General features: G+C 37.8%; 3 protein-coding genes across 8 annotated transcripts; 2 read left to right on the top strand and 1 right to left on the bottom strand.

Annotated features, from left to right (window-relative positions):
• The first annotated feature begins 10408 nt into the window (after positions 1-10408).
• On the top strand, positions 10409-22324 carry LOC125778801 (uncharacterized). Of its 3 annotated transcripts, none has more exons than XM_049458096.1 (7): positions 10409-11000; positions 11058-11357; positions 11425-11901; positions 11969-12279; positions 12340-12514; positions 12588-12859; positions 16927-22324. In XM_049458096.1, the coding sequence occupies exon 7, from the start codon at positions 19619-19621 to the stop codon at positions 22061-22063; it is 2445 nt and encodes an 814-aa protein (XP_049314053.1). In that variant the 5' UTR covers positions 10409-11000; positions 11058-11357; positions 11425-11901; positions 11969-12279; positions 12340-12514; positions 12588-12859; positions 16927-19618; the 3' UTR covers positions 22064-22324. The 3 variants fall into 3 exon arrangements, with proteins under 3 accessions (XP_049314053.1, XP_049314054.1, XP_049314052.1); XM_049458097.1 differs by having other exon boundaries at positions 10409-11357; positions 16927-17247; positions 17308-22324; XM_049458095.1 differs by having other exon boundaries at positions 10409-11357.
• Positions 22325-36586: 14262 nt separating this feature from the next.
• Positions 36587-55353, top strand: LOC125778800 (uncharacterized). 3 transcript variants are annotated; one of them, XM_049458088.1, is made up of 2 exons: positions 36587-39702; positions 54589-55353. In XM_049458088.1, exons 1-2 carry the CDS (start codon positions 37107-37109, stop codon positions 54804-54806), a joined length of 2814 nt encoding a protein of 937 aa, XP_049314045.1. In that variant the 5' UTR covers positions 36587-37106; the 3' UTR covers positions 54807-55353. The 3 variants fall into 3 exon arrangements, with proteins under 3 accessions (XP_049314045.1, XP_049314046.1, XP_049314047.1); XM_049458089.1 differs by having other exon boundaries at positions 36587-39217; positions 54139-54731; XM_049458090.1 differs by lacking the exon at positions 54589-55353 and having other exon boundaries at positions 36587-39217; positions 39253-39531.
• A 132-nt stretch (positions 55354-55485) lies between these two features.
• Positions 55486-57009, bottom strand: LOC109579291 (uncharacterized). 2 transcript variants are annotated; one of them, XM_049458124.1, is made up of 3 exons: positions 56174-57009; positions 55940-56107; positions 55486-55750 (listed from the first exon to the last, which is right to left on the bottom strand). In XM_049458124.1, exons 1-3 carry the CDS (start codon positions 56414-56416, stop codon positions 55601-55603), a joined length of 561 nt encoding a protein of 186 aa, XP_049314081.1. In that variant the 5' UTR covers positions 56417-57009; the 3' UTR covers positions 55486-55600. The 2 variants fall into 2 exon arrangements, with proteins under 2 accessions (XP_049314081.1, XP_029404791.2); XM_029548931.2 differs by having other exon boundaries at positions 55940-56122; positions 56174-57007.
• Positions 57010-69236: the final 12227 nt, after the last annotated feature.

Here is a 69236-nt window from a genome sequence, read left to right as displayed (position 1 = left end):
AACGGAGTGGTTCTTCTTCCCCTGGCGGGTACTGTGTCGAATACTTTCAGAGCTGAAGTGTTTTCGTTCATTCGGACGATATGACCTAGCCAGCATATCCGCTGTATTTTAATTCGGTGAATTATGTCAATGCCGTCGTATATCTCATACAGCTCATCGTTTCATCGAAAGCGGTATTAGCCGTGGCCAATGGTCCATAAATCTTCCGCAGAACCTTTTTCTCGAAAACTCGTAACATCGACTCTGCAGATGTCATCGTCCATGGCTCTGCACCATATAACAGGACGGGAATAATGAGTGACTTATAGAGTTTTGTTTTCGTTCGTCGAGAGCGGACTTTACTTCTCAATTGCTTACTCAGTACAAAGTAGCACGGATTTCGAGGGTTGGTGTTAATAGTGGTTCCAATATCGTCTATCTTATCTTATCTAGAAGTTATGACTGTAAACAGTGACGTGGGAGCTTAGTCGCTAGTGGGACGACTGTTTGTTTGATGACGAGATAATTCGTCTTGCCCTCGTTTACAACAAGACCCATTTGCTTCGCTTCCTTATCCATCCTGGAGAAAGCAGAACTAACGGCGCGGTTGTTCTAGTTTTATTCGTCGAATCAGGTCGTGCTATACCTCATTTCACGCGCTAACACGTTTTTGATTGATTGTCGTTTCTTTTAAGTCGTTCGTGAGTTATAGCGTCGCAAACATGGAGCAAACAAAAGAGAAAATACGGCATATTTTACAGTACTACTACGATAAAGGCAAAAATGCATCTCAAACGGCCAATAAAATTTGTGCAGTTTATGGACCCGATACAGTTTCCATTTCCACCGCACAACGATGGTTTCAACGTTTTCGTTCTGGTGTAGAGGTGGTCAAAGATGCGCCACACTCCGGAAGACCTGTCGTCGAAAATCGCTGGTTTGGTCGAAAGAGACCGACATAGTAGTAGCCGTAGCATCGGTCATGCGCTGGGCATGAGTCATCAAACCGTTATAAACCATTTGAAGAAGCTTGGAGTCACTAAGAAGCTCGATGTATGGGTGCCACACGAATTGACGCAAAAAACATCTTTGACCATATCGACGCATGCGAATCGCTTCTGAATCGCAACAAAATCGACCTGTTTTTGAAGCGTATGGTGACTGGCGATGAAAAGTGGTTCACTTACGATAAGCGGTAAGGCGCAAATGGTCGTGGTCGAAAAGCGGTGAAGCGGCCCAGACGGTGGCCAAGCCTGGATTGACGGCCAGGAAGGTTCTTCTGTATGTTTGGTGGGATTGGCAGGAAATAATCCACTATGAGCTGCACCCTTATGACCAAACGCTCAATTCGGACCTGTACTGCCAACAACTGGACCGCTTGAAGGCAGCACTCATGCAGAAGAGGCCATCTTTGATCAACAGAGGCCGAATTGTCTTCCATCAGGACAACGCCAGGCCACACACATCTTTAGTGACGCGCCAGAAGCTCCGGGAGCTCGGATGGGAGGTTCTTTGCATCCACCGTATAGTCCGGATCTCGCACCAAGTGATTACCATCTGTTTCTGTCCATGGCGAACGCGTTTGGTAGTCTGAAGTTGGCCACAAGAGAGTCCTACGAAAATTGGCTCTCCGTGTTTTTTGCCAATAGGGAAGCGAGCTTCTATGAGAGGGGCATTATGAAGTTGGCATCTCGTTGGGAACGCGTCATCGAACAAAACGGCGCATATTTATTGTAACCAATTTTATGAAATACCGCAAGACTTTTTTGATAACTTATTACTTATCGCTCATTTGCTGCAAGACCGGTATAAGTCAAAAAAATCGATTCTCCAGAAAACGCGTTTAAAGTTTTCAACTGACTACAACCTTACACGGTGACTCCAACCTTACAACTCTTCTCAAGCGGAGCATATAAGAGGTATTCATATGAATTTTTCACTCAACATGAAGTATGATATAACGAAAAATTCTGCAGCATTAACTCAAAAATCACGTTTTTTGATTTATGCCGGTCTTGCAGCAAATGAGCGATATATAAGAATGAGTAGCAAAATGTGTTGCTAAGCGCATAACTCAACAACGCCTAGACCAATTTGGCCAATTCTTTTTTCAAATGTTCGTTGAGGTTCAAGGATGGTTTTTACGGCGAGAAAAATTCGAATAATTGCCGGAAAACCCCTTAAAACAGCACTTTTCTTTTTTCCAAACAAACGTTATATAAAAATGAATTTGTTTGTTAGTAACTCTAAGAGAACGGCTAAACTAATTTTGATGACATTTTCAGAAGTTGTTCGTTGTAGATCGGGGAAGGTTTAGAACTAAAAATACTTTATACTTTCCATGAGGAAAAGTCGGAAAATTAGACAATTCCAAAAAGTAACCTTTTTTTATTTTTCCCAATTTTTGTTTGTTTTGTTTTTCAATATTTTGATTTGTAAATTATTTGAATCGTTCAATTTCGGTCGCTTGCTTTTTTATTCCGGCTATTCAAAAGAAGAATTATTGAAAATTATTCAGTGAAAACTTTATGTGTGTTTCACGCAAAGTGATCAATTACAGATTGAAATTTGTTAATAAGCCACTAAGAGATCGCGCTAATAGCGGTTGGCGTTCTCTTTGCCATCAACGTATGGCAGGCCAAGGCAAGGCAAGACTAGAAATATTACCAGGATGCGATAACATACATTAGTGTGTCAATCAGCAAGCGATCATCATGATATTACAGCACGACTTTTCAAACAACAGCTACGATGTTTGATGGACTTTATCTTGAAGCAACGTATGGTATATATGGTGCTGTTAGATGCTAGTTGTATTCTGTTGAGTAGCAAAAAAGAGGTTTGTCGCACGCACACATTCTTCTTTGGATGGTGGATGGTAGTTACACCAGACCAAAGTGATGAAATCATTTCTGCGGAAATTCCTGATCCCGAGATAGATCCAGAATTATACGAAGTGGTGAAAACCAATATGGTTCATGGACCTTGACGACATCACAATCCCACTTTGGTTTGTATGTCTGACAATAAATGCACGAAACACTATCCACGTGCTTTTCTTTCGGAAACGCAAACTGGAAATGATGGATATCTACTCTATCGGCGTAGCTCACCAGACGACGATGGCAGAATATTTGGGATTCAAGTTAGAGGAGTGAATATCAAAGCCGGCAACACATGGATCGTACCATATTCGCCATTGTTATCTAATTCCCAGTAAAAACTCATGTCAATGTTGAATATTGCAGTTTTGTGAAATTGATCAAATACGTTTGCAAATACGTTACCAAAGAAAGCAACATGGCGGTTATTGGCCTTGAACGAGATGATATTAGCAAGTATAAAGCGTTTTGTGGGATATTTACTTTTGCAATTCATGAAAGTTTTCCGACTGTTGTGCGTCTCGCGGTTCAACTTCATTTAAATAATTGCGTATTGTGAATGATACTGTATGTGCAACTTTTTGAGGAGCATGCCAGAATTTGCACTGGAAACAAACGATGGACAATGCGATAGCTACTTCGCATGCCTCTGAAGTTCGCATACTTTTCGCGAAGATCATTTCGACATATCAGCCTTTAAGTTCGTGCCAATTATGGGATACGAAAAAAATGGTATTGCCGATGACATTTTACATTATATTCGCTAAGAATGGAAAGGGGCTATTTCGGTAGATACGTCCAGTGGTTTGATATCAATTTCACCTGCTTTTTGTCAATTCACTTCAACGAAAGATGAACTCATCACGAATGATTATCCGAACATTGGCCAAATTATCGTAACTGCGATTACTTACGTGAACACGGAATTTTAGCTGCCAAAAATACCGATGTTTGTGACTTAAACTGGAAGATTCAAAGTCAAATTCCGGGAGGTTTGCGCTCATACAAAGCAATCTATCGTCTAGACAAAGAAGACGAAGGAATTTCTAAATTTTTTGGAGAGGCTTGGTATGCCGTAGCATCATTTGCGTCTCAAATTTGGATCTGTCATTATTATGTTTCACAATCTTCATGCGCCGAAATTGTGTAATGGAGCCCGACTGATTGCGACGCAGTTATCAAATACAAGGGGACAACCATTTCAGTTCAAACGTTTTCAGTTCCCAGTGAAAATTGCATTTGCGATGACAATCAACAGGTCACAAGGATAGTAGCTAGAAGAGTGTGGAATAAATCTGGAAATGCTATGTTTTTCACACGGCCAGATATACGTGGTGTATTCACGAGTTGGAAACTCATCTTCTTTGTATATTTACGCACCAGAAAAGAAACCAAACATTTTGTTTATCAAGCTGCGCTACATTAAAAAAATGTAGAAAAATCGGGAAAAAGATGATTTTCAACTCAATGTAAATTGAACTTTCTTTTCATTTCAAAACACATAACGGGGTCAGCTAGTACTCTATATAACTCATACACTGGCCGACAAATTTGGCATAAGATTTGGGATTTGGCCGGGATGGCCGCCAGTATGCCGGTGCAAGCCTTTTGAATGGCCTCTACGCCTGCATAACGCTTTCCTTTCATGAGCAAATGCATTTTTTCGAAAAGGGAGAAGTCGCACGGTGCCATATCAGGTGAATACGGGGTATGGTTAATGGTTAAAATGTGATTTTTGGTCAAATAATCGGTCACAAGATGTCCCTCGAATGTTGGATTCTGAGCAATTTTTGGTCGTCAGTCAATTTGTGCGGAACAAACCGGGCACACACCTTTCGTAAGCTAAAATGTTTGGTCAAAATACGATAAATCGATGTTTTGGAGATGTTCAATTCCATTTCCATGAATTTCAATGACGATTTCGGCTGATTTTTGATGAAATCACTCACAGTTTCGATGGAATTTCCAGTGGTCACGGATTTCGATTGGCCCACATGTTGATCGTCATTTATGTCCTCACGATCACTTTGAAATCGTTGAAACCACTCGGTCACTCTGCTACGGGATAGGCAATAATCACCATCAACTTGTTTCATCAATTAAAACGTTTCAGTAAAAGTTTTACCAATTTAAAAAAAAAATGTAATGTTGGCTCTTTGTTCGAAGCTCATTTTCGCACCGATAACACAAACATACTGACTCTTAAAACGCAATAACTTCACTTCCAATCAATGAAATGTCATGAAATTCTCACTGGACAATCGATAAAGATAGCAGATTCTAACACACCAGTCGCCATATAGATGGCGCTACCAGGGGCGCTAGATTCTAAAAGTCCTGTTTACTTTGGAACGCACCTTGTATAAGGGAAATATTGACCCAATTCAACCCATTTTTAAAACACAGAATTGTTATTGTCAGGAAAGAATTCTTTTTAATTTCAATTGTATATCTCATAACTACATAGCTGACTCTAAACTTTCACCGATATTTTCGATCAAAAGTTAACTATAGATACTGAGCAGAGACCTGCATTGAGTATGATCGATCCGGTTTGATCAGCCTCGCTCAAAACGGTCACAACTCAGCACAGCGGTTCGCAACAAAATTGTTCGATCGAGTTTCGTGCTCAAAACGAAGGAGTTCAATCAGTTGATTGGATTGCTCTGCTTACTGATTGAAACTGATTGGTTGGTTCCGGTATGATGATTGGAAATGATTGTACAGAAAAAGACGATCAAGTCCAACGATGTACGAAAACTCAGACATCGATTAAGTTGCGTTTGAATTGATTGTGATTAGACCAATCAGATCGAGGATTGCCCTGCGAATATGTATATACATACATAGTTTGTATGTACATATTTGTGTGTTTTAACGGAAACAAGTTGCGATGCATAAAATCCAAAACATTACTGCATATATTTCTTCATTTTTAACGCTTAAAACTAAAATTCAATTAATGCTTAAAATTAATAAACAATGGTAATGCTTAGGGAACACAAATTTCTAATTTTAATCACTTCTTCATTGAGATCCACAAAAACTTAAAATTAAAAAAAGGTTTATTTTTTGGTTTCAATCTTAATCGCTAAAACTTGTATAAAATAAATTTAAAAAAAATAAGCTTTCAACTGAACATGGTCCGAGCCTATTTCTTTTTTCAGTTATAATATTTCAAGCTAAAGAAAAAGAACGCTCAGCGACTGCGCTGCTGGCAGGAACCAACCGGTATGACCAAACGGTATGATTGTGATCGATCGGAATGCAAGCAGCATTCTCGAACATTCTTTGCTGCTCACACAAGGCTTTCGATCGAGAAAAATCATGACGAAACAAGCAAGAGTGATTGAAACTGATTGTTCGCTTCGAGCACGCTCGCTTACGATCATTCATTTTTGTTGAAGCAAAGTTTTCCGTCACAAAAAATCTGAGTCAATGATCGGGTATGATTGAAAAAATTGTGATCGTTGCAGCTCTCTGATACTGAGGTCCAAATATTCCATAACTAGGGGCTTGAACAGACAATAATTATGTCTTGATTTGTGTACTGGAAAGAGAAAGGATCAAAAAGAATTTAAAACTATCTAACACAGTTAAAGGGAAGTATGTGTGCTTGAAGTTCAATTTCGCCCATTTTCACATGCATCATCAATTTTATGTCGCAGCCAATAGAGTTAGATCATTTGACGGGTTTAAATTTTATGTCAGTAACGATGGTGAACAAATGGCTGATGATGAAAGGGTGTTTTCGAAACATATTACTTATACTGAAGTTTTGAAAACTTTGTAATGCCTGTTTGAGCGATTTGCTTGAAATCGCGCGATTTCATTGCAAATCGCACGAATTGATTTTAGGTCTGATGAAATTCACTTGATTTTGTTCTGGTGCGAACTTAAATTCGAAACAGCTGATAGTCAAATGCACATAAATAGAAAATGCTGTTTAAGTATCAATACAATGATAGTAAGTTAAATAATGACTAGTGCATAAATATGTATATTGTCACCTGAAATTCAAAATAACATATCATCAAAAAATTTGAAATTGAGTGTCTTATTGATTACGCTTCACTACTTCAAATTACATACATAATATTACATATGTTCAACATTTTCAGGTTCTGCACTCAGATATAAACCAGCTTTAACCAATATTAAATTTTTTTTTCACTCATGTTCCATTTCATTTCGTGTTTCATTCATGCCACTGTAAATTTCCGAAAATATTGTTACGTTATTTTGCATTTCAGGTGACGATATGTATATACAACCAACATTGGTATGTTTACAGATATGCGACTATAAAATGGTTATAAATGCTGTAGATGCGTGTCAACGCGGGTCAAGTGATGATTCTCTTATTTTTGATTTATGAAGCCATCTTTATCATCTAATTATGATGGTTGTTTGGGGGACTCTGGCTATGCTTTAGAACCATATATGCTCACACCATATTGCAATCCAGATGTTGGAAGATCAGAGCAAAAATTCAATTTGGTACATTCAAAAGCTCGTAACTTCATTGTTCATCTTGTGTTTGTGCTTTATGCTTGTCGCTAAAAGTAAGCGATTTTTTTATACATTTTAACAAAATATAATCAGTATCGCAATTTTTCCAACTTTTCACTATCACTATTTTTCGTGTGGATACAACCGACCAATTTCAAAACGAAAAAAATGGCGAATTCGAAAACGAAAACGGAACAGTGAAATCCAGCACATGATGCCATTTTTTCGATGACAATTTCATGCGAAATCGAATTGCAGCACATGCCTGATAGTATTTTAATTATACATTATTATCATTTTCGATTTAGTTCAGTTTAAATGTTTTAATTATTTCATTCATTCATTTCCTAATTTCATGTCTTTGGTTCTTCCTTTTACTGCACATAAGCGATTTGATTTCGTGATGGCATAGGATAAGAGTTTTTTTTGACAATTTACGACGGAAACGGATGTTGTGTAAAGTCGCATTGCCGAAACTGTGGCTTCACTAAAGAATGAAAGCGATCAACTGAAAACTGAACGTGATTCATTAGCGTGATCAATTGAAGGATAAATTGCGTGAGAATAAGAATTGAATTTCTTCAGAAGTAGGTGTTATTTTACGAAACTGCTGATTCCTATGCCCATAAAAAGCTTTTGATAAAGTAAACCATTTAATTCTTTTGAATAAACTTGATCTTCTTGGTTTTCAACCAATATTTCGAAAATGGGTTCCTTCTTATCTTAGTAATAGAATTCAAAAAGTCATATTTAACGATAATTTTTTGACATAATCAATGTTCCTTCAAGCGTTCCACAAGGTAGCCATCTTGGTCCAATTCTGTTCTTGTTATTTATTGATGACATATCATCTGTTGTTAAGTCTTCAAAAGTTTTATTATATGCTGACGATGTAAAACTTTTTAAAACGCGAAAGATGTTAGTTGCAAACAGACTTAAACAACCTAGTTTCTTGGTGTCATAGAAATGACATGCCATTGAACCTTAAAAAATGTAAAACGGTGTGCTTTTCACGTAGGTCTGCAGACCCTACTTCATACGCAATACAAAACTTTAGGTTGGAACAAGTATGCAGTTTTGGTGATCTGGGGTAACTATGGACCCCAAACTCAATTTTAATCTTCACGTATCTTAAACGGTTTTTAAAGCTAAAGGCGCTCTTAGTTTTGTTAAACGTTGGTCTAAAGAATTTAGAGATCCGCTTACCACTAAAGATGGCAAATAATTTTTTTAATCGATTAAATAATCAAATGATTTATTGCAAGGTATAAAAAAATAATTGCAATTAATTGCAATTAATGTAAAAAAATCGATTAATCGATTAATTCCAATGTTTTTAAATAATACGAAATTGCATAAAGACCACCACCAAGTTTCAGCGCCGAATCTTGTATTATAATGCTCTATCACAGAGTCCCAGACATATCCTAAAAGAGAAAATGGCCTATAGTTGAAGTTAAGTAGCACATTGACCTTACATTTTTCAAAATGTGTGCAGCAAAGTAAAAGAATTGCTTCTTGCTTGAAAGACTACGTTTTGCAACTTTGCGTAAAAATAAAACCAATAAAATATAGGTTCTTATTTCAGACATTCAAATTCTGTTGGTATATACACAAAAACAAAAACGGAAATAAAATTAAAATATCGTATTAAAAATTCATTTGTCTAAGCATAAATGAAAATATATTTATTGAAGTTAGGAAAATTCATTCTCTGTTCAACCAAGTCTGAAGAAAAAACAATTTTGATAAACGTTTTGTTGTCAAACGATTGCGTTTTTCGGTCGCAGTTACACCCGCTTTTGAGAAAAGCCGCTCACCTGGTACTGAGGTATCAAGTAGATAACAATACTTTTTTGAAAGTTCGTACAGTTTTGGGTAAACGGTTTTCATTTCTTCCCAAGCATCAATAGTGTTTCGACTTAGTTCTAATACCTGACAATTCAAATAAAAGCTCAATTCATCTTGTGAAGATGTAAAACCGTTGTCCTTCCTCCTTCTTTTGTGCACTAGAGTTTTGTGAGGAGCCCAGAGGTCAAACTCATTCTCTACGGATTCCACTGACGACTCGCTGCCCGTTTCCATAGTATCATCTGCAACTGTTATTTCAGTACGTAAAAACTTTATAACTGGGGACTACGCTAATGGGTCTTTGAAATGAATTATTTTGAATCTCGGGTCGAGTAATGTTGATGCAGCCAGCAAAAAAGAATGTTCGATTTCAGTATTTGGTTAATATATCAAGCATGTAAAGGGTGATTTTTTAAGAGCTTGATAACTTTTTTTAAAAAAAAAACGCATAAAATTTGCAAAATCTCATCGGTTCTTTATTTGAAACGTTAGATTGGTTCATGACATTTACTTTTTGAAGATAATTTCATTTAAATGTTGACCGCGGCTGCGTCTTAGGTGGTCCATTCGGAAAGTCCAATTTTGGGCAACTTTTTCGAGCATTTCGGCCGGAATAGCCCGAATTTCTTCGGAAATGTTGTCTTCCAAAGCTGGAATAGTTGCTGGCTTATTTCTGTAGACTTTAGACTTGACGTAGCCCCACAAAAAATAGTCTAAAGGCGTTAAATCGCATGATCTTGGTGGCCAACTTACGGGTCCATTTCTTGAGATGAATTGTTGTCCGAAGTTTTCCCTCAAAATGGCCATAGAATCGCGAGCTGTGTGGCATGTAGCGCCATCTTGTTGAAACCACATGTCAACCAAGTTCAGTTCTTCCATTTTTGGCAACAAAAAGTTTGTTAGCATCGAACGATAGCGATCGCCATTCACCGTAACGTTGCGTCCAACAGCATCCTTGAAAAAATACGGTCCAATGATTCCACCAGCGTACAAACCACACCAAACAGTGCATTTTTCGGGATGCATGGGCAGTTCTTGAACGGCTTCTGGTTGCTCTTCACCCCAAATGCGGCAATTTTGCTTATTTACGTAGCCATTCAACCAGAAATGAGCCTCATCGCTGAACAAAATTTGTCGATAAACACATTTCGAACCGAACACTGATTTTGGTAATAAAAGTTAGTAAGTCTATTCATGATGAAATGTCAAAGCATACTGAGCATCTTTCTCTTTGACACCATGTCTGAAATCCCACGTGATCTGTCAAATACTAATGCATGAAAATCCTAACCTCAAAAAAATCACCCGTTAGTAGGTCGAATTCCAACGTATTTTCACGTCCAAAATTGGTTTTAGCATTTAGCCTTCAGCTACTCCGGTAGCAGCTTGCATATTTCGAAGATCATCATTAGCTTTCAAGAATGATAGAGAAAGAGATTGCGCAATGCGCATGTTTGCTTTCAGTCAGCTGTTCTTGATGACGTCACAGTTGACTTATTATTCGCCCGCGCTTTTGAAAGTGAATTCGAATTGTTGTATAAATTGTTAAATTCTATATTTTTAAAATGCGTTGTGCAGTGTTCGGTTGTAATAATAACAATGGTAAAAATAGTGCTGCGAAGTGGAGATTTTTTCATTTCCCTAAGGATAAAGCCGCATTAAAACAATGGATTCATTTTTGCCGTCGGACGGACAAAATTAACGTTAAAAATGCGTGCGTTTGTGAAGTGCACTTCGCGCCGGAAGCTTTCGAAAGAAATTTGCAGTTTGAAATGGGTAATTATAGCATTTTGATAACAATAATTTTACTTTTATAACCCAACACTCTTGCAGGTTTAAGTTCGCGGAATCCAACGAAGTTGCTACCCAGCGCTTTTCCCACGTTAACCACTGCTCCTGCAGAGGCTAATGAATGGCAGAAGAGGATGGAGTCTCTTTCCAAAAAAGAGATGTTGACAACAATCTTGAAGAATACCGACCCTGTTGAAGTATGTGTATTTCCTATTCTTTTTAGACAAAGGCTGAATAGTGTTGTTAGCAGAAATTAAACGCCTCAAGATTTCCATTAAAACTGCGGAATTCCATAGAAATAATTTGGAGCAAAAACTTAGCTGCATTTTCACCAACGGCCAGGTAAGTGCCGAAATTCTAAAAAGTATGTTGCAAAATATATTAAAGTTCATTACACATATCATTACAGATTGAAAAATTAAGGGATGGAAACAAACGGCGGAATTAGAAAGAAGAAGACATAGCTAAGTCGATCACGCTATATTCAACGAGCCCAAAAGCGTACAAACTTTTGAGGAGAAACAACTTTCCTCTACCAGGTGTGCGCACTCTGCAATGGTGGTCAAAAAAAATTGACGTAGCTCCAGGTGTCATAGAGCCGGTGATGAAACTGTTGAAGGCAGCAACTGAGCTAACACAAGCGCAAAAAATTTGTGTACTCAGTTTTGATGAAATGAAGGTCAGAAAGAGTTACTGCTACGATAGATCCACTGATTCGACATTGACTGCAAAATGATTATGACTGCAAAATGACGAAGGAAGTATTGTTTAGCATTTTGTCAAACGTTAAAAAGTGCGGTTACAATATTGTTGCCATTGTAAGCGATTTGGGTGGATCAAATAGAGGCTTATATAGTGATCTTGATATTAATGCGGAGAAACCTTGGTAAATTCACTAAACAATTATTTAAATTATGAGATACTTTAAATTGTGTTCTTTTTTTCTATTGCAGGTTTTCACACAACGGAGACAGGATTGTGGTTTTTGCTGATGTCCTCCACTTAATAAAACTACAAAGAAATCATTTTTTGGATAAGGGCTTTACTATCAATGGAAAAATTGTTAGAAAAGACATAATTGTGAAGCTGCTCTCGCTAACGTCCAACGAGCTGTCCATCACGCACAAAATTTCCCAGAAACATTTGTCTCTGACAGGCCACAAAATTGTTCTCCCACACAATTGCTCAAGCAATAACTCGAGCGGCTAGTTTAGGTCTACTAGATAACGAAAATTGGGAGGAATGCCATCGACTTTTCAAAATTGTAAGTAATATTTAAAATATTAATTAAAATGTTCATATATTATAAATATTCATTTTATAGACAAGTGACTGGTTTGACGTAATAAATGTCAGGGTGCCCAAAGATGGAGTGAGGGAACGATTGCACGCCTACGGTTTGGCTTTGAACAAACAAAATAATGTATTGGAACAGATGACGGAGCTGGTTTCATCAATGAGAGTCATTGGTAAAAATGGTTTGCTTCCATTCCAAAAAGGTAATACTCAAGCTACATATATATTTAGATAAGTTGATTTTCTACAGTTTTTGATTTTACTTATGATTTACAGCAATAATGCTTTGAAATTGCTGCTGGATGACTTAAGACAGCAGCACAAAATTGATTACGTTTTGACCTATCGATTGAACCAGGACGTTTTGGAAAAATTTTTTGGCGTAATCAGGTCAAAAGGCGGTCTTCACGATCACCCTGACAGGCAGGAATTCAAATATAGGCTGCGTTCCTATATACTTGGTCACAACGAAGGAGCGATCACAGAAGAAGGCAATGTTGAAGTCGACAACACACCAAATTTGGAAGGAAATTACTTATCTCTAACCGGTAATTATCAAAATATTAAACGTACATAGTATTATAAACCTAAAACTACAGAAAACATTATTATAAAAAAACTAGCTGACCCGGCAAACTTCGTTCTGCCCAAAATAGATTTTTTTTTCATTTCAAAAATTACACTGGTATTGGTTTTAATAGAATATGAACGATTTTTCCTAATTTCATTGTGTATACTTTAACAAAATTTTTACAAATCTTTCTTTTGTAAACATTGAACGGGCAGATTTTCGATATGATCCAAACATTCAATATATCGCATCTGTTCAAATCGGTCAGATGTCAGTAGTTTGTCAATATTGCAATGCAGTAAAATTTAAAAATGAACTGCGAGGGTTATGTTGCGCCGGGGGAAAGACGTTGCATTCCATGTATAATACCGAGGCATCTCCGAGTAAAGCAATGTTCTCGCGAACGGATCACTGGCGCAAGTTGCAAAGAAACTTGTTAAAGTGGTTGCTGGTGGTATTTCCGTTCGCTGTACTATGTTCTCTGCGTTGAAATAAACTCGCTGGCCATTCTCCAAATGGGCTGACAGATGCACAACAGTAGGATGGCGTTCATGAATTGCAAATGAAAATATTCTCCAGATTGCTTCATTGCAGTTCACATATCTGCCCATTTGAAATTTGCTAATTTCATCTCGTTCAACGCCAATAACCGCCATATCGCTTCCTTTGGTGACATATCTGCAAACATACTTAATTGATTTTATTGAACTGCAATACTCAACATTTATATGTGTTTTGAATGCCTTAGACAAAATTGGCGAATATGGAACGATCCATGTGTTATCAACCACGAAATTCTTTCCTTTCAATTGAGTGATGAATGTTCTGCCATTGTCAGCGGGTGAGCGACGCCGATAGAGAGGGTATCCGTCGTTTCCAGTTTGAGTTTCCGAAATAAAAGCACGGGGACAGCGTTTTTTGCATTTACTGTCCGACATACAAACCGAAGATGGATCGTGTTCTCCGCATGGCCCATGAACCATATTGGCCATCACCACTTCGTGCAACTCTGGATCTATTTCAACATCAGGAATTTCGGCGGAAATGATGTCATCAATTTGGTCAGGTGTAATTTTCTCCACCATCCAAAGAAGAATGTGTGCGTGGGGCAAACCTCTCTTCTGCCACTCCAATGAGTACATTCAGCATCGAACAGTGCCATATACACGTTGTTTCGTAATAAAGTCCATCGAACATCTGAGTTTTTGTTTAAACACGCGTGCTGTAACATCGTGGCGATCGCTTGGTGATTGACCGGGATGCAATAGATTCGTAATGTCTGGCCATTTTGGATTGCAAGTTAATGTAACAAACAAATCCGGCCGTCCATAATTGCGCACGTAAGTCATCGCATCCTGGGAGTACTCATGCATGTGTCTAGGACTGCCAATGTATGTCGATGGTAAAATATAGAGTCGACCAATATCTGTAATATCCGCATCACCATTCATTGCATCTCTTACGTGAATATACTCTTCAAATCGCAACTTCGACTGATCGTATTGCATGTAATTAAGTCGTTCTGTCTCAACTTGAACATACATGTCAACTGCATTGAAATAACCGTCCATATCTCAGTAAATGGTTGTCATAGGTTTGGCGAATCATCATTCGATATGCGTAAAACTTCATTGAACTGACTTCTTTATTTGTCTCGACACCTAAAAGCTTAAATTACCTATATGAAGTAGCAAACAAAAATTTTTTTTTACTAACCATTCACCGGATTTATCATCTTATATCCTAAGTGATATCCGTCTTCTCTACGGCAGAACATGAGCGGATATTGCATTGCGTCGTAAGACCGATGTGTCTCACTTATCCGTTTTAGTGCGTTTTGATTTCTACGTTTGATAACAATATCACGCGACTGCAAATTTTCTCCAACAACAACAACTGATATTTCGCTAACTGTAGGTGCATTATATTGTCTTTCATGTGACCCTGTTGGTCTTTTGTCCGCTTGTATGATTATACTATGATCATCTGTTGGCATACGTTCCAACGAAATCGTAAACAGTTTAATGAGGCCATTTTGTTCGTGTAACATTTGCTGCAATTGTTCGATTATTTCTCTTTTCGTTGTATTAAAGATAGCACAACGCCGATTTACTTCATCATGTGAATCTCCCAGAAAGTAAATTTGGAGATATTTGTGTTCTTGATCTGGATGCGGCAACAGCGATCCAGCGAGATGAAACATTTGCCCATGAACGTGTATAATTGGAGGAAAGCTCTGTAGTTTCTGTCGAATATTGTTTGGCAAAAATACCTTAAACGTTGGATTGTAGTTTTGTTCATTTACAATTTGCTTTAAGAAATGGCTCGAGTGAGGAGATTCACCGTAAAGCAGCTGGAACAATGGCTGTGGTGGTGGAAGCAATTCTGGCAACGGTTCATTTTTAAATTTGACTGCATTGAAATATTGACAAACTACTGACATCTGACCGATTTGAACAGATGCGCTATGTTGAATGTTTGGATCATATCGAAAACCTGCCCGTTCAAAGTTCACAAAAGAAAGATGTTGCCGCTGTTGTCGTCGAATAATCGCATGTTGTGATCTTACTTCATCACTTTGGTGAGCACGAACTTCCTTTCTTCTCGATCGTTGTTGCTGATTGTGAACTTCCCTTCTTCTCAATCGTTCTTGCTGATTGTATGTTTGGTTGACATCTTCTAACTGGTGCGTGCTACTCTCCAGCAGTCTATTTCGTGGTGATACCCTCTCAATAACACTTTCCCTTTGACGTGCTCTGCTATTTCGTGTTCTCCTTGCGGCCTGGGAACTCCGAGAAGTGTTACCATACGTACTGATTCTTGACATCGTAACAAATATCTAATTGGAAATGATCATTCATTTGCATAAAGTTCATATAAGGTTTTACGGACCAATAACTTACCTTTGAAAACTCCAAAAATGAATGAATTAAACTAAGGAAGCAGATCAATTGAATGATAAATTCCAATGTACATAAATCGGTATTCGCCAACACGCTAATTTACTTTCACTAAATAACTCACTTTTTAAAACAAAATATATCAATATATCAGTAAAGCAAGGCGCATTTTTATTGCCCTCTAAATTTTGCGTGTTCGATTGCAAAGCAAAATTGACGTTTAATTTAATTTGTGTTTGTTTCATAAAACTGCCATTTCCATAAACCAAAAATAGCACGTAACACAACCAAAATTACCATATAACCGCTGCAGCAATAACAACCAAAATGTCGTGCTAGGTGGAAAATGAGATAAATATATGGTGGATTAACAACCAAAATAATTAAAGATTGTAAGGGAGCTACCACGTCCCCTTTTTCGATAACGCCAAGCTTTATGGGTGAGAATGGTGTTGTTTCCTATAGCAATATACCAATTTTCATGTTCCTACCTTAAACACTTTTGAAGATATTCACCTTGAAAAGTTCAGTTTGTATGGGAGGTACCACGCCCCCTTTTCCGATTATCCCTTCTTTTATGTGTAAGAAGGCTTTTGATACCATATAGGTCTATACCAATTTTCAGGTCCCTACCTTGAACCCTTCTTCCCTTCACAGATATTCTGCTTAAAAAATTTAGTTTGTATGGGAGGTACCACGCCCCTTTATTCGATAGCCCCCGGTTTTATAGGTGAGAGTGGTGTTGTTATCCTGTAGCTCTGTACCAATTTTCATGTTCCTACCTTAAACACTTTTGAAGATATTCGACTTGGAAAATTCAATTTGTATGGGAGGTGCCACGCCCCCTTAATATTTTATTCTGATTTTAAGACATGACCTGCGCGTGGTAATAACAAACAAATCCCCCAAAGGAAGTATTTCATTTGGTTCAGCCGTTTTCGAGTTTTAGCGTTACAACTATACACCATTTCATTTTTATATATATAGATGTATTTATGTTAACAAATGCAAATATATACTTACATACAAACTAAGTTTTTGCATACTAACCACTGTTTTTTATCCTAATTATACTAAAAATAATAACTAACAATTTATTCCATTTATTGATACGCATGTATGTATGTTTATTATATTTTTGCAGGTAATATTTTTCAACGTGTGTCAGTTGATCTGAATTCCACTGACCCAATCGAAAAAAATGATGACTTGGAGATTCTCAACAACGACGGACTTGAGAATTTGGCAGGGTACATCTGCCACAAACTCGGTAAAGACAACCCCGAAATTTGTGCCAATTCCGAAAATTGTTCGTCCCATACTTGGGTGGATCACCTTTCTGAAGGAGGAGTCTCAAAACCAACAGATATGTTGATGGAGCATATGAGAGCCTTGCAAGCAATATTTGACGACGTCAATGGTAATGATTTGCATATATGTACAAATTACGTCCAGAAGCACATATGTATGTAGATTTAAGTGATTTTGTAAATTGTAGCTCGAAAATAAAAGAATTATTTTTCAGAGCTAGAATGTATTTTAGGATTCGTTCCTTAAATAAAAAGGCACAATTCCGATTTCTTTGGCGCCGCGATTTGAAGGTAGAAGAGGAAGTCCTCCTGATTAAAAAACATATAAGGTTATAGGGTCCGCAAACGCTTAGTTTAGGAGATATTCGGCCTTAAAGTTCAAAAACTCGCAAAATTGGACCATTTCAAGGAGTTATTTCACCACTTTCAACACACTTTTTTCTCATTTTTCACATCAAATTAATTAAATTGCACTATAATCTTTTAAATAAACCTATATTTACTCTTTTAGCACGTTTTTTACATAAAAAATCTTTATTTTAAAAATCACATTTTACACTTGTGTGAACCTCATTTGTTTACCAAAAATTACGACGCAATGGAGCGCTGCCATGTGATGATAAGGCAATTCGCTGAAATTCCTCTTTTTCGCAAAAATTCCTCTATTCATGCATATGAATATTTTCTTTTTTAAATTTATTGAGCAAATAAGTAATATTATATACATGTATTAATATTATATGTATATACATACATATGTGTAAATAATATTATATAATAATATTACGTAATAAAGTGTGAAGTATACAGTACAGTACGAAAACTCTAATTTTATTTCAATATGTGTGCATGATAACCAAAAAATATAACCACTTCATACCCAAAACCCATATTTTAAATATAATAATATATATATTGTCACCTAAAATACAAACCAATGTATCATCAAAAATAAATGGAAATCGCTGATAGATATAATAACCAAAATTTACCATTTTATAACGAAAACTTAAATTTTGAGTGCATGATAACCATAAATTAAACCACTTTATACCGAAAAGCCAATATATTTTTTTTATTTTCAACGCAGAAAGGGGTACTACGCGAAAGTACTTCAGTCACCCCGGGTATTCGCTCGGCCAGGGTTATTTTTTTAGAGCGCGGCCGAAGGCCGCCAACGCAGAAAGGAGTACTACGCGAAAGTACTTCAGTCACCCCGGGTATTCGCTCGGCCAGGGTTATTTTTTTAGAGCGCGGCCGAAGGCCGCCAACGCAGAAAGGTTCACTACGCGAGAGTACTTCGGTCACCCCGGGTATTCGCTGATGATTTTATTATAGTATAAAATTGTAATATGTACATATATAAAAATGTTATATTACAATCATATGTATAATATAATAGGGGTATTCTCTTGCTCTTGCATGATTGCAGATTGCAAAAATACTACACCGAAATATACAAAGGCACGAGAGCATCCATTGCAGAATCTAGTGATATATGAGCGACTGATTCAGTCAATTTATTGTAAATGACTATTGTGCATGGCTATTGTGAATTGGCGCACCTTCTGCATACATTTTTAACAAAAAAAACTGTAATAAAACTTTATAATTTAAATAGAAATTATAAAATCTAATTAAAATTTACCTTCCTCAACAATTTAACGTCAAAATATGACTTTATGTAAAATGGCAACTACAACAGGGTTGCAATTTTATTTTTGCGTGACATTGCACGCTAATATACATGGGTTTTGGTCTGACATATTTCACAGCCCTTGCAAATATTTTTCTGCGTGTGTTTGTTGTTGTGCCGTTGTAAATCTGCAATGCTTGCACCGTGCACCGGGTTTTGCAAGAGCAAGAGAATACCCCTAATATTATCACACGATTTTACTTATCTGTGTTTATTAAATAAAAATCACATATTATTCATATATGTATGTATGTATATAGAAAAGTGTTCACATATTCAATTTTAGCTTGAAAAATCTTCTTTATAGTTTGTTTATAGTTAATAAAGAAAAAGGAATCACTCGAAAGTACAAACAAAGAAAACGCTGTGAAACGCTAAAAAAACCTTCACTTTTGGTTTTTAAGGTGTGGCAATGCTGGTTTTCCTCGTAAATATAAACACTCTAAGCCTTTCAGCCATAAATTTGGTAAGTGATTTTAAATTACTAAATTTGGCTGAAAAATTACAAAATAAAAGTGAAAAGTGAACTTATTTCAATGTTAAGAGTGTATATTTAAATATAGTGAGTGAAAAACGTCGGGAGGATGGAGTCATGTGTAGAAGTTCACGCAAGTGAGGAAAGTTCTCTGATCGCCATTCACTTGGGAGTGGCCAGAAACGATTCTTTTACATATGACTCAAGCAGCTCACGACTTCCGGTCTTTGACCAAGTATCCTCTGGGTAGCCTAAGAACATCCGTTTGAAGGCGAGCTAACGTGAGAAGGCGAAACATCCCCTGCATAGGGTTGTGCGCTGGGTTTGGGACCCGCCACGTAAAAAAACACCCCCAATGAAAAAGCAAACACAGCCTCGGATGAGAGACCCCCCTTTTGATGTCGACCATGGCAAACGAAATAAGGACTATGATTTGAGGGCATGCACCTGGAATGTCCGGTCCCTTAATTGGGAAGGTGCCGCTGCCCAGCTGGTAGATGTCCTCGTAAAGATAAAGGCTGACATCACCGCCGTCCAAGAAATGCGATGGACGGGACAAGGACAGAGACGAGTAGGTCCTTGTGACATTTACTACAGTGGCCATATAAAGGAGCGCAAGTTTGGTGTTGGATTCGTGGTGGGAGAGAGACTCCGTCGCCGAGTACTATCATTCACTCCGGAGAATGAACGTCTAGCCACAATCCGCATCAAAGCGAGGTTCTTCAACATATCGCTGATTTGCGCCCACGCCCCGACGGAAGAGAAGGACGATGTGACCAAAGATGCTTTTTATGAGTGCTTGGAGCGCACTTATGAGAGATGCCCCCGCCACGATGTCAAAATCGTGCTTGGCGACTTCAACGCCAGGATGGGCAAAGAAGGTATCTTTGGCACTACGGTCGGTAAATTCAGCCTCCACGAGGAAACATCCCCAAATGGGTTGAGGCTGATCGACTTCGCCGGGGCCCGAAATATGGTTATCTGTAGTACTAGATTCCAGCATAAGAAGATACATCAAGCTACACAGCTTGATAAGCTGGCCGACAGGGGTAATGCTCGAAAATTCTACGAAAAAATGCGGCGACTTACAGAAGGTTTCAAGACCGGAGCATACTCCTGTAGAACCCCCAAAGGTGATCTAGCCACCGATGCCCAGAGCATACTTAGATTATGGAGGGAACACTTCTCCAGCCTGCTGAATGGCAGTGAACACATAGCACCAGGAGAAGGCGAACCCGATACCCCAATCGATGACAATGGAGCAGACGTTCCATTGCCTGACCATGACGAAGTTCGAATAGCAGTTGCCCGCCTGAAGAACAACAAAGCGGCAGGGGCAGACGGATTGCCGGCCGAGCTATTCAAACACGGCGGCGAAGAACTGATAAGGAGCATGCATCAGCTTCTTTGCAAAATATGGTCGGATGAGAGCATGCCCAACGATTGGAATTTAAGTGTGCTATGCCCAATCCATAAAAAAGGAGACCCCACAATCTGCGCCAACTACCGTGGGATTAGCCTCCTTAATATCGCGTATAAGGTTCTATCGAGCGTATTGTGTGAAAGATTAAAGCCCACCGTCAACAAACTGATTGGACCTTATCAGTGTGGCTTCAGACCTGGAAAATCAACAACCGACCAGATATTCACCATGCGCCAAATCTTGGAAAAGACCCGTGAAAGGAGAATCGACACTCACCACCTATTCGTCGATTTCAAAGCTGCTTTCGATAGCACGAAAAGGAGCTGCCTTTATGCCGCAATGTCTGAATTTGGTATCCCCGCAAAACTAATACGGCTGTGTAAACTGACGTTGAGCGGGACCAAAAGCTCCGTCAGGATCGGGAAGGACCTCTCCGAGCCGTTCGATACCAAACGAGGTTTCAGACAAGGCGACTCCCTATCGTGCGACTTTTTCAATCTGCTGCTGGAGAAAATTATTAGAGCTGCAGAACTGAACCGAGCAGGTACAATCTTTTATAAGAGTGTACAGCTGCTGGCGTATGCCGATGATATTGATATCATCGGTCTCAACACCCGCGCCGTTAGTTCTGCTTTCTCCAGACTGAACAAGGAAGCAACGCAAATGGGTCTGGCAGTGAACGAGGGCAAGACGAAATATCTCCTGTCATCAAACAAACAGTCGTCGCACTCGCGACTTGGCACTCACGTCACTGTTGACAGTCATAACTTTGAAGTTGTAGATAATTTCGTCTATTTAGGAACCAGCATTAACACCACCAACAATGTCAGCCTAGAAATCCAACGCAGGATTACTCTTGCCAACAGGTGCTACTTCGGACTGAGTAGGCAATTGAAAAGTAAAGTCCTCTCTCGACGAACAAAAACCAAACTCTATAAGTCGCTCATAATTCCCGTCCTGCTATATGGTGCAGAGGCTTGGACGATGACAACAACCGATGAGTCGACGTTGCGAGTTTTCGAGAGAAAAGTTCTGCGGAAGATTTATGGTCCTTTGCGCGTTGGCCACGGCGAATACCGCATCCGATGGAACGATGAGCTGTACGAGATATACGACGACATCGACATAGTTCAGCGAATTAAAAGACAGCGGCTACGCTGGCTAGGTCATGTTGTCCGGATGGATGAAAACACTCCAGCTCTGAAAGTATTCGACGCAGTACCCGCCGCGGGAAGCAGAGGAAGAGGAAGACCTCCACTCCGGTGGAAGGACCAAGTGGAGAAGGACCTGGCCTCGCTTGGAATATCCAATTGGCGCCACATAGCGAAGAGAAGAAACGATTGGCGCGCTGTTGTTGACTCGGCTATAATCGCGTAAGCGGTGTCTACGCCAGTAAAGAAGAAGAAGAGTGAAAAACGTGAAAATATTCTGTGAAACATGGAGAAATAACATGTGTTCTTAGGGCAAATTTTGAATTTTTAAACGTGAATATTTTTAAAAATATTAGCTATTTTTACAAAATTGGATTGGATATTCCTCCTCTAGAGAAGCCCCCCTATCCGTACATACCCCATTTTCCCGGAAATTCGGTTTTTTTACCCCTCCGCCAAAGTAATCGGAATCGTGCCAATAAAAACATAATTGAACATATGTTTAGTAAAAAAAGAAAACTAAATAAAACAATACATTGATACTTGGTTACAAAATATTCAATCTTTTTATTTACATGTACATACATATATGGTTGAAACAAACACAGCAAAGATTGTCTCTTTTTAAATAATACAATGAATATTCAAATAAATGAATATGTAGGTAAATGTTCAATATAAAATATTCACTTATATTGATATCTTTTATTAATATTCACTTATATTGATGTTAAATTTGATGATATTCATGATTTTGTATGCCTGCAATACAAAATTACTTCTTATTGCAAAGAAAAACAACCAACTGAAAATCAGCTGATTGTAAGTTGGTCAACCGTGACGTATGTAGATGCGCAGAACGAACAAAATTTGGACTCGTCATTGCGCAATGTTGTTTCTATCATTCTTGATTACCTTTAATACTTCATTTTAGCCACTTAACTATTTCTTTGCATTTTACAACAACTGCATTTACTTTAGGACTGTTCAGTGAGTTTTCACATACCAAATTGAGGGTGTATGCAAAACAAGGAATATGGCGTTTTTTGCCAAATGAATCATGTACTGCTTTTACAATGTTTGCACCATTGTGGGTCACTACAGCCATTACTGCTTTTTCATCAATAGAAAACTCTTTCAAAGCAGCAATGAGAACTTCAGAAATATGTGATGCATTATGTGCTTCCGTTTATTTATAAACGCCAATTGTTCCATTAAATTGCTTCGTCCATGAATGGTCACACCAAGCATGCTATTCATTTCTAGATCAGTCCAGATATCTGTCGTTAAACTCAAAAAACTCAAAGAAATGAAAACAGATTTTAGCATTGCTACACATTTTTCTTCTTCTTCATCGTACATTTTTTCAATGTGAGCCTTGATGGTATTTCTTGTTGGGTCTTTGTAAAGAGGAAAATGATGCTTCATGAAACTTAAGAAGTCTTTACCTTTTAAAAAATAAATGAACAAAAAGCGTCATTAATTATCAATTTGTTTTGTAATGCATTTTAATATACCTTCAACAAAGTCAAAAGGCAGATTATCCTTGATAACCATTTCCACTATTCCATGCTGTAGCTTTTGGTTCTTTGAGCCATAAAGCGAAAAGTTTTCAATATTTTGGAAGACTTAGAAATGAGGGGTTGAGGATTTTTACTGTTACAGCTGGGTAGTTCTCTCATGCTGCTTTCATTCGGTTTCTTGCTGCTGAAGCTTGGCCCCTCACTCAAAGGGCTTTCATTAATTGGTTTGCTGCTGCAACTCGGCATTTCAATCGTGGTGTCAGTGTCATCATCTCTTAGGGAAACATTGTCTTTAGATTGCAGAGTCTAATTTGTACACATATATTTATATATAACTAGAAGAAATTTAAAATGTAATACCGATTGCTCCATCTTACCACCAATTTGCAGGCTACAGTTGCATGCTTTAATTTTAAATGCTGCAACATATTTGATGTGTTATTAGAAAATTTTAAATTTTTGCGGCAAAGTTGACATTTAACGTAGTTATTGCTTATTTTATTAAAAAACTTCCACACTTCGCTTTTAACGGGCGCCATTGCTCTTCAAACAACTGAACGTAAAATGCGTTTGACTTAACCGTAAATGCAGTGTTACCAGACATTCATTTGTTGATATTAAGCTACGTTGACATATTGGAATTTAACTATGTTTACACCGTTTCCAGTCACTAATGACTGATGCGACCAATTTCGACCCTTGTACGCTAACTTAGATGACATAAAATGTATTAAATTTCAAAATGCTGTTTGCGATTATTTTGCAATTACTCGAGTAATAGTCGAGTAATTAGAAAAGGTGTTTCGATGCAATTAAATCGTAAATTGAATGAAAATAATCGATTAATTTATTCAAATGATTAATCGTTGCCATCCCTACTTACCACAAAAATTCTTTTTACATCTCTGGTGAGGCCTATATTAGAATATGCTTCTGTGGTTTGGAACCCTACTTACCAAGTCCATTCAGATAAGTTAGAGTCCGTTCAAAAACAATTTTTACTTTTTGCCTTAAATCATTTGCATTGGGATTCCAGTTTAAATCTTCCCCCCTACACTAACCGCTTAAAATTTATAAATCTCCCGACACTCCCTAGTCGTAGGGAGATGCTTGGTATAATATTTCTTGTAAAACTCATGAATGGGTCAGTCTGTAGCCCATCTCTCTTATCTGATATTAATTTTAACGTTCCCGCTCGCTGTACCAGGCAGTTTAGACCCTTACTTTTAAAATTTTCTAGAACAAATTTTGAGTTAAACAAACCATTCCGCCGTATATGTCATGATTTCAATTCTCATTCCAGCACATTTGATCTAACAGACTCACTCTTTACCATTAAAAAAATTATTTTATCTACTCTCAATAAGTAACATATAAAAATTATAAACTTTAATTTAATTCTTAATTTTGGCTGTTGAAATTTTTGTTTCTGTAGCTGAGCAGCTTAAGATCGCAATGCTTAAAACTCTCTTGCCTTTTATGACTCGGCTAATTCCGCTCGTTCGCGGATTGCGTCGAGTGGGCGGGAGGAGGGTAATCGTTGGGTTTTATTATAACATTTCGATATCACCTGAAATGCAAATGTACGCACCTGAAGACAAGATAATTTCTTTGTTGAAAGGATTTAATAATGCAGTATCACTTCGAGACTTCGCCGGTATTTCAATACATTCTGTTCAAACTCTTCAGAAAAATTTAGTCGAAAAAGTCCTACCAATGAAATTTGTGAATTTTACGGAGACGATGCAGTATCAGTTTGAGTAGCATAACAATGGTCCGCTCGCTGCCGGTCTGGAAATTTCGAAATTTCGATTTACACTGATGGAATAATGTCACTAGCGGAAAAAAGGCAAAAAGTGGTCGACCAAAATAGTACATATTGTTTATTTATTTATTATTATAAATAGAAAAAAATAAGTTGACGTTTTATTAGAAATACGAAAAGACTTTTTCGACTACCCAATATGGTTGGCATTGTTAGTAAATTGTTTTTTCTGTTGGTCGAATTTCGACCACTGGCTAGAGATAATAGATAAACATATTTTAAGTCGCTAATAGCCCATGTCTCCAATTCTCCTTTCTTAAGGGGCTATACCAGTGTAACGCATGAAAAATTAGGCGATTTTCATGAATTTTTTTAAGAGAAAGTATGCGACTGAATATTTGGAACTTCTTTGCATATAATAAGGTATATTTTCAGCTATATTTTAAGATTTTGTTTTTACAAAAATGTTGAAAAATAACAGAGTTATGTGCTGTCCTCAGAGGTGCTAAAAAAAAGTGACCCAACTGCTGACATGATTCCGGCCGAATGAGTAGCTAAAACAAAAAAATTCAAAAAGTTTATTAAACTTAAAGATATTTCCTATACAATGACCTACAATCTTTGAAAAATATCAAAAATTAAAAACATGGCGTAATTTTGGAAAAAAAATCGTTTTTTTTTTAGGTAAAAAATTGTCGTATTTTTAATGCCAAATTGAGAATTTTCAACCAATCAAAAAGATGATGTCAGCAATTTTGAAAAATGTCGTTTCGAGAGAAATGCGTTTAAAGTTTCACTCACATATGATTATACCTGCGAGCGGTCTCTCCTTTGCCATCCAAAAACTATTCAAGATTTGCCGATTCCGCAGGATATTTTTAGAAAAATAAACTATCGAAAAAGCATATAAAAAAATTTTTTTTTTGAAAGTGTCACACTGGTATGTCACAATGGTAAGTTGTAAAATTATATGAAATTAAACTTTTGTTCACTTTTCATACATTTTTTTTATCATTTCCGTTTTGTGATGATGAGGAATTCTTAAAGAAGATAAATAAAAATTTTCGTTTTTCTAACAAACCATGTGCTGAATATGTCGGACAGTGTGTGAGGTTGACGTTTTGCACCATACGGTATTTCCCTGACTATGCTTCCTACTTAGCCCTTCCTTACTAGTTGCTTATTTTTTTAAATGTAAAGTGACAAAAATTTATTCCAACTTGAATTACGTGAAACTTTTTTGATTTTTCGAAAGGAATTGGAATTTTACAACTTCTCGAAACTCCTATGTGAATGTGTGCTGTCTCTTTTTGACGTACACAAAAGTTCCTATTCGAAAACCCGTAAATATTGATGCTTTTAACACAGAGACGACTGCACGACAGCGAAATTTTATTGTTTCCAAATGTCGTCTTGAAGCCAACTTCTTGAACATTTTGAAGACGGCAGCGGCATATTGAACAGCTGGTATAAAAAACTTCGTTATTGCTGTACTAAAACTGTTCCCTTGAATAATTTTTTTGTTCAAAGTGAAAATATAAGTTAAGTAACATACCCAGCCTGCTTCGCTTTATTTTAGTAAACATAAACTAGTAATCAAGAAAATCATTAAAACGTTTTTTCTTCAGGTGTAATTAATCTGTTATTTATTCTCATAAATGTAGTTTTAGTTACAAACTTCAATACGCTTAATTATGATTCTGCTCAAAAACAGATCAATAAAGATAATTTCCCATGTGCATTCAAAGTCTGCGCAGCCCCCTTTTTTCTGTGCACCTGGTCCGAGACCGGGAAATTTTTTCAGGTGCTGACTAAAGTTCATATTAAGTATCGAGCCGATTTTTTCTAGTTTTTCCAATATCAAATCAAGTTTTCCCTTAATTTTTTCTATTTTAGGCACAAAGATATACGGTTATGACTAAAACAAGCTCTACCATTTTCATTGACTTATCTCACACATTAGCCAATAGATGCGGTACATATAAAGTTAGCAGGAGTTCGGAAATCTTTATATTAGGTATATGGTCTCCATTCAACCATTTTTAGCACACAGACATACTACTATCAGGAAAGGATTCTCGAGATACGTGTTTTCACCTAAAAGTGGGCGGTGCCATGCCCGTCGTCCAATTTTGACCCCTAAAGGCCTTTCATACCATCTCGGGGGTAAGAATTGATGTCTTTGACATTTAGGTATTGATTTATTACGCTTTTAGTAGATTTGAACAGTACCGTTACCTGGGGAATAAGCGGGGTTATCTTCCGACGTCATCCATTTTCACACTGTCGGTAGGAGTTTCTATAATATTCGCGCATAGCAAGTTTAGTTGTTGTAGTTTTAGTCGTTTAGAAAACATGTACACTATACATATTAGCGGGAGTGACCACGCCCACTTTTTCAAAAATTCTTACACACAGGTACCCCTTGCCACTGCGATCTCCTGTACCAAATTACAGCTTTATATTTTAATTTAGTGCTTAGTTATGGCACTTTATATGTTTTCGATTAATTGCGATTTGTGGGCTTGGCAGTGGTCCAATTACGTCCATCTACGAACTCGAAATTTTGTTTATAACAAGGAACTTGCACACCAAACTTCATCAAGATATCTTTTTTACTCAAATTGCAGCTTGTACGGACGGTATCGTCATCCTGATCATTTATTATGTATATATAACCCTATATCTATATCGATTAGTTTTAGGTGATACGTACACCCGGTAGTTGAACAAAACTATAATACTCTGTAGCAACTGGTTGCAAGAGTATAATAAAAATGTCATGTCTCATATAGTAGTATACCTGATAGTTTTTCTAATATGAAGAAATTATTATTTTTTTGCACAAATGTGCCATTGATAAAATTCAAAAAGAGGATCTCCTATCTTTTTAACAATTTTTGCTTATTTTTGTGTTACAAAGTTAAGAAGCGCTAAATGTATGTATACACTAATTAGATAATTCAATCATGGTTATTGATATGAGTATAATTTTGCCAATTTGTATGAATGCATGCAAAATAGTATGTATAACTAATTTAGATTTGTACATTTAATTACTTTTTTTATTTTTTATATAATATACTCTCTTAATAAGTATTTTTGTATTATGTACATACATAACGGGTGATTTTTTTGAGGTTAGGATTTTCATGCATTAGTATTTGACAGATCACGTGGGATTTCAGACATGGTGTCAAAGAGAAAGATGCTCAGTATGCTTTGACATTTCATCATGAATAGACTTACTAACGAGCAACGCTTGCAAATCATTGAATTTTATTACCAAAATCAGTGTTCGGTTCGAAATGTGTTTCGCGCTTTACGTCCGACAAATTTTGTTCAGCGATGAGGCTCATTTCTGGTTGAATGGCTACGTAAATAAGCAAAATTGCCGCATTTGGGGTGAAGAGCAACCAGAAGCCGTTCAAGAACTGCCCATGCATCCCGAAAAATGCACTGTTTGGTGTGGTTTGTACGCTGGTGGAATCATTGGACCGTATTTTTTCAAAGATGCTGTTGGACGCAACGTTACGGTGAATGGCGATCGCTATCGTTCGATGCTAACAAACTTTTTGTTGCCAAAAATGGAAGAACTGAACTTGGTTGACATGTGGTTTCAACAAGATGGCGCTACATGCCACACAGCTCGCGATTCTATGGCCATTTTGAGGGAAAACTTCGGACAACAATTCATCTCAAGAAATGGACCCGTAAGTTGGCCACCAAGATCATGCGATTTAACGCCTTTAGACTATTTTTTGTGGGGCTACGTCAAGTCTAAAGTCTACAGAAATAAGCCAGCAACTATTCCAGCTTTGGAAGACAACATTTCCGAAGAAATTCGGGCTATTCCGGCCGAAATGCTCGAAAAAGTTGCCCAAAATTGGACTTTCCGAATGGACCACCTAAGACGCAGCCGCGGTCAACATTTAAATGAAATTATCTTCAAAAAGTAAATGTCATGAACCAATCTAACGTTTCAAATAAAGAACCGATGAGATTTTGCAAATTTTATGCGTTTTTTTTTAAAAAAAAGTTATCAAGCTCTTAAAAAATCACCCTTTATATGTTTGTATTAGGTTGTCAGATATCCGCTATTTTGCTCTTTATTCAATGCTTTATAAAAAATGTCACAGTGATCAGATTTAGTTCAAATATGCACCGTTTCGTTCGGTAATCTGTTTCCATCTAAACGCCTACTTCATAATACCCTCCTCGTAGAAGCCCTCCTCCTTATTTGCGAAGAACTCGGACAACCACTTTTCACAAACCTCTTTTGAGTTCAACTTTACACCAACAAGGGCGTTCCCCATGGACAGGGACAGCTGGTTATCACTTGGCGCTATGTCCGGGCTATATGGATGCGATAAAACCTCCCATCCGAGCTCCCATAGCTTCTGACTTGTCATCAATGAAGTGTGTGGTCTGGCGTTGTCCTGATGGAACACTACACACTTCCTGTTGGCCAATTCTGAACGCTTCTGGTCGATCGACTGCTTCCAGCGGTCCAGTTGTTCGCAGTAGATGGTAGAATCAAGGGTCCGGCCATATCCGAGCAGCTCATAGTAGATGATGCCCTTTTAATCCCACCAAACACACAGCAAATTCTTCCTGGCCGTTAATCCCGGCTTGGCCACTGTTTGGGACGATTCACCGGCCTTCGACCACTACCGTTTTCGCTTGATATTATCGTATGTGATCCATTTTTCGTCGCCAGTCACCATCAGCTTCAAAAATGGGTCGAGTTCGTTCCCTTTCAGCGACATATCTCAGACGTTGATTCGGTCCAGAAGGTTTTTTTGCGTCAAAACATGCGGCACCCAGCCATTAAGTTTTTTTGTGTATCTAGCCTTCTGCAGATGGTTTAAAATGGTTTGGTGACTAACTCCCATCTTATGGGCGATGTCAAAAGATGCCACATGCCGGTCTAACTCGATGTTTTCCATGATTTGATCGGTAATCTTCGTCATAGGTCTTCCGCCGGCTGGCCTATCCATGGTATCGTGCTCACTCGCTCTGAATCGTCGAAACTATTCACGGAACGGAACGTTTCTCTAGAGGATTTGCCTTAAACGAAGGAAAAATTTAAAATAGCGCGAATTTCTGCGTAAGTGAACTACATGTTTACACGTTCACAACTGTTGAACCCAATATCCAAACTAACCGTGCATAGCGTCGTTTTGTAGGTTATGTCAAGATCTTTCAAAGATGTATCTGTCGAATCGCTATTAATTTTGTTAAAAAAAAAAAAAACAAACAACATGTATCAATTTTGTGATCTCTAATAAAACTGTCATCTCAATCGAAATATTGGCATCTTTGTTAAATAAAATGTGTATACCATTTTTGTCTCATCCTTTTTATCTCCGTCTTCTGTTTATTGTAAGAGCGAGTTCAGCAGAGCTCTCTGTTTCGCGTATCCTCGGCATGACAACGTGTTAGAAAAAGAGAAAGAGAGCAATCGCGGCGAATTCGATCAGTTGCGTTTCAGACAATGCTCGGATGATGCAATATTGGGCATTAGTTGCTGAGCGTCATAGAAGAGTGGTCACGAATTGTCACAGCCGAGGAAATGCACAACTCGCAGCAATATTTCAGAGGCGGCTTTAATAATGGATAGCCACAACCCCATTCCGACATCAGAAGTGGGATCGCCTCAGCCCCAAGTCAATCCTGATGACCGTTTGTGCGCCTTGCTGGAAATGCAGCATCGCAATCTAATTGAAGTACTTAGTGCCGTGAAAAATGCACAGGCGGCACCAAGCGCGTCCAAATCAGTTACGTTCCCGAAGTTCAACCCTGATTCCGCTGGTTCCAGTGCATCCACCTGGTGTTCTACGGTGGACCTTATTGTAGGGGAAAATCCTCTGGACGGCAGTGCTTTGCTTATAGCGCTAACCAAATCCTTGGAGGGTGGTGCTTCCAACTGGCTCTCACAAATCTGCTTTGCAGGAATGACATGGATTCAATTTAAAGAAATGTTCCTACAACAGTTTGAAGGCAATGAAACGCCAGCAGCGACGGTATTTAATGTTTTAAACAGCCGCCCAAATGACGGCGAATGCCTGGCGCTGTATGGAAGCCGATTGGTGACTACTCTTATGGCAAAATGGAAGACAATGACACCAGAAGAAATTGCAGTGTCGGTAGCCTTATCGCATTCGGCAACCATAGATGCTCGGTTGCAACGCACGTTGCTTACAACCACTATTAAGACGCGCAACGAGTTGCAAAATGAGCTAAGGGCATTTTCGTTTGCTAAGCGAAAGGAGCATTCCGATCCGGAAAATTTTGTAAGCAAGAAAGTGCGCCTGCAGACACCTGTTAAATGTCATTTCTGCGGAAAAATGGGTCATAAAATAGCCGACTGCCGCTCCAGGAAAAATAACATGAAGCCACAAGGACCAAGTTCGAGTTCTGCACGTTCATCCGAGTCAAAAGCTGGACCAATTACTTGCTACAGATGTGGAAACGAGGGGCATATTGCATCAGCGTGCCCTAAACGACAGCCGATGGGAAGCCAAAGCAAAACGGACGAAAAACGCGTTAACCTATGCCATGTTGCTGAGCCAATTGGAACATTGATTTCATCCGGTGAGTCGTATCTATTTTGCTTCGATTCTGGAGCCGAGTGTTCGCTCGTAAGGGAATCAGTGTCTATGAAACTCTCAGGCACACGAGTTAATAACATCGTTACATTAAAGGGTATTGGAAATAATACTGTCACTAGTACATTACAAATTTTGTCAAAAGTGATTATAAGTGAATACTGTCTTGAAGTCCTTTTTCACGTAGTACTTAACAGTTGCATTAATTACAATATAATAATTGGTCGAGAAATCTTAAGTCAGGAATTTAGTGCTACGATAACAAATTATGAAATCAAATTATGTAGGGCTAAGTCTGTGCATACCCTTTCTGCTTTGAAAAATAATGTCAATCTTGCTAATGTGGATACCGAATTGTGTGGTGTAGATAAAGAAAATTTGTTAGATATCTTAAATGAATTTTCAAAATCATTTATAGACGGATTTCCGAAAAGCCGCGTCACAACTGGCGAGTTAGAAATACGTTTAATTAACCCAATTAAAACTGTACACAGACGACCATACAGGCTTAGTATAGAAGAAAAAGAAATAGTGAGAAATAAAATTAAGGAATTGCTATTATCCAATATAATTCGCCCCAGTAGTTCCCCATTTGCCAGTCCTATGCTACTCGTTAAAAAAAAAAAAATGGATCAGATCGTCTTTGTATAGATTACCGCGAGCTAAATGCAAACACAGTTGCTGAAAAATATCCCTTGCCGCTAATTAGCGATCAAATATCTAGGCTACGTGGAGCAAGATTCTTTAGTTGTTTGGATATGGCCAGCGGGTTCCACCAGATCCCTATTAATCCAAATTCGATTGAGCGTACAGCGTTTGTGACTTCAGAGGGCCAATACGAATTCCTAACTATGCCGTTTGGGTTAAAAAATGCTCCATCAGTATTTCAGCGGGCAATTATAAAAGCGTTAGGTGAGATTGCCTATTCTTACGTAATCGTCTATATGGACGACATCATGATTATTGCACAAACCAAAGGGGAAGCATTAACAAGGCTAAGAACGGTTTTGAAAATGTTATCACGAGCTGGGTTTTCTTTCAATATTTCCAAATGCTCATTCCTTAAATCAAGCATTGAATATCTTGGGTTTCTTGTTAGTGAGGGTGAAATCCGACCAAATCCACGCAAAATACAAGCATTGGTCGCCTTACCCCCTCCACAGTCCGTGACCCAAGTAAGACAATTTATTGGCCTTACCTCTTATTTTCGGCAATTTGTGTCAAAATTTTCAGAAATCATGAAACCATTATACTGTTTGACCTGTAAGAATAAAACATTTGAATGGAAACATGAACACGAGCAAATACGACAAAAAATTATCAAAACATTAATAGATGAACCCGTTCTTATTATATTTGATCCTCAGTATCCCATTGAGCTACATACTGATGCCAGTATGTATGGCTATGGCGCTATTCTACTCCATAAAATAGATAATAAACCTCGCGTTATCGAGTATTATAGCAAACAAACATCTCCTACGGAGTCACGATATCATTCGTATGAGCTTGAAACTTTAGCTGTGTATAATTCCCTGAAACATTTTCGGCACTATTTACATGGCCGACGTTTCGTCGTATTGACTGACTGCAATTCGCTAAAAGCCACTCGCACTAAAGTTGAACTAACGCCAAGAGTGCACCGTTGGTGGGCATATATGCAGTCATTCGACTTTGACATTCAGTATAGGCCAGGTGCTAAAATGGCTCATGTTGATTTTTTTTCGCGTAATCCCATATGTAAGCCGGCTAAGACAATTGCTCATACAGGTATAGAAAAGAAGCATATCCTATTAGCTGAAATTACAGATAACTGGCTTCTTGCTGAGCAACAAAAAGATTCAGAGATTTCAACTATTGCATCTAAAATTCAAAACAATGAACTCGAGGAGAATTTAGCAAGAAGTTATGAATTGCGCTCAAAAACTCTTTTCCGTAAAATTCAGCGAAACGGCAAAACTAGATGTCTTCCAGTTGTCCCTAGAGCTTTCAGATGGTCGGTAGTAAACCATGTGCATGAATCAATCGTACACTTAGGATGGAAAAAAACGTTAGACAAAATGTACGAATTTTATTGGTTTGAGCATATGGCCAAGTACGTTCGTAAATTTGTAGACAACTGCATTACTTGTAAACTAACTAAACCTCCTTCGGGAAAGTTGCCAATCGAACTCCACCCAATACCCAAGGTAGAGATTACATGGCACACGATCCATATGGATATTACGGGCAAATTAAGTGGCAAGAAGGATCAGAAGGAGTATATTATCGTACAAATAGACGCATTTACGAAATTTGTTTATTTGCACCACACGGTAAATATTAATAGTGAAAGCTGTATAGACGCTTTAAAATCAGCAGTATCTATATTTGGGGTACCAACACGAATCATCGCAGATCAGGGTAGATGCTTTACAGGCTCAAGTTTTAGTGATTTCTGTTCCATGCAAAAAATCCAATTACATCTAGTTGCAACAGGAGCTAGTCGAGCAAATGGACAAGTGGAGCGCATTATGAGTGTGCTAAAACGTATGTTAACTGCCATTGAAAGTAGCCAGCGTTCTTGGCAAGATGCCTTAGGAGACATACAATTGTCTATAAATTGTACAACAAATCGAGTAACACAAGCTAGTCCTCTTGAATTACTTATTGGAAAAGAAGCCAGACCCTTTAACATGTTACCAATATGTGAAGATAATAATAAAGTTGATGTAAATTTTGTAAGAAATATGGCAAAAGAAAATATGAAGAAAAATGCATTGTATGATAAAGCTAGATTTGATAAGAACAAAGCTAAATTTAAAAATTTTAAGGTTGGCGATTATGTTCTACTCAGAAATGAAGAGAGACACCAAACAAAGTTAGACCAGAAATTTAAAGGTCCATTCCTGGTGACAGAGGTGCTGGAGGGAGATCGGTATGCTCTGAAGTCTTTGGTGAATAAGCGGACATATAAGTATGCGCATGAAGCTTTAAGGAGCATGCCGACAGAAGAGATTCCTAAGGAATTGGATATGTGTGATGTGTCTGAAAACGTCGAAAGAGACGTTAGAGATTCATTGGTGGATTCCAATGAGAGCGAAGACGTTGAAAGATACGTCAGAGATTCATTGGTGGATTCCAATGAGTTAGAAGACGTGCAAAGAGACGACACGAATCCGTTTGAGGACTCAGGCGAATAATCTGCGTTGATGGATTTCAATGCGTTAGTTGGGACGCCAAACCCTTAGGTGGGCCGCGTGTCGAATTGCCAGTGCTAATAGGTACACGAGTTAATGTGTTGACTTATGTGATTTCTGGTGATCGGCATTGCGGTAAGCCGATGGGCTGTCCTGGTACAAAGTTAACATATCTTTGGAATCCGCAGTCAGTCTTCGTAGTATGGGTTTCCTTCTCACTTCTGTCAGTTAGGTTGGTCAGCATATTAATAATAATAACTGTAATGTGAACTATGAAAAGTTGCGTTTAACTAATACTTTTGATTTATTTTGGATGGACTCTTTTCAGACTGAGTTACTTTATTTTGAATCTATCTTACACACGAGGACGTGTGATGGTCAGGAAGGCCGTGTCGAATCGCTATTAATTTTGTTAAAAAAAAAAAAACAAACAACATGTATCAATTTTGTCATCTCTAATAAAACTGTCATCTCAATTGAAATATTGGCATCTTTGTTAAATAAAATGTGTATACCATTTTTGTCTCATCCTTTTTATCTCCGTCTTCTGTTTATTGTAAGAGCGAGTTCAGCAGAGCTCTCTGTTTCGCGTAGCCTCGGCATGACAACGTGTTAGAAAAAGAGAAAGAGAGCAATCGCGGCGAATTCGATCAGTTGCGTTTCAGACAATGCTCGGATGATGCAATATTGGGCATTAGTTGCTGAGCGTCATAGAAGAGTGGTCACGAAATGTCACAGCCGAGGAAATGCACAACTCGCAGCAATATTTCAGAGGCGGCTTTAATAATGGATAGCCACAACCCCATTCCGACATATCCATATATTGCCAGATACGAGCTGTGTAGCGTTTTATACATAGCCGCGAAAGTCAAAAGACAAAAAGGCGGAAGGAAGATATTTGACAACCTAATATAATGTATGATCAACGTGCACACGTTTAATATATTGCTAAGTGATAAAATCGTAATTCAAATTTCTGTGCATTTCAAATACATGAGCATATAAGATTGATATGAGAGATATATGTACATATATAGTATGTTGTAATAAATTTAATTTCTATCAGCAAGATATACCAGCAAAAACTGCAAACATAGTCATTGCCACCATCGACTCACATAGCATGAGTATCACAAGTCCAAATGTAATAAATCGTACAACAAAAAAAAATTAATTCTTAAACGCAGGCGCACATTCAACAATCATCATCACAATTTTGGTTACCATTGCCTATCGTATCAATCAACTTTTTCCTTATAAATAAAACAATTAAACTTTTTATTTTATTTCTCTTTATTTAATTTCTTTTTAATTTACCTGTTTATATATAACAGTTATATTATTATTTTCTTTTTTGACATAATTTTTCTAGATTAGATTTCAAACATTTTCATTTATATACATATAACTATATATACATATATTATAAATATACTATATTATTCTTGTTTACAATAAATTTTTTGGCAACATTTATGTATGGTATTTACTATTATATATTAACATTATTTTTAGGTAAAAAGCTTATATATGATTTATATGTAATTAATATTGTTTTACTTTGTATAATTTACAATACTAAATACAATAATTTACTAATGGTTAATATTCACACAATTTGTACATATGTAAAGCTAATTTAACATTAATATTTTAAATTAATTAATTTAGAACTATTAGTATTGAGTAATTTCTATTATATTGTTACAAAAGTAGTATTAAGTTGTATTTGTATTACTATATGCATCCCTGATTATGAACAATAGCTGTAGATATATGGAATAGCATTTGTCTTGTTGTAGACATCTGGCGCCAACATCTGGCGCCGCACTGTCTGCTTGTCTAGGTAAACAATTGCTGAGTCTGGCGCCGCGACTGTCTGCTTGCGTCTGGCGCCGTATAGCCGTATGTTGTGGTAATTTCCAGACGCGATATTCTAGAAGGACACGTCGGCATCAGCGAGAAGTGCGTGGCTATATAAGCCGTGGCAGCGCCAACGTAATCAATCAGTGCTAAGAGTAAACTGCTATAGTGTAGACGAGTTGTGAAATAAAGAGTTGTTGAAGTAAATTAAACAGTGTTGATTTTATTTGTCAATCCAGAGATACGAACCTAACAAAGTGAACTAGCAAGCAGTAAATTCGTAACAATTGGTGTCAGAAGTGGGATTGTCAAATAATCCAAATTCAAGATGGTTAAATTCGGAGAATTGAGAATTCAGCAATTAAAAAAGGAACTGGAGGAGCGTAATTTGCCGATAAGCGGGCAAAAGGCGGATCTGCAGGCACGATTACGTGAAGCAATGGAAGCGGATGGAATTAATGTGGACGAGTTCGAATTTGTTGGGCCAGAAACTTCTACAAAGGTAGAAGAGAAAGTAGAAGAACAACGAACATCATCAAGTGTAGACATGAACACGTTGTTAGTGGCTATTAAGCAAATGGCAGAAAATGTAGTGCAAACAGAAAATCGTCTGGCACAGCAAATGGCAGAAAATGCAGTGCAAACAGAAAATCGTCTGGCACAGCAAATAGCCGAAAATGCAGAAAATGCAGTGCAGGCAGAAAATCGTCTGGCACAGCAAATAACGCAAATAGCTGAAAATACATCACAGTTAGAGTCTCGCCTTACACAACAAATAACTGAAAATAATACGCAGTTAGAAAAGCGTTTGGTACAACAGATTACAGAAAATAATACACAAGTGCAAGAGAAATTTTCAAAATTTGAAGACGAATTAAGCACAATAAAAAATGACGAAGAAAATTTAAAAGCAGAAGTTCTTCAATTAAGTAATCGTGTGCGAGAACTGCAACTGCATGGCCCTGCACCATCAACAAATAATCAAATATTGAAGGCACCCACATTCGATGGAAGTATTCCATTTCAAATTTTCAAACTTCAGTTTGAAAAGACAGCAACGGCCAATAACTGGAATGCAGCGGACAAAGTGGCGTCCTTGTTTGTATCATTGAAAGGACCGGCAGCAGAAATCCTTCAGACTATTCCAGACTGTGAACGGGACAACTATGAGGCATTGATGAGTGCGATAGAAAGACGATATGGTAGTGAGCACCGGAAACAAATATACCAGATCGAACTGCAAAATAGGGGTCAGAAAATGAACGAGTCATTGCAAGAGTTCGCAACTGAAATAGAACGACTGGCTCATTTGGCAAATGCAGATGCACCTGTGGATTACATTGAGAGGGTAAAAATTCAAAGCTTCATAAATGGAATTCGTGATGTGGACACCAAACGCGCCACATATGCATTGCCAAAAAGAACGTTTGCTGAAACGGTTTCGCACGCCCTCACACAGGAAACAGCTTCTCTACTAAGTAAACCAGCACACAAAGTACAAAGGGTTGAAATGGAACAACCGGCGCTGATGGAAGAAATATTGAAGACTCTGAAGACAATTGCTGCACAGCGAGTAAATACAACAGGCAGATGTTTCAACTGTAGAAAAGCGGGTCACTTTGCCCGAAATTGCAAGATAAAAGTAAACCCATCAAAATGGAAACAACCAACAGAACACCGAAAGAGGATTCACCACAAAAATGCGGATGCATTATCACATCGCCCTTGTCCACTGGAATTTAAACATCGCTCCAAATCAGAAGGAAAAGAAGGTATAATCGACGTGCGATCACTGAATATAGAACCTGAAGATGATTGGACTCCTCACCGCATCAGAATCAGTCAGCTGGAGGACCCTGATCTTGCAAAACTGGTAATGGCCAAAGAAAATGGGGTACGACCACCAAAGGAACAAATAAGTAGCGAGAGTCCAACGGCAAAAGCATATTGGGCCCAATGGAACAGCATAAACCTCGTTAATGGATACCTTCATCGTACCTGGGAAAGCGAAGATGGCAAACAGTCTCGTCTGCTGATCATAGTACCGAAGTCCATGATCCCGAAAGTATTGAAAGAATATCACAATGGACCTAGTGGAGGGCACCTTGGAATTACAAAAACTATAGAGAAGATTAAACAACGGTTCTACTGGATCGGTTGTCGAGATTCCATAGCAGAATGGATAAGTAATTGCGTAGAGTGCATGGCAGCTAAAGGTCCTAAAGCCAAAAGTCGCGGTAGGCTGCAACAGTACAACGTGGGATCACCATTTGAACGAGTCGCAATGGATGTTGCAGGTCCGTTCCCAACCAGTACGGCCGGAAACAAATATCTACTGGTTGTCATGGACTATTTCAGTAAATGGCCAGAAGTATATGCCTTACCAAACCAGGAAGCGAAGACCGTAGCCGAAGCGTTTGTAGAAAATTGGATAACAAGGTTCGGAGTGCCCGTCGAATTACACTCAGATCAAGGCAGGAATTTCGAATCTTCCATTTTCCAAGAAGTCTGTACATTATTGGGCATCCACAAGACACGGACAACAGCGTTACATCCACAATCAGATGGAATGGTGGAGAGATTCAACCGAACGCTCGAAGAACATCTGCGGAAAATCGTTGATAAAGATGAACGGAATTGGGACAAGTGCATCCAGATGTTCCTGCTGGCGTATCGTTCAGCGAAGCACGAGACAACTGGTTACACGCCAGCAAAGATTATTTTCGGATCTGATCTGCGACTCCCTGCTGATCTTAAGTTTGGAACGAATCCTACAGCTGTAAGAAATGATGGAGATTATTGTTCTGCCTTAAAGGAAGAAATGAATGAATTGCATCTAATGGTAAGACAGCATACGCATCTGATGAGCAATAAGATGAAGGACCGGTTCGATCAAGCGGCAAATTCAAAAGGTTTTGAAGAAGGTGATCTGGTCCTGTTGTACAATCCACTTCGAAAGAAAGGCTTGTCCCCGAAACTGCAGGCAGCCTGGGAAGGACCCTATATGGTGATGAAACGACTGAATGACGTGGTATACCGCATACAAAGAAATGGAAAAGCACGATGTAAAATGAAAGTAGTACATTTGGAGAGGCTCGCCCCATTTGGTTCAAGAGGATTTGTGCCTAATCGGGACGATTAGGCTTTAGTGGAGGGCAGTGTTACAAAAGTAGTATTAAGTTGTATTTGTATTACTATATGCATCCCTGATTATGAACAATAGCTGTAGATATATGGAATAGCATTTGTCTTGTTGTAGACATCTGGCGCCAACATCTGGCGCCGCACTGTCTGCTTGTCTAGGTAAACAATTGCTGAGTCTGGCGCCGCGACTGTCTGCTTGCGTCTGGCGCCGTATAGCCGTATGTTGTGGTAATTTCCAGACGCGATATTCTAGAAGGACACGTCGGCATCAGCGAGAAGTGCGTGGCTATATAAGCCGTGGCAGCGCCAACGTAATCAATCAGTGCTTAGAGTAAACTGCTATAGTGTAGACGAGTTGTGAAATAAAGAGTTGTTGAAGTAAATTAAACAGTGTTGATTTTATTTGTCAATCCAGAGATACGTACCTAACAAAGTGAACTAGCAAGCAGTAAATTCGTAACAATATTAATAATGATTGGGTGCAACTTGAGATTTTCTTCAGAAATTTGAAAATATCTAAAATGAATAGAGAGAATTAAATTATTTTAATTTTAAAAATCTACATATATAAATAAGAATGAATCGCCAAAATGTATGTACGCTCATAACTTTCATACGACTGATCCAAATTTGATAATTCTTTTTTTAAAATGTTCGTTGAGGTTCAGAGATGGTTTTTGTGGAGAAAAAAATTCGAATAATTGCCGGAAAACCATAAAAACAACCCTTTTCATACAAACGAATGAATGTTTGTTCGTTAGTAACGCTAAGAGAACGGCTGAACCAATATTGATGAAATTTTAAGAGGTTGTTCGTTGTAGATCAAGTAAAGTTTAGAAATAAAAATATCTTATACTTTTCATGAAAAGTCGGCAAATTGATAATTCCAAAAACTAACTTTTTTCCATAAACATTTTTTTTCAGTTTTTGTTTGTTTTGTTTTTCAATATTTTGATTTGTAAATTATTTGAATAGTTCAATTTCGGTCGCTTGCTATTTTCCGGCTATTCAAAAGAAAAATTATTGAAAATTATTCAGTGAAAACTTTACGTGTGTTTCACACAAAGAGGTCAATTGTAGATTGAAATTTGTTACGAAGCCACTAAGAGATCGCCCTAATATCGGTCGGTGTTCTTTTTGCCATCAAAGAATGGCAGCCCAAGGCAAGGCAAGGCAAGAAGTACTCCCAGGATGCGGTAACATACCTGCGGAATTATGGATCGCGGTCAATCAGTAAGCGATCGTCACGATGTCATAATACGACTTTTCAAACAACAGTTACGATGTTTGATTGACTTTAGCTAGATGTACTTTGTTGAGTGGTAAAATAGAGGTTTTCCGCACGCACACATTCTTCTTTGGATGATGGTTACACCAGATCAAATTGATGAAATCATTTCTCTGGAAATTCCTGATGTAGAGAAAGATCCAGTATTATATGAAGTGGTGGAAACCAATGTGGTTCATAGACCTTGCGGACACCGCAATCCTACTTCGGTTAAGGTGTGTCTGACAATAAATGCACGAAACAGTATCCACGGGGTTTTCTTTCGGAAACACAAACTGGAAATGATGGATATCAACTCTATCGGCGTCGCTCACCAGATAACAGAACATTCAGCATTCAGCTTAGAAGAATGAATATCGAAGTTGACAACACATGGATCGTACTATATTCGCCACTATTGTCTAATTCACATTTAAAACTCATATCAATGTTGAGTATTGCTGTTTGGTAAAATCGATCAAATGCGTTTGTAAGTACGTCACTAAGGGAAGCAAAATGGCGGTTATTGGTATTAAACGATACGGTCCATACGTGAACTGCAATACTTTACTTTTGCAATTCATGAACGTTTTTCGTTTGTTGTGCGTCTCGCAGTTAATGTGGAGATTGGCCAAAGAGTTTATTCCAGCCCAGAGAATACATTACAGCCAGTGGTAATACCGCCAGCAACAAAATTAACATTGCCAATTTTTTTTCTCAACTTTCGTCAGTGATCCGCTTACGAGAACATTGCTCTATTCGAAAATACCTTGCATTCATGGAATGCATCGTCGAAGAAATAGTTACGCAGAAAGCAAGACCAACCAGTAGATGGACATCCAGGTGTGTTTTCATCTAATGAATTAGGATGAATTTACACAACCCACCCGAAAAACGACGATTGTTTCTACCTTCGGTTGTACGCGGTTCAACTTCATTTGAGCCATTGCGTACTGTGAATGGTACGGTGTGTGCAATTACAAATGCTGGAACACGATAATCAGTGGAAACAAACGTTGGACGATGTGATAGCTACTTCGAATGCAAATGAAGATCGCATACTTTTCGCGATAATGCCGAAAGTTATACAACCAGCCGGTTTATCTTTGGAACGTCAGTGGTACATCTATCACAATCTTCGCAGCTGAGTTTCGGATATAGTATCTAAAGTAGATATTGTGGCTCCATTGCCGAAAGATTTGCCATCGAAGAAACGGAAGGCAAAAACTAGTGAAGATGTTCTCAAACCAGACGAGGAACCAGGTCCATCTTCCTCAGGATCAACACGTAAAAAGATCTCAAGGAAAACGGCAACAAAGAAAAATACATAAACTTTCACTTTTTCTAGTGTATAATCATGTCTTTATAGCTTATAATTCAATGTATTTTGTTCATTACAAAAAAATTATATTTTTCGTATTTTTACTCTTCTTTCTCTACATTTTTAGGGAACTTTCAAACAAGTTATGACTTTTTGGATTCTATCACGTGAAAAAGCATCTCATCTTCCATCCGAATCAACTAAAAAGTGAAAATTGATTTTTTGACATCTAAGCCCCCTTTCCGTAGACCAAGTCACATATATTTATTCAAAATTGCTTGGATTTAAATCGTTAGGTTGACGTTTTACATCAAAAAGTATTTCCCTGGCTTTGATTCTTGTAAATTGCAAGAGTATAAAATGTTCGGTTGCACCCGAACTTAGCGTTTCCTTACTTGTTAAAAATGAGTTTTTTTTTATTTTAAATCACCATCAGACTTCAGACATAAGCTTCCATTTGGTTCATTCATCAGAGAAAACGGCATTATGTTTTTCTGCTTTTACGATTCCACAAATTGTGGACAATTGCAATATTGAATTTTTTGCGTAGACACTTTCACCATTTTTGACTGCATTAATTATTTCAGTCTTTTTTGCTAAGGTCAAAACATTTAATTTTTATCCCATTATGCAATAAAATAAATTGACCTTAACCGCGATCGACTTTGTTTGCTAATGAAGAATATCAATTAAAAACAATGCAAACGTAAAAAAAGAATCGCCAGTATAGCAAATTCAAAAGAAGAGTATTGTTACTAGTCGCCAATAATAGCTTTGACAGACGACAGCGCTAACTTGCATTAGCGGGCTTATAGCCCTGTCAGACGAGAAAAATTAATGCGCCTTAAGCAACGCTAATGCGCATTGAAATTTAATGGTGACAGACGGCAGATTTGTACATTTAGACAGCTTTGTTTATTTATTAAAAAAAAAATGAAATAAAAATGATTAAAGTAAATTATTAATAGAAATTTTGGTATTTTTGGAAAGTCAATATAAATTTTACGAAAAAATTCGTTTATTATTAACTACGTTGAAAGGTAATAGAGTGAAATTAAAAGCAATAATTGATTGTAAGGCGGAAAATGTGGTCGAAAAAGTTAAGAATAATGGAAAAATGGATAGCAAACTGTGTGTTGTTTATTTCCTGCCATCGAAATATATTAAAATTTGTTTTTGTTATTATACTTGCACATAATTTAATTAACAATATAAAACTGCTTACCTCCCATGCTGTAAACGCAAAGGAGGTGGCAGACTTCAAGCGACATCTGTCAAAAAATTGCAAAAATCGCCAATTTTTGCGCAGTGTTGTCTACTCAAATTTGGTAAATTCTTGTGCATAACAATCTTGCATTAGCATGGGTCAGATGCGCTAGTTAATGTAAATTAAGCCCGCTAATGCATATTAGGGCTGTCGTCTGTCAGGGCTATAACATTTAGCTGCCATACAAACTGAATGATCAAAATGCTTGCATAGGAAACTTCCTCATTTGACGATATATCTTCACGAAATTTGGTATGAGTTATTGCTCATAGAAATAATGTAATATTGGAAGAAATTGTTCAGATAGCCTCACTATAGCATATAGTTGCCATACAAACCGAACGATCGGAATCAAGTTCTTGTATACAAAAATTTTGCATTTGACAAGGTATCTTCACAAAAGTTGGCACAGGTTACTTTCTAAGATAATAATGTAATCTCCGACAAAATTGTCCAGATCGGATTACTCTAGCACAATGCTTCCCAAACTTAGTTTTTCCATGACCCGGTAATTTTCACACTGTCCTTTCGTGACCCACTTAATAATATTAAACTCAAGACGGTTACATGAGATTAAATAATACACGTTTAATAATAGTAAGAGAAATGTTTTATTAATATTAAATTATAATATTTTGGTATCTTTGGTACTCACTTTTTAGTGCGAAGTATGTAGCTGTTGTTTATTTTTAATTATAGAGTTCAAGTTTGTTGAAATTGCTGACAGTTTTATTTTGAGATCGGGTTCCACTTCCAGTCTGTTTCGATATATTGTATATTTTTAAGGTAAACTAGTGTTGAAAACCCAGCTTCACATTTGTAAGTGGTCACAAAAGGCATCAATCATCATTGCTTGATGAGCTAGTATTGTGTATTCCTGACGACAAGATAACCAAAAATCAATCAATGGTCTTGTGTCAAATGTATCCTTGAGTGCTGTATCAGTTGACAGTTCAATCAACGAATCGACATCTGAATCTGGCAAATTTGTTTCGGAATCTAACTTGAATGTAAATGGGTTTCTTATCCAAGCTTTGTTGCCATCGATTGGAGGAAAATATTCTTGAAGATTCCTCTCCAGCTCTAATGAATGTTCTTTAAATTGAGCTAAGTAAGTAATGTTGTACTCTTTTTGTATTTCACATAAATTACTAAATGCTTTAAAGTTTCCTGTCTCCGCGCGTTGAACCGCACTATAAGCTTTTTTCTTGCAGCTTCCACTTTGTTTTGCACTTTAAATATTTTTGAAGCATTCCATGAATAAGTGGAACTCTGAACTGTTTTACAAATATGCATTTTTTATATATTATTGCACGTACATAGTGAGATTATGTTCTCATCTAAAATAATTTACAAAAGTTGTAGTGAGTATGTCTCGTTTTTTGTAAATACCGTTATTTATTGAGAGTAACAACAAGACGGATTTTTTCATTAGTCTTTACACAACTTTTTGCGAGGACGCTGCCGCTATTGTTTATTAGATAGAAACTAGATTTCTGTTCTTAGTTATAGTGTATGGTCCGCTGTATTTAACTGCATACTAATTTTTTTGGTTAAGTGTTTTTTTGATAAGAAATTAATCATAACGGAAAGGTAAGTTTCGATGTCCCATACGTGACGCTTAATTCCTTTTTCTATTAATAATTGTAAAACAAGTAGACTATACAAATTGAATTTTTCTGTTAACAGCTAACTTTTAGCGGTCTAAAAACTGGTGAAACAATTTTGTTTGAAATCGCTTTGCTTACAATATATTCTTGGTGATAATAAAGTGTCTGTACGTGACGCCAAAGAATAAGTTATCTGTCATCTTCAACTTTTACTGGCGTTTGTAATAAACAAAGCCCTTTTTTGTACTGCAAATCTCAATAACGCAAAAATGAGCGACCAGCAACCATCAACCAGTGCTATCCGCATGCGAAAATTTCGAGAAAAGCAAAAAGAGAAAGATCCTAACTTTACCGCTAATGAGACTAAAAGATTGTGTGAGCTTCGTAAACGAAAAGCAGAAAATTTTTCTCAAGGTGAGTTAAAAGCAATTTTACTTAAGGAAAAGGATAAGAAGAGATTGCAAAGGGCAAAAAAGCGGGTTGAACTTAAAAATCCTACTGATTCTCCTGTAAGTACTGAAAATCCGTACAAGTCGAAACAGACTTTATCTAAAGCTGTTCAAAAGGCTCTAAAAGCACTGCCTCAATCACCAAGAAAGAAAAAAGTGGTTTTTACAGAACTAGCGCGTAAAATGGACATTGCTCTAGCAGAAAGCCCAAACATTAGCACATCAGGTGACGATACACGTTATGACGATGTGAAAGCATTTTACTATCGTCCGGATATTGTGTATACCTGCCCAGACGCAAATGATTTCATAGTTGTTTGGGAAAACGGCATTAAGAAGAAGTGTCAAAAGCATTATTTGACTTTGTACCTTCGAGAAGCCTTTTGCATTTTTAAAGAATTTTTTCCTAATATCGAAATTGGATTTTCAAAATTTTGTAGTCTAAGACCGAAAAACGTTTTGCTAATGAAAGACACACCTTCAGACCGGTGCAAATGTTTAACTCATGAAAATTTTATGTTCAAATTGAAAGGTTATTGTAACGATTGGTAGACTATGATTTCATGTGATCCTTCTTTGGTTTCGAAGTGCTGGAAAAATGAATGTGATACTTGTTCTGATGGTAAAAAAATATTAATTTCTATGGATTTAAGTACAATCTGAGTATGGAAAGAATGGGAAAAAAACTCAGAAAATAAACTACGTTTAGTAAACCACGAAACAAGTTCAGGTGAACTTAAAGAAAAATTTATTGATTCTATCCATATTATGATGAACCATGTTAATCTAAAACGAGTTCAAGCCGATGAATTTCAAAAAGACCAACGCAATGAAAATGTGCGAATCCTTCAAGTTGATTTTGCGATGTCTTTTGGCTGTGAATACCAGAATGAAGTTCAAAGCGCACTCTGGTCACGAACAAGTGTTCTTTTATTTACTGCTGCAAGTTTTTACAAAGGCAAATGCCAAACATATCTTATATGCTCAGATGCAAATTCGAAAGACAAGGATACAGTTTTTGTTTTCATCACTAAGTTGTTTGACTTGATGCATAAAGAAAATGAAGACTTACCTTCAGCGGAAATTATTTGGAGTGACGGCCCTTTATCGGAATTTAAGAACCGTTATATGGTTAAACTAACATCAATGTTGAGCGAAAAGTACAAAAGGCCTTATAAAGCCTTTTATTGGAAATATTTTGCTACATCGCATGGAAAAGGTGTGATAGACGGAGTTGGCGGAAATATCAAAAGACTTGTAAGAGAGAAAATGATGAGCCAAAATGAACAAGTTGTTGTCCAATCAGCCAAGGACTTTTCTGATTTAGCTTCTCAATTAGTCACAAAAACCCGTGTGATTTAAGTGCCATCCTCTGAAATTGATGAAAGGATTAAAAGTGCATCGCCGTGGGACAATGCCAAAGCGATAACTGGAATTTCCAACTTCCATTTTATTAAAAACTGTGGAGAAAGTTGTGGAGTGCAGAAAACATTGCCTTTCCCAAGACAAAACTGTATTTACATATTGATGTTTACATATCTTATAGATTTAAGTTGAACTATGTCCCGTACGTGACGCGACTTGTCTGTACGTGACAAATATAAAAAAATGTTTTTGAATTATAAATATGTATGTGTTTTAATTAATATTTTTCGCTAGTAGCAAGCTTGATTCTTAGTTATAATTTCCTTCGAAGACACTTTTTGTGCACCTGTAATATGTTCGCTGAAATCTGAATAAAACTATAACGATTTCGAATGTTTGTTGACTGGATGTGTCCCGTACGTGGGTTGTTTGCATTTTTCTTCAGTATTTCATGACTTTTTTTAAATGTTTCTTCGCACTATTAAAAACTAGTATATAATCTATTAAATTAGAGAAAAAAATATATATATCTGATAAAACAATTAAGTGCTATATGTAATATAAACCGTAAAATTAGTTGAACTTGTCTGTACGTAACAGTGGAATGCACCATATGTGACTCAGAGAATGCTTTTTTATATTCTCTGTGTGACTTTGTATATTTTTCTTCAAAGCATTTCTCTTTATTTATTCTCGCATGAATTCAGTCGTTTTACATATATTTCTGCCTTTGAACGTGCTCATTTCCGCTAAATAGCAGCGAGAATGGTGAATTCCGTACTACAATTCTATTAGCTCTGTTAGCCGTCCAATCGAATATTATACAGAATTCAATTTGCACCTTCTCTATATCTTTAAGTTCTCTGGCTGAGCTTTCGCCTCGCTCTTTTGTTTCAACTTGATGTCAGTCATCATCGGTGAGTAGCACGTGCGGGCGCGCGCGCGCCTCTCTCCGCTAACGAATGTTACGATGCACCGGTACCGACCCAGCATTTAGAAACGCTACTCTAGCATATAACTTCGATGCAGCCGAAGTTAACGTACTTCTTGTTTAAAATATTATTTATCCGGGGAATTTAATTACAATTTCTGGGTGCTTTTTTTGGCACAATATATAATACATAAATTGCGGTAGAATATTTAGATAAGTTTTAAGCAGTTTGTTAGTTTCAGATTAATATCAAAATGGAAAGATTTGTCCAAAAAGGCGTTTGAGCTCATCATATTGCTAAAGAACAACAACGATCCCCAAGTTTTGTAGAAATATGTACAATAACAATTGCTTTCCAATCATCAAAAACATCAACAGTTATCCTAAAGCGCTATTCCCCCGCAGGCAGTGGCAACAGAGCTAAATATTGTGGTGTTAGAATAAATCGATCAATAATAATATCACTCTGAAATGACAAGAAACATTAAAATTAATTGACCATAAGTAAGTATTATATTAGTTAATGATTGTTTTTAATAATGGTGATATCATTGGTAGTTTTGTTTTGATTTCGTTTTCGTTGGAAATAAAATAATCGTATGTTATCATGAATCTCAAATTAAGAGATACTACTAACTTTTTCAATAGTTGCCTTTACATTGGGCAACTTAAGGTCTCGATGGAGTACGTAGTTATCACATGTACACCTTTTGTCTACTGTAAACTCCGGATTAGGAAACTTCTGGGTATATTCCGAACCTGAGCGTATACCATCTGCATGGACTTTTCAGTATTGATGCCAATGCTCTGCTTGGTTGCCTCGGTGTAACTTACGTAGTATCGTAATGCCAAGTGATAAAATTTTTCTGTTGTCCCTTTAAAGAAAGTTGGGCCTCATGAAGGCCTTTGTGAAAGCAGGAGCAGACTTTCAATATAATGCAAAATTGAAAGATGGAATTTTCGGAGCTTCACAGCTATGTGACCTTATAACGGATGGAGCTTTTAATTTAAAGTTGGAAAAAGCTTTAAAAAGAATGTCAAAATTTTTCAGCAGTACAAAATATATAAAATACATATATAAATTAAAGTAAACTTTTTCTTTCCTGGAAATCTTCGACCCATATCAGATGAGAATGGTGGTTATGTAAATTAAAAATCGCTAAGGTGGGAAATGTTCTGCGCCAATTTTCTGGGTGTTAAACTCGTTGCCCAGATAACAACATATTGTTACAAAAGTAGTATTAAGTTGTGTTACAAAAGTAGTATTAAGTTGTATTTGTATTACTATATGCATCCCTGATTATGAACAATAGCTGTAGGTATATGGAATAGCATTTGTCTTGTTGTAGACATCTGGCGCCACGGCTGTCTGCTTGAGAAACAATAGACATCTGGCGCCGCACTGTCCGCTTGTCGAAACAATAGACATCTGGCGCCACAGCCGTCTGCTTGAACAATTGCAGAGTCTGGCGCCGCGACTGTCTGCTTGCGTCTGGCGCCGTATAGCCGTATGTTCTGGTAATTTCCAGACGCGATATTCTAGAAGGACACGTCGGCATCAGCGAGAAGTGCGTGGCTATATAAGCCGTGGCAGCGCCAACGTAATCAATCAGTGCTAAGAGTAAACTGCTATAGTGTAGACGAGTTGTGAAATAAAGAGTTGTTGAATTAAATTAAACAGTGTTGATTTTATTTGTCAATCCAGAGATACGAACCTAACAAAGTAAACTAGCAAGAGTAAATTCGTAACAATTGGTGTCAGAAGTGGGATTGTCAAATAATCCAAATTCAAGATGGTTAAATTCGGAGAATTGAGAATTCAGCAATTAAAAAAGGAACTGGAGGAGCGTAATTTGCCGATAAGCGGGCAAAAGGCGGATCTGCAGGCACGACTACGTGAAGCAATGGAAGCGGATGGAATTAATGTGGACGAGTTCGAATTTGATGGGCCAGGAACTTCTACAAAGGTAGAAGAAAAATTAGAAGAACAACGAACATCATCAAATGTAGACACGAACATGCTGTTAGTGGCTATTAAGCAAATAGCAGAAAATGCAGTGCAAACAGAAAATCGTCTGGCACAGCAAATAGCAGAAAATGTAGTGCAAACAGAAAATCGTCTGGCACAGCAAATAACGCAAATAGCTGAAAATACATCACAGTTAGAGTCTCGCCTTACACAACAGATTACGGAAAATACTACACAACTACAAAAACAAGTGCAAGAGAAATTTTCAAAATTTGAAGACGAATTAAGCACTTTAAAAAATGGCGAAGAAAATTTAAAAGCAGAAGTTCTTCAATTAAGTAATCGTGTGCGAGAACTGCAACTACATGGCCCTGCACCATCAACAAATAATCAAAGATTGAAGGCACCCACATTCGATGGAAGTATTCCATTTCAAATTTTCAAACTTCAGTTTGAAAAGACAGCAACGGCCAATAATTGGAATGCAGCGGACAAAGTGGCGTCCTTGTTTGTATCATTGAAAGGACCGGCAGCAGAAATCCTTCAGACTATTCCAGACTGTGAACGGGACAACTATGAGGCATTGATGAGTGCGATAGAAAGACGTTATGGTAGTGAGCACCGGAAACAAATATACCAGATCGAACTGCAAAATAGGGGTCAGAAAATGAACGAGTCATTGCAAGAGTTCGCAACTGAAATAGAACGACTGGCTCATTTGGCAAATGCAGATGCACCTGTGGATTACATTGAAAGGGTAAAAATTCAATGTTTCATAAATGGAATTCGTGATGTGGACACCAAACGCGCCACATATGCAATGCCAAAAAGAACGTTTGCTGAAACGGTTTCGCACGCCCTCACACAGGAAACAGCTTCCCTACTAAGTAAACCAGCACCCAAAGTACAAAGGGTTGAAATGGAACAACCGGCTCTGATGGAGGAAATATTGAAGACTCTGAAGACAATTGCTGCACCGCGAGTAAATACAACAGGCAGATGTTTCAACTGTGGAAAAGCGGGTCACTTTGCCCGAAATTGCAATATAAAAGTAAACCCATCAAAACGGAAACAACCAACAGATAACGAGGACGGAGCATCCACATCTCACAAGTCGTTAAACTAAAACGGAACAGTTCAAAGGGGCGTGAGCTGGTTCCCACAACTATTTGCCCCACCATCTCGATATCACAAATAGGTCGCCATGACAACAATCTTACTATCAACGGTATCGTAAATGGACGACTGTCAACGCTTACTTTGGATACTGGTGCCACACATTCAATTATCCGACCGGATGTGGTAAGAGGAACGGTTGAACCATTAGTCGGTTGCAAGCTTCGAACGGCCACCGGAGAGGAAGCAGCTGTCGCGGGAAAAGTGTTTTGGTATTGGTACCCTGGAAGTTAATCACACCTTCATCGTAGCAGAAATCACGGATGAAATTATAATGGGAGTAGATTTCATGATTGATCACGGGGTTACTTTGGATTTAAACAAGCAAATGCTGTTTTGCCAGAACATGGAGATGCCTATAAACACCGGATATGTGACCAACGTTGAAAGTAAGAGGGTGATTGTTGATGATAATCAGAGTATTCCACCAAAATCTGAGGCGATTGTATGGGCTAAAGTGAATGGAGGAGGTGGGACTGAAGAGTTGTGGATTGTGGAACCAACAAAAATAGATACACCCATATTGGTAGGAAGAACGCTTGTGAAAACTAGAGAAGACGCCACCATTCCGGTCAGAGTAGTGAATGAATTCAACACGCCTATAAGGCTGAAGAAAGGAGCAGTAATTGGACAGTGCCAGAATATAAGTGCAATAGCACGATGCGAACGGTCAGAACAAAAGCCTACTATTGAGCCACAGCAGATAAGTCCTACATTCCTAAATAATTTACTGAACGAACTGCATGGAAATGAAAAATTAAAAGCAGAAAAACTATTAGAAAAATACGCATCCATATTTGCAAACGAAGGAAACACAGGAAAAACCGGCATTGTCAAACATCGCATAAATACTGGAGACGCTAAACCAATCCGACAAGCTCCGCGTAGGGTTCCACTAGCAAAACGTGAGGATGCTAACAAAATTATTGAAGACATGCACAAAAACGGTGTAATCGAACCTTCAATAAGTCCATGGAGCTCACCTATCGTCTTAGTTAAAAAGAAAGATGGTAGCACCCGTTTCTGCGTAGATTATAGGAAGTTTAATGATGTCACAAAGAAAGACAGTTATCCTCTACCGAGAATCGACGATACCTTAGACACCTTGTCTGGAGCGAAATGGTTTTCTACATTAGATCTACAAAGTGGATATTGGCAAGTCGAGATTGATGAACGTGACCGTGAAAAGACCGCTTTCAGTATGGGCGACGGGTTATGGGAATTCTCTGTGATGCCATTTGGGTTATGTAATGCGCCTGCAACGTTCGAGCGACTGATGGAACATGTGTTAAAAGGACTCAACTGGAAGACATGTTTGGTGTATCTTGATGACATTATTATCATGGGAAAAAGTTTTGATGATCATCTGAAAAATCTAGAGGAAGTCTTTCAGCGAATAGCATCAGCCGGATTACGCTTGAATCCCAAAAAGTGTTCATTATGGAAGAAGCAGGTCATATATCTCGGACATAAAGTGTCAACTGAGGGGATTCACACCGAGGAGGGAAAAATAAAAGCAGTTAAAGATTGGCCTCAACCCACCAACATACATGAACTCCGCAGCTTCCTCGGCTTATGCACGTATTACCGCCGTTTTGTACCTGGATTTGCGAACGTGGCTAGAAGTTTACATGATTTAACAAAGAAGAATCGCCCGTTTGTATGGCAGTTGGAACAAGAAAAAGCGTTTGAGCAGCTTAAAGAACTACTTTGTACGGCGCCGATGTTGGCTTATCCAATACCTGGAAAGAAATTCATCCTGGATACAGATGCGAGCGCTTATGGAATTGGAGGTGTCCTGTCTCAGCTCATCGACGGACAAGAAAGAGTAATTGGGTATTACAGCAGAGTGCTCGGGAAACCAGAGAAAAACTACTGTGTGACGCGAAAAGAACTACTAGCTGTGGTGGAATGTGTAAAACATTTCCACAAGTATTTGTATGGACAACGATTCTTGCTGAGGACTGATCATGCAGCATTAAAATGGTTATTACAGTTTAAGAATCCGGAAGGCCAAATTGCACGATGGATCGAAAGATTACAGAATTACGACTTCGAAACAGAACACCGAAAGGGGATTCACCACAAAAATGCAGATGCATTATCACGTCGCCCTTGTCCACTGGAATGTAAACATTGCTCCAAATCAGAAGGAAAAGAAGGTATAATCGACGTGCGATTACTGAATATAGAACCTGAAGATGATTGGACTCCTCACCGCATCAGAATCAATCAGCTGGAGGACCCTGATCTTGCAAAGCTGATAATAGCCAAAGAAAATGGGGTACGACCACCAAAGGAACAAACGAACGAGAGTCCAACGGCAAAAGCATATTGGGCCCAATGGAACAGCATAAACCTCGTTAATGGATACCTTCATCGTACCTGGGAGAGTGAAGATGGCAAACAGTCTCGTCTGCTGATCATAGTACCGAAGTCCATGATCCCGAAAGTGTTGAAAGAATATCACAATGGACCTAGTGGAGGGCACCTTGGAATTACAAAAACTATAGAGAAGATTAAACAACGGTTCTACTGGATCGGTTGTCGAGATTCCATAGCAGAATGGATAAGTAATTGCGTAGAGTGCATGGCAGCTAAAGGTCCTAAAGCCAAAAGTCGCGGTAGGCTACAACAGTACAACGTGGGATCACCATTTGAACGAGTCGCAATGGATGTTGCAGGTCCGTTCCCAACCAGTACGGCCGGAAACAAATATCTACTGGTTGTCATGGACTATTTCAGTAAATGGCCAGAAGTATATGCCTTACCAAACCAGGAAGCGAAGACCGTAGCCGAAGCGTTTGTAGAAAATTGGATAACACGGTTCGGAGTGCCCGTCGAATTACACTCAGATCAAGGCAGGAATTTCGAATCTTCCATTTTCCAAGAAGTCTGTACATTATTGGGCATCCACAAGACACGGACAACAGCGTTACATCCACAATCAGATGGAATGGTGGAGAGATTCAACCGAACGCTCGAAGAACATCTGCGGAAAATCGTTGATAAAGATCAACGGAATTGGGACAAGTGCATCCAGATGTTCCTGCTGGCGTATCGTTCAGCGAAGCACGAGACAACTGGTTACACGCCAGCAAAGATTATTTTCGGATCTGATCTGCGACTCCCTGCTGATCTTAAGTTTGGAACGAATCCTACAGCTGTAAGAAATGATGGAGATTATTGTTCTGCCTTAAAGGAAGAAATGAATGAATTGCATCTAATGGTAAGACAGCATACGCATCTGATGAGCAATAAGATGAAGGACCGGTTCGATCAAGCGGCAAATTCAAAAGGTTTCGAAGAAGGTGATCTGGTCCTGTTGTACAATCCACTTCGAAAGAAAGGCTTGTCCCCGAAACTACAGACAGCCTGGGAAGGACCCTATATGGTGATGAAACGACTTAATGACGTGGTATACCGCATACAAAGAAATGGAAAAGCACGATGTAAAATGAAAGTAGTACATTTGGAGAGGCTCGCCCCATTTGGTTCAAGAGGATTTGTGCCTAATCGGGACGATTAGGCTTTAGTGGAGGGCAGTGTTACAAAAGTAGTATTAAGTTGTGTTACAAAAGTAGTATTAAGTTGTATTTGTATTACTATATGCATCCCTGATTATGAACAATAGCTGTAGGTATATGGAATAGCATTTGTCTTGTTGTAGACATCTGGCGCCACGGCTGTCTGCTTGAGAAACAATAGACATCTGGCGCCGCACTGTCCGCTTGTCGAAACAATAGACATCTGGCGCCACAGCCGTCTGCTTGAACAATTGCAGAGTCTGGCGCCGCGACTGTCTGCTTGCGTCTGGCGCCGTATAGCCGTATGTTCTGGTAATTTCCAGACGCGATATTCTAGAAGGACACGTCGGCATCAGCGAGAAGTGCGTGGCTATATAAGCCGTGGCAGCGCCAACGTAATCAATCAGTGCTAAGAGTAAACTGCTATAGTGTAGACGAGTTGTGAAATAAAGAGTTGTTGAATTAAATTAAACAGTGTTGATTTTATTTGTCAATCCAGAGATACGAACCTAACAAAGTAAACTAGCAAGAGTAAATTCGTAACAATATGATAAATTCTTGCATGAGAACAGGATACAGTATTCTCTCTGTTCTCCCTGTCACGCTATTTTCCCAAAAAAGTGATATACATAAGTGCCAATCTGCCCAAATACATCATGTCCTATCACGCTATAAATACAACAGTTTGCGAACCCCTTAAAATTAACCTCATTGAGTCTGGCAATGATTGAAACAAATAATAAAACAATATTGTTATATAAAAAATAATAAATTGGGTTATTTGATTTTATTTTAGTTATTCCCAAATTTGTAGAAATACATTGACAATAGCTTTCCAATCATTATAAGCACCAACAGTTATCTTTATGCGATACTCCCCCGCTGGTGCTGGCAACATAGTAAAATAGCTTGGCCTAAGAATAAGACGGTCAACGATGATATCATTCTGAAATAACAATAAGCCTTAAAATGATGTGATCACACGTAAGAAGGGTGGTCCATATACTTTTTTGCCAGCCAATGAAATTGCAAATAATGTGAAAGTAACTTACATAAAAAGCTCCTTCATTGCCTCATTGACTTGCATGTATTGAACGCTCCATATATTGTATTTTGGATTAAATGTTATACTTACGTTATACGGACAGGTGTGGTTGATATTTGAATAAAGTTCTAAAAATTTGAAAATTATATCCAAGAGGGCGACACGCTTTTTGTTGCGGAGAAATTCACAAAAATTTAATGTTTTATTGAACAAGAAGGGACGATAACCGTTGTATTTTTTAAAAAATTCTACTTTTAGCTGAAATACAAATGACTAATGTACAAATTAACATCATTTTTAAATATTGGGAGTACCTAAACTTACGCTAACATTGTTCACTGGTACTTCAAACAACTTGACGCGCAACGAAAGAGCGACGTCATCGCGAGACAACGCTTTGAGCTTACAGTAGGCGAAATCAGCAAATGGTTTATCCAGCGCTACGCACTTAATATTCGTAAATTTGATCATTGATACTAGATGAACAGAACGCCAATAAAAGCTAATTTTTAAAGCAAATATTAACCACAGCGACGAGCAACGCATTTTTATCGACTGAAACAACATTTATGCTTGATAAACCAGCTTCAGATAAAATCTCGAATATTGAAAACAAAAACTGACTCCATGAGCAATTAAATTGATATCCACAGCTCGTGTTCATATGTGGTAGAGCCAGTACAGTATTGACGAGATCTAAACGACTGTGGGATTTTTTGTTTTTCTTTTTTATAATAATAACTAGCTGACCCCGCAGCCGTTTTCCTGCGTGAAATGAAAAGAAAGTTAAATTTATCATTTTTTTTCAATGTAACGCAGCTTGTTAAACAACATTTTTTGGTTTCTTTTCCGGTGCGTAACTGTACAGAGAAGATAGTTTTCCAAATCGTGAGCACGCTACGAATTTTTGGCCGTGTGAAAAACATAGCAGTTTCAAATTTATGCCACACATTTCTAGTGACTATCCTTGTGTCCTCATGATTGTCATCTCAAATGCAATTTTTACTGAAAACGGAATCCGTTTGAACTGAAATGGTAAATCGATAGAACTCAAAGGAATTCGTAGAATCAAGCATTCTGCCCCTTGTATTCGATAGGTGCATCACAATCAGTCGGGTTCCATTACACAGTTTCGGCGCATGAAGATTGCGAAACATAATAACGACAGATCCAACTTTGAGACGCAAATAATGCGGTGGCATACCAATCCTCTCCAAAGAATTAGAAATTCCACTGGATAATTCACGGCGTCGTCTTTTGAATTTTCCAGTTTAAGTCAACAACATCGGTATTTTTAACAGCTAACATTGCGCGTACACTTAAGGAATCGCAGTTACGATAATTAGGCCAATATTCGGATACACATTCGTGATGAGTTCATCTTTCGTGAATCGATAAACGGCCGATGGAATTGATATAAAACCATCGGAAGTATCAACCGAAATTGATCCCTTTCCAATTTTTAGTGAAGACGATGTAAAATGTCTTCGGCAATGTCGATGGTTATATCGGAAAGTATGCGAACTTCATTTTCATTCCAGTGATTAACGTGTCCCAACAATTGTAATTGCTGGCTTACTTCTCCAAAACTTGCACACATCGAACAGTAAGCAATGACTCAAATAAAGTTGAACTGCGTACATTAATCAATAGCAACCGAAGGTTGAAACAATCGTCGTTTTTCGGGTGGATTGTGTAAATTCGTCCTAATGCATTAGTTGATAAGACACCTGGATGTCAATCCTGCTTTCTGCGTAACTATTTCTTCGACGATGCATTCCATATATAATATCAAGGTATTTCCGAAGGTCCTCGCAAACGGATCACTGACGAAAGTTGAGCAAAAACTCGTAAATGTTAATTTTGTTGCTGTCGATGTTTCCATTGGCTGTACTGTATTCCCTGGGTTGAAATATACTCTTTGGCCATTCTCCAAATTAACAGCGAGACGCACAACAGTCGGAAAACGTTCATGAATTGCAAAAGTAAATATCCCACAAAGCGCTTTAGTGCAGTTCACGTATCAAGAGCAGCGCTCAAGGCCAATAACCGCCATGTTGCTTCCTTTGATGACGTACTTACAAACGTATTTTATTGATTTCACCAAATTACAATACTCAACATTGATATGAACTTTGAATATGAATTAGACAATAATGGTGAATATAGTACGATCCATGTGTTGTCAACTTCGATATTCACTTTTCTAAATTGAAAGCTGAATGTTCTGCCATTGTCGTCTGGTGAGCAACGCCGATAAAGTGGATATCCATCATTTCTTGTCTGTTTTTCCGAAAGAAAAGCACGTGGATACTGTTTCGTGCATTTATTGTCAGACATACAAACCGAAGTGGGATTGTGGTGTTCGCAAGGCCCATAAACTATAACGGTTTTCATCACTTCGTATAACAGTGGATCTTTCTCTGCATCAGAAATTTCAGCAGAAATGATTTCATCAATTTGATCTGGTGTAACCACCATCCAAAAAGGAATGTGTGCGTACGGCAGGCCTCTCTTTTGCCACTCAACAGAGTACATCTAGCATCTAACAGCAGTCATGCTGTGACATCGTGACGATCGCTTGCTGATTGACCGCGCTCCATAATACGAGTACCGCACGTATGTCATCCTGGGAGTACTCGGTCAAGTGCCTTGCGCTGCTAATGTAAGTATGTTGATGCCAAAAAGAACACCGACCGATATTAGCTCGACCTCTTCCTGGCATCGTGACAAATTTCAATCTGTAATTGATCACTTTGTGTGAAAAACACATAACATTTTCACTGAATAATTTTCAAAAATTTTTGAAGCAAACGACAAATTTGAACGATTCAAATAATTGAAAAACAAAACAAAAAAATTGAAAAACAAATTTGTATGGAAAAAATTAACTTTTTGGAATAATCCAATTTTCCGACTTTTCCTCACGAAAAGCATACAGGTTTTTTTATTCCTAAACCTTCCCCGATTCACACAGAACATTCTCTTGAAAATTTCATGAATATTGGTTCAGCCGTTCTCTTAGCGTTACTAACTGTGGAGATCTGTACCTGTTAAAGAAAGTAACAATACGAGCACGCTCTCATAATTTATCAACAAGGAAGGCGTTGATGTATCGTGTCTGTAAATATGACATTTAATATTAGATATATATTGGACGCCAACCGTGCCGGACGGGAAGGCCGATAGTTATTAATATAATATTATAATTGTTAGTTATTTATATAAATTATAATAAATCGTGAAATCGCAGAATATTACATTGGCGACGAGGAAAGGCCGTATACGATTTTGAATTCAAACGGGAATAGCGACGCTAAGAGCACACACATACGCACAGATTCATACAGGTATTTTGTTTGAATTTGTGTGTAGGGAAATGTAAGAAGAAAATTTTATTCAGCGTTACCTGAATAACGGAATTCATTCCAAATGGAATGAGATTGAATTAACGGAATTCATTCCAAATGAAATGAGATTGGAATAAATTGAAAATAAAAATGTTTAAAATGAATTGAGAAATTGGGAAAAGAATTTGAAATTTGCAAATGGAGTGAGATATTAAAAAAAATGGAAAATTTGAAAATTGAAAATAATAAAAAAAAACGAAAAGGAAAATATGTAAAGAGTCTATTCCAAATGGAATGAGACAAATGCAAATGCATTAAGATATTTAAAAAATTAGGAAATTTGAAGATGATTCAAGAAATCTAAAAAATTAAAAGAAAAATAAGAAAAGAGTCTATTCCAAATGGAATGAGACAAATGCAAATGAATTGAGATATTTAAAAAATAGAAAATTTAAAGATGATTTGAGAAATTTAGGGAAAAACGAAAAGAGTCTATTCCAAATGGAATGAGACAAATGTAAGAGCGAAATGAATGATTGAGAATATGTGTATATTTGTATATTTCATATGAAATACAAAAAGGGACTAAATGTAATTAGGTATTGTATTAAGAGACTATATTCCAAATTTAATAACGTTGGAAACAAGGGTAAAGTGATTCATTTGTTTTCTTTATGTGTAACAACAAGGGCATGAGGAAAATTTAGCTGTTGAGTTTTTTCTCAATGAATGAAAGATAAGAAAACACAGTTTTCCAAATGTAATCGAAATTAATTTATATGATTCTTGTTTTTTATAAAATAAAATGTTGTTTTATGGTAATCGTTTCAGCGAGAAATAAAAATGACGGAACTGAAACCATTTCTATGTCAGGCAATGGACAAGGCGTTATGGCGTACGGAGTGGGAGGCGTGGTTGCGTTCGTTTTATATATATATTGACGCAGAGGAGATCACCTCCATATATAAGAAAAGAAATAAACTCCTACATTTGGGAGGATCCCAGCTCCAAGCAGTGGTATATAGCATTCCTGGTGCTTTAGTACCATATGATGAGCAAGCAAAAAACGATGTGTTTACACCTTTGATAACAAAACTCAATGAGTATTTTTCGCCACAACGGAATTCCGCTTTTGAGAGGCACTTGTTTCGTTCTATAACACCACTGGAAGGAGAATGTTTTACGGAGTTTTTGATGAGATTACACCGCCAGATAGCAAAATGTTCATTTGGCGAGACCAAAGAACAGATTGAAGAAATATGTTTAAAAGATAAAATCATCGATGTCTGGGCACCGTTAGGTTTAAAAAAAAGGTTACTTGAAAACGAACTAACTTTGGATGAGGTCATCAAAACGTGTAGTATTGATGAACAAGTCAATAAACAAACGCAGTCTATGACACCCCAAGGTAATCCAAGCGGCATAAACAAAATTGTACAGCAAAGTATAGAAAGTGAGTGTGGAAGATGTGGTAAAAGGGGACATCGCGAAAATAGTATGGAGTGTCCTGCCAGAAATATGAAATGCAGGAAATGCGATAGAATTGGACATTTTTATCGGAAATGCCGCACAAGGTTGCGGAAACCCAATTTCAAAGTAGATGAACCGGATAGGAAACGCTGGAGACGAAGAGATACGGTAGTACAGTCCATAAGTAGCGAAATTGGAAATGGACACGACAGTTCGAAGGGAACTGGGTTATTCAGAGTGGAGAACGAGTCGTCACAAGAGGGGGAGATCCCGTGTAAAATAGGAGGTTACATAATTACTATGATCATCGACTCGGGCTCTAAATTGAACCTGATCAGCCATTCAGATTGGCAACGATTATGCGAGGAAAAGGCTGTTATGTTTAACTCACGTACTGAATCAGCGAATCATTTTCGGGCATATGCTTCAGATCGTCTACTCAAGGTATTACAAGTTTTTGAGGCTCCAATTTCGGTACAAAACGATCCGGAACTGATTACTACATTTTATGTAATCGAAAATGGTAAACAATCTCTATTAGGACGGGACACTGCTATCGAACTCAACGTTTTAAGAGTAGGTTTGGACGTTCGTAGAGTTGAGGAAGCAGAACCGTTTGCCAAATGGCGGGATGTTTCTGTCAAGCTGTCTATTAACGAATCTGTGGTTCCCGTGCAACAACCCATGAGACGTGTGCCGACGGCGTTGGAGGGCAAAATAACTGAGAAACTGGAAGAGGCTTTAAAGTTGGACATTATCGAACCAGTAACTGGCCCAAGTGCCTGGATATCGCCGGTGGTGATTGCCTTTAAAGATGATGGCGATATTCGGGTATGTATAGATATGCGCCGGGCAAATAAAGCAATACAGAGAGAAAATTATCCTTTACCGATTTTTGACAACTTTATGACCAAACTAAGGGGAGCTAAGTATTTCTCTCGACTTGATTTAAAAAATGCCTACCATCAGTTGGAGTTGGCTGAGTCCAGCAGAGAAATTACTACATTTATTACGCACCGGGGTTTGTTTCGTTATAAACGCTTAATGTTTGGGGTGAATTCGGCTCCAGAGATATTTCAGAGGCTAATGGAGGAATTAATATCTCCTTGTCAAAATGCATTGAACTATATTGATGATGTAATCATTTTTGGAAGCAACATTGAAGAACATGATAAGGCACTGGAAATGGTTAAGACAATTTTTAAAACAAATAATGTTTTACTGAATGAAAAGAAATGCATAATAAGAACTCAAAGGCTGAAATTTTTGGGACACATCCTGTCGGATGAAGGGATTGAAGTTGATCCCGAAAAAGTAAAAGTGATCACAGCATTCAGAGCTCCGAAAAATAAAGAAGAAGTACGTAGTTTTCTTGGTTTAGCTACATATGTGGGTAAGTTTGTAATTGACTTGGCAGACAGCACTGAGCCTCTAAGGAAACTAATGAGGAGCAAGGAGAAATTTGTTTGGGGCAAAGAGCAGGACGACGCATTTCAAGGAATTAAGGCGAAAATTGCCGCGGTATCGAAACTCTCATACTTTAACCCACAGGACAAAACGTGTTTAATTGCAGATGCTAGTCCGGTGGCCCTGGGTGCCGTATTAGTGCAATTTGATAAGGCAAATACTTCGCGGATCATTTCATTTGCCAGTAAGAGTCTCTCACCGGTGGAAAAGAGATATTCCCAAACCGAAAAAGAAAGTCTGGCCTTGGTGTGGGCTGTGGAAAAATTTTATTATTATTTGGCTGGGCTACATTTTGATCTAATAACCGATCACAAGCCACTAGAAACCATATTTAAGCCAACCTCACGACCTCCAGCGAGGATCGAAAGATGGTTGCTAAGGTTACAGTCATATCGTTTCCGAGTGATATATAAACCAGGGAAAGAAAATATTGCGGATTCGCTATCAAGGCTTTCCCAAGAAAGCAACGCTGATCCCTATGATTGGGCCGGAGAGCAGCATATTTTTCGAGTAGTGTCCACTTTGATACCGAAGTCGCTCTCCATATCACAGATTACCGAGATGTCTATATTAGACGAAGAGATACAAGATGTAATGACGTGTCTAAGTCAGGACTCCTGGAAAGCGAATATGTCAAGTCCATATTATCCATTTCGTTTGGAGCTGTCTATAGTTGGTGATATCCTATTACGGGGAACTAAATTAGTAATCCCACGAAAGTTGCGAGAAATAATTCTGGGCCTCGCACATGAAGGACATCCAGGAATAAGTGCAATGAAACGGAGGTTACGCTCCAAAGTTTGGTGGCCTTGTGTGGACAAAGATGCTGAAAAATACGTCAAGACTTGTCAAGATTGCCTTATAGTGTCAATGCCACCAAAACCAGCTCCGATGGAGAGGCACCCTTTCCCGAATGGACCCTGGAAATGCTTAGCAACCGATATTTTGGGTCCTTTACCTAATGGGGATAATATATTGGTACTAATTGATTACTACTCCAGATATATGGAGTTCAAAGTGATTAAGTCGATAACATCTAAAACCATTATTGATGAAATGGAAGAGATATTTTCAAGATTGGGATTTCCAGAGACATTAACGTCTGACAATGGAAGGCAATTCGTAAGCGCTGAGTTTAAAAGTTTTTGCAGTACCAACGGCATTCGGCTAATGACCACGCCCCCATACTGGCCTCAGGCTAACGGCGAAGTAGAAAATATGAACAGGTCCCTAGTGAAACGTTTAAAGATAGCTCATGCAAACAACGACAACTACAAGAAGGAAATTCAGAAGTTCGTTTTGATGTACAATGTTACTCCGCATGGTACCACGGGCGCTCCACCGACAGAACTAATGTTTAACAGGGTTATAAGAGACAAAATTCCCTGCATTCAGGACCTTGTGGGGGAAATGGCAGAGTCAGAAGAGAAAGATAAGGATATGCGGGAAAAAGATAAAGGGAAACAGTTGACTGACAAGGCCAGGAGTGCGGGAGATGTTGACATCCAAGTTGGAGATACAGTACTCTTAAAGAATGTAATATTTCCACATAAGTTGACACCCACATTTGATACTACCACGTATAAGGTAGTAAAGCGAGAAGGAAATGTTGTGCAGATTTCCGCTGGTGGTAAAACATACACCAGGAATGTTGGTCATTTGAAAAAGATTGTAACCACAAACCCATTGAGTCCTGCAGCGCCAGTTTTCCTCGATGCCGAGTCTTTTTCCCGAACTACCTCAACATCTGAGGATCAGCAGAAGCTAGGCGAGAACCTCAAACTACGTCTGGAGAAAAAGGAAGGAATGTGGAGATCTGTACCTGTTAATGAAAGTAACAATACGAGCACGCTCTCATAATTTATCAACAAGGAAGGCGTTGATGTATCGTGTCTGTAAATATGACATTTAATATTAGATATATATTGGACGCCAACCGTGCCGGACGGGAAGGCCGATAGTTATTAATATAATATTATAATTGTTAGTTATTTATATAAATTATAATAAATCGTGAAATCGCAGAATATTACACTAACGAACAAGCATTGATTCGTTTGTATGAGAAAAAGAAAAGGGCTGTTTTTAGGGGTTTCCCGGCAATTATTCGAATTTTTTTCTCCGCAGAAACCATCTGAACCACAACGAACATTTGAAAAAAAAATTGTCAAATTTGGTTCAGTCGTATGAAAGTTATGAGCGTACATACATTTTGGCGGTTCATTTTTATTTATATACATACGTACATATGTTCATATGTAGATGTATGTATGTACATGATAGATTAAGTATTCATTACACATATCGAGTTTTATTGCTTTTAATATGTATTCTGCTATTCAGGGCGGAGACAAACCCAACGAATCAATAACCATGAAAATTGGTTCAACAGATCTCGAGTTATAAGTGTTCGAACAAACCCGTCTTTGTTTCATATATATAGATATGGGACCTAGGTCAAGATTTGCCCAATTGTATCCATTTTAGACACAAAGACACACTGTTAGCAGTAAAAAATGCTCTCTAATTTTCATAGAAATAACTCACATATTCACCGGTATATGCGGTATAAAGTCACCTGAAATTTCGAAAATAATTGTGTTGGGTATATGGAAGCTATATGAAGTTTTAACACACAGAAAATGAAAAGGTTATTCTTGAATTTCAATTAAATGTCTTACATATTAACCGATATATTTGAAGTCAACTATAGGTACTCGGCTCCAAATATTCAATACCACTGGGCTTGAACAGTTTTTCTTGGATTTGAACTTTTTTGAAATTTTGATCATAACGAGGAATAATTACTTTTTGATTTGTATAGCGGAAGGTGAAAGAATCAAAAAAAATGTAAAATTGTGATATGTGGGAAGTAGGCGTGGTTGCAGTCCGACTTAAACCATTTATGCACTCTTAAACAAAAATGTTAGTAGAATGTTATGTGTTAAGCTAAATCAAATATTCTCAGAATAAATTTTTTTGTTATCCCCTCCGACAGTGTGAAAATGGATGAAATCGGAAAATAATTTCGCCTACTCGCCAATGACATTAAGTTTTACATGTTATATGGTACGAGAGGGTTTTATAGGTGGCGATGTCAAAATTGTACGCTGTACGTGGCCCCACCGCCCATTCTGTGAAATCACAGACCGGCCCAGAGGTTAACCGATCGTTTTTAACCAAAATTGGTAGGTAACATTATCCTTTAAATTTGCTTGCTTGGCCTAAAGAAAATTTTTCTCGTAGAAAATTTAAATTACTTTTAGATTACTAACAAATATATACATACATAAGGTTTCTAAGTATTGGAAAGCTCTGTGAAACATGACTTTGAAATCAAATTGACAATTGTATTGCTCGCGATCAACCGAGTTTAAGGTGTGGAAAGCCGGTAAGTTGTAAAAGAGCAAAAGTCGATACGTTGAGGTGCTCTTTAAATGGCAACGTTGCTAGAATGCGATCGATATAAAAGGGAGAAAAATGCCGTTCATCCACCGTATTCGTTTTTGAAGGGAAAGACAAATCCTATTATGGAAATGATATCAAATTATAGAAATATCGCTATAATCTATGGAACGCCCTCGGCATACATATACAACATTTCATTAGAAATCATATTTCCCGAAAAATAGACTTTTTCTTGATCTAATAGTTGTTAGATTAAAGCTTTAAGAGATTTTTAGAAACTGGAGGCACGTGAGATAATATTTACAAACATTCTTCATAAAGCGTTTTACATCGCGCACCCTCTATTATATGCAATGCGTGGTCTCAAACCGCTTTGGTGGAGCAGTAAAGCCAAAAGGAAGTTATTCAAAAGCTTATGCGGCAAGTTAAAAAAGTCAAAGTAGCTAGGCTTAAGAAATTACTATCCAAACGTCCGAATCCTAGGCGAGTGGACTACAAATTTTGAACTGTAGCAGATAGCCTAGAGTACGTTTCCTACGATATCATAACGGAGGACAAAATACTTTGTGTAATTAACAGCTTTGAAACTGTTTAAAACCCCGGGTATGGACAGTATTTTTCTAAACAATATATATACATACTTGTAGATGAATGATGTTTAAGCTTTAACTGTGTATCTATCCTTTCCAGAGAGGCGAGGGTCGCATTCATACTGATGTGGATACAGGAGTCCTCGTTTATTTGAAACCACTAATATTATTTTTTCTGAAGACATTCGGAAAGATTGTAAATGTCTAATTTGAGACTAACTTTTATCGGCTAAAATATCGAAAACAGATAAAACCTATATGAAGGCTAGATCCACTGAGACTGCACTTTACTTGCTAACCTTAAATATGGAAAGCGCTCTAAAGCATAAAGAATACGCCCTAGGAGCACTGACATAAGAAGAATTGATAAAGTATCAAAATTTTATATAAAGCCAGTTTTAATCTTAAAAAGTATCAATGTCCTATACTACGAATACTTCAGCTAGAATTAAACTGAACCTCCATCTGGTATTACAAAGGCGAATAGGCCCAGAGTCAGCTCCAGACGTTGATAGTTTCCATACTTTAAGGAAAAATTTTGTGTAACCATAACTTTTCCAGCTGACGGTTGCGTCTACAACGCTTTGGATTAGGTCCGAACACTAAACTTTACCCAAAACTTCCCTTTGATATCATTAGTGACAGCCGTTTCGAACATTTTGTGGGTTTTTGATCTTTTGAACATTTTCCTCCCTTCAAGCCACATTTTGGTATAGCACTGAGTATTTTGATGGTTCCAGCAGGAAATGTTGACGGATATTATTAATGATATTTATCAAACTAAGTAATTATATTTCACTTTATTCATAGTTATTTAATAATCTTATATTGTACATATCGCTCATTTGCTGCAAGACCGGCATAAGTCAAAAAAATCGATTCTCCAGAAAACGCGTTTAAAGTTTTCAACTGACTACAACCCTACACGGTGACTCCAACCTTACACCTCTTCTCAAGCGGAGCATATAAGAGGTATTCATATGAATTTTTCACTCAACATGAAGTATGATATAACGAACAATTTTGCAACATTAACTCAAAAATCACGTTTTTTGATTCATGCCGGTCTTGCAGCAAATGAGCGATATGTACATCTTATATATAAATGCACGAAACAGTATCCACGTGCTTTTCTTTCGGAAACACAAACTAAAAATGATGGATATCCACTCTATCGGTGTCGCTCACCATACGACAATGGCAGAACATTCAGCATTCAATTTAGAAGCGTGAATATCGAAGTTGACAATACATGGATCGTACTATATTCACCACTACTGTCTAATTCATATTAAAAACTCATATCAATGTTGAGTATTGCAATTAGGTGTAATCAATAAAATACGTTTGTAAGTACGTCACCAAAGGAAGCAACATGGCCGTTATTGGTCTTAAACGATATGGTCGATACGTGAACTGCAATAAAGCGCTTTGTAGGATATTTTCTTTTGCAATTCATGAACGTTTTCCGACTGTTGTGCGTCCCGTCGGCTGCGGGGTCAGCTAGTCTATATAAATAAAAATGAATCGCCAAAATGTATGTACGCTCATCACTTTCATACGACTGAACCAAATTTGATAATTCCTTTTATAAAATGTTCGTTGAGGTTCAGGGATGGTTTATGCGGAGAAAAAAACTCGAAAAATTGCCGGAAAACCCCTAAAAACGGCCCTTTTCTTTTTCCCATAGAAACGAATGAATGTTTGTTTATTAGCAACGCTAAGGGAACGACTGAACCAATCTTGATGAAATTTGCAGAGAATGTTCTGCGTGGATTGGGGAAGGTTTAGGAATAAAAAAAAACCTGTTTGCTTTTCTTGAGGAAAAGTCGGAAAATTGGACAATACCAAAAAGTTAATTTTTTCCATACAAATTTTTTTTTTCAATTTTTTATTGTTTTGTTTTTCAATTATGTGAATCGTTCAAATTTGTCGTTTGCTTCAAAAATTTTTGAAAATTATTCAGTGAAAATGTTATGTGTTTTTCACACAAAGTGATCAATTACAGATTGAAATTTGTCACGATGCCATGAAGAGGTCGCGCTAACATCGGTTGGCATTCTTTTTGGCGACGATTCTTTCTACCTTCGGTTGCTATTGATAAATGTACGCGGTTCGACTTCATTTTAGTCATTGCGTACTGTGAATGATACGGTGAGTGCAACTTTTTGAGAAGAAAGCCAGCAATTACAACTGCGTGAAAATGATAATCACTGGAATGCAAATGCCTTCAAATCCGTGTCTATTATGGGAAACGAACAAAAATTACGTTGCCGAAGACATTTTACATCGTCTTCACTAAAAATTGGAAAGGGATCAATTTCGGTTGATACTTCCGATGGTTTTATATCAATTCCATCGGCCGTTTATCGATTCACGAAAGATGAACTCATCACGAATGTGTATCCGAATATTGGCCTAATTATCGTAACTGCGATTCCTTAAGTGTACGCGCAATGTTAGCTGTTAAAAATACCGATGTTGTTGACTTAAACTGGAAAATTCAAAAGACGACGCCGTGAATTATCCAGTGGAATTTCTAAAATCTTTGGAGAGGATTGGTATGCCACCGCATTATTTGCGTCTCAAAGTTGGATCTGTCGTTATTATGTTTCGCAATCTTCATGCGCCGAAACTGTGTAATGGAACCCGACTGATTGTGATGCACCTATCGAATACAAGGGGCAGAATGCTTGATTCTACGAGTTCCTTTGAGTTCTATTGATTTGCCATTTTAGCTCAAACGGATTCAGTTTCCAGTAAGATGACAATCATCATTACACAAGGGTAGTCGATAAAAATGTATGGCATAAATTTGGAACTGCTATGTTTTTTGCACGACCAAAAATACGTGGCGTGCTCACGAGTTGGAAAACTATCTTCTCTGTACATTTACGCACCGGAACAGAAACCAAAAAATTTTGTTTATCAAGCTGCGTTACATTGAAAAGAAAATGAAATGATAAATTTAACTTTCTCTTCATTTCAAAACACATATGTAATTTCACGCAGGACAACGGCTGCGGGGTCAGCTAGTCTATAAATAAAAATTAATCGCCAAACTGTATGTACGTTCATAACTTTCATACGATTGAACCAAAT

The sequence above is a fragment of the Bactrocera dorsalis genome, chromosome 5 (assembly GCF_023373825.1).
Source record: "Bactrocera dorsalis isolate Fly_Bdor chromosome 5, ASM2337382v1, whole genome shotgun sequence".
Classification (NCBI taxonomy): Eukaryota; Metazoa; Arthropoda; class Insecta; order Diptera; family Tephritidae; genus Bactrocera; species Bactrocera dorsalis.
Note: the sequence above shows the minus strand (reverse complement) of the source record. Positions and strands in the feature narration are given on the sequence as shown.

Excerpts from the sequence above, each read along its gene's own strand:
- LOC109579291 (XM_029548931.2), bottom strand. The coding sequence starts at position 56,416 with ATGTTGTTTCAGTCGATAAAAATGCGTTGCTCGTCGCTGTGGTTAATA. Across the intron at positions 56,123-56,173 it reads TACCAGTGAACAATGTTAGC|TCATTTGTATTTCAGCTAAA; the intron begins GTAAGTTTAGGT and ends TTTGTACATTAG. Across the intron at positions 55,751-55,939 it reads ACCACACCTGTCCGTATAAC|AATGATATCATCGTTGACCG; the intron begins GTAAGTATAACA and ends TTGTTATTTCAG.
- LOC125778801 (XM_049458096.1), top strand. The coding sequence starts at position 19,619 with ATGAAAAAGCAAACACAGCCTCGGATGAGAGACCCCCCTTTTGATGTC.
- LOC125778800 (XM_049458088.1), top strand. The coding sequence starts at position 37,107 with ATGGTTAAATTCGGAGAATTGAGAATTCAGCAATTAAAAAAGGAACTG. Across the intron at positions 39,703-54,588 it reads TTCAAAAGGTTTTGAAGAAG|GTGATCTGGTCCTGTTGTAC; the intron begins GTGATCTGGTCC and ends GTTTCGAAGAAG.